This window comes from Patella vulgata, chromosome 8 (genome assembly GCF_932274485.2).
Source record: "Patella vulgata chromosome 8, xgPatVulg1.2, whole genome shotgun sequence".
NCBI classification, from domain to species: domain Eukaryota; kingdom Metazoa; phylum Mollusca; class Gastropoda; family Patellidae; genus Patella; species Patella vulgata.
In genome coordinates, this window is record NC_065886.2 from 32,578,384 (window position 1) to 32,641,635 (window position 63,252).

General features: G+C 36.6%; 1 protein-coding gene across 1 annotated transcript; it reads left to right on the forward strand.

Annotated features, from left to right (window-relative positions):
- The first annotated feature begins 13,043 nt into the window (after positions 1 to 13,043).
- On the forward strand, positions 13,044 to 52,676 carry LOC126831121 (uncharacterized). Its single transcript, XM_050561760.2, has 3 exons — positions 13,044 to 13,667; positions 43,359 to 43,414; positions 48,815 to 52,676. The coding sequence occupies exon 3, from the start codon at positions 48,827 to 48,829 to the stop codon at positions 50,174 to 50,176; it is 1,350 nt and encodes a 449-aa protein (XP_050417717.2). The 5' UTR covers positions 13,044 to 13,667; positions 43,359 to 43,414; positions 48,815 to 48,826; the 3' UTR covers positions 50,177 to 52,676.
- The last annotated feature ends 10,576 nt before the right edge of the window (positions 52,677 to 63,252 follow it).

Consider the following 63,252-nt stretch of genomic DNA (forward strand, 5'->3'; position numbering starts at 1 on the left):
AGGGGTCTTTAGCATTTGGAGGAAACCGGATACCCCGGATAAACCCCTGAGGTTGGACAGACAACCCTGCTCTTTGTTACATACAGACCTTATGATCCAATGCAATCATTAAACCATTCGGCCACCCACTCATCCTATACGTATCCAACAATTGATATGATATAAAACTGATTAATGACAACACATTATTTTCACTTGCACTGATTTGCATTAATCTGGTTTGCATGGAATTAGTGCCATTATAAAGTTCAATAGATTATATTTTCAGCAAGTGCAATAATTAACATTGATGAAGATCAATTCATATTTAAGTGCTTAATTCTTCTCGGTAGATCGAGCAGGTGCACATTCATCAGATCGTTTAATTACAAGATGTAGGTGCACCACAGATCGCCGCGTACATTTGGAATGTAATTTTGATGAAGTAGATAATGGTTCTGATTGTTTCATGGATACTGGATCAAGTGTGTCTAATTACTTGGAAAAACTCTACCAGTGTACATACTGACATGCACGTAAAAAAAGAACCCTTGGCAGTTGTATTTTGACAAAGATCAATCGGATTCTATTCTGCCTACTCTCCAACCCCACATTGTACATGTCGTCAAAGAAATTTAATATGTCAGTCTAAAAATGACCTGAGTATTTATGTAAACAATATTTTATTCATTTAAATTTTAAAAATTTATATAATAAACACAGGATACGATAACAAGCTTTATCATCTTATATAAAATGGCATCCTTAGTATTATGGTGAATCTCTATTAAACCTGATTCCATTGAACATTTAATTTGAAATTCACTCAAATAATGGTAAATAAATAATTTCCCACACAAATCTTAAAATTGTTTTCTATTTTCGACATCAAACATTAATTCTATTATGCCGTCCGGAAAATTCCAGTACCTAAACATATTTATTATTGAAGAGTGTATTCATAGCGTGTTTTAACGCTAAAGATATTATCTCATTCGCTAGTCTGTTTTTCAGCGACTGAATGGAAATGTGATTTTTTATACTCTGTTTATGGTGGTTGTCAATATCTTGTGTTTTCAGATATAACGGTTATAAAGTTAGACAGGAATGGAAGTAAAACATTTAAATGTGATAATCGCGTTTTATCCAATACTTGTCCATCTGAACTTTTATTTAATATTTGGAAAGAAAAGATAATTTGACATCTTATAACAATAGCGTACAGAGCATTAAAAAATTTATCTTTGTAGTCAATGTTGACATGTGGTTTAATTTGTCATTTGTCCTACATAAAATGCTTTTGTCATAAAGCAGTTACTGAAAATCAATGACTTTTTACATATTTTTTTTGATAGTTCTCCTTTTGAGTGATTTAAACATCTTTTATTTCATCCTGAGCCAAATCAAGTTAAAGTAACGATTCGTCATTTGGATTTTTCGTTAAAATATCATATTTCTCACATTTTAATCTATTCTAATATGTACTCAGATTGCTTATTTAATAACATCTAGAGTTGCATATCAATTCCGGAACCATGGTGGCTTAGTGAGTAAGATGTTGGCTCGCTAACTTTGAGGTCCAGTGTTCGATCCGTGCGTTCGTCAAGAAAGCTCATCAGGATTTTCTGATATGGTTCCCCCTTGTCATTGGTGCAGGACGAAGGGCCTGGCAAGAGACAACGTATAGTCATTCCGATAGGGAAAAAACCAAATTCTCATGTACACATTGACGTGCACGTAAAAGAACCCTGGGCAGCTGGAATTTCATTAAAAAAAGTAGGCAATATTTCCCTCATAGCACACTGTGTAGTGTATGCCCAGTCCAGCAGAACAGTAGGACATTAAACCCCATTTCATTTCATTTTTATATCAATTCCAATCTCTCCTTATCCAGTAATGTCATTTCTACTGCACGTCATACACAACCCTGGATCAATCCCTTAGCTTGCACCATGTATAGCACACACGTTGGATCATTTACCCAGCTTTCACCCATCCGGGCAGTAAGGTGTTGGCTCGTTAACCTAATGATCTCAGGTTTGATCCCATTGTTGGGTAAAATTTCTCTCATAACCCACTGCATGTTGCATGCATGTCTTTATTAGCTTGGTCCATCTTAAACCCCATTTCATTTCAATAGACCGCTAACTGTAGAAAAAAATGGATTCTAATCCCTATTTCATTTATTCATTCCCCACACATCAGGAAAAAAAAGGTACCCCAGCTCAAGGCAGAAGTAATTTTTCTATTACACTACAGCAAATTCTTCTTTTCCCCACCCCCCTTCCACCACCATCAGCAGAAAAGTATCTCAGCCTTGCTGCAGAGTTGTTATTCCCATGTGCAGATGAATTTTGCTGACAGACAAATATAGAAGATGAATAATTAAAAGAAACTACATTCATTTCAAATGTCATATTATCTTCTCTGATTAGCCACCATCTGCATTCAGAATCAAATTCCAATTAGCGCCCACCTTGCTCCATCGAAATTACAGACCCGCAAAAACATAGACTTCAAACCATTAGGTCGGATGCAGTTCAAAAATATACAATAGGCAATAATTGATTTTATGTATTTTTATTAATCACACTAGAAATGAAGCGAGGATATCCATTTCACATTACTTATTCTTTTTAATTATTATTCACATCCTGTTTAGTTATTAGGACAGGGAAATTCTATATCTTACTTCTGGGACCAGTGCAGAATCAATGCAAGAAGCGTGTAATTATCCATGTGTTCACATAAAAGTTATAAATAACAACCAACAGAATTATAACTAGAAGCCACAATCCATCTAATTGTATGATCAGCCAACAGAAAAAAAATGAAGAACTTTGCAACACAGGCCCATGGCCATCTCGTGTAGAAGTTTGTATAATGAACTATCCACATGCATATTGACTGAGACTCCATTAATTAAAGTAAATGATCGAATGATTCAATTTTTTTCTTCTGATCTTCTAGAAGTGCACTTACTTTGTCATATATTGTACTATAGCCAAGTATTTGAATGTAACATGTGCCACGGACATATTTTTGTTGATTTATTCAACAAGTTCCATTATGAGTAGAACAAGCTATACTATACTATAGTAGAATGACCTGGCGTGGACCAAGAAATCTTTAAAGCCTGGATTTCACATGTCTGGGGTAGCATCTGCGAGGCTGTCAAGACAAGAAAGGTGTGCTAAGTAGTTTGGATGGGATGAAAAGGGGCTATACTATATACCGGTAAACACCGAAAAACTACCGGAAACACCATGTTATACTGAATACCGAAAAATACCGGAAAACACACTAAATACCGGAAAACACATTAAATACCGGAAAACACACTAAATAGGTAACCCGGTATTTAGTGTGTTTTTCGGTATTTAGTGTTTTTCCGGTATTTTCTGGTATTCAGTATAACATGGTGTTTTCCGGTTGTTTTCCGGTGTTTTCCGGTATATAGTATTGCCAGATGAAAAGCCAAGGTCCACCTATATTCATATTGGCCTGAATGTAGTGGAACCCTTGACTGTTAGAAATCAAAGATGAGTAGGTGGAAATTGCCACTGCCCAGGCAAAATATTTCTACCTGGCTTAGCACATGTGACCATACAAATAAATCTCTCTCCCCGCTCAGTCTCTTGCACTCTCTCCTCTCCGTCTCTCTGTCTCTCTGATCAATCATCTTGTCTATTGTCTCCTGTATCTATATTACTCTCTTTAATGACGATTCTTCCATTTTGGAAATCATTATTAAACATAATGATTCTTACTACACACTGGAAATTAATATTAATTTACCATTATTCCATACCAATCAAGGAATCACTAGCTTCATTATGGCAGCCTAGATTTCCTTTAACTCTGGACTGAAAAGAAATCCATACCTTATTGCAGGCAATCGGAGATTGAAGGACTTGAGTGATTGAAGTATTTGTTTCCTTTAAATTTACTCACGAGATATCTTTGTAAAACATACCGAAGGCACTTAATTAGTCAAATACGTCATGTGTTTTTTTTCATTTTTTGAGGTGCAATCAATTAAATTTAATAGATTTTCTAGATCTAGGACACAATAAAAACTCTAGTCAATATCTAATTTTTCGATATTTTTTTAAAGAATTTTCGATTTTTTGTTTATTGATTTCAAAGAGATTTTTGTTCACTGGCTAGATCACTACGTGCTAATTCTTTATAATACAATTTGCAGAATTCTTGCAAATTTGAAATTTTTGAATTTAAGAAAGTTCTCTCTTTGGATTTCATTAACAGCATGGCTTCAACTGGTCAACTGTGCAGGATTTATAGTCACTTGGATTGGATAAAAAAAATGTTGTCCCGTGTCCATGTTCAAATTCGAAATCAGAGTAAGTCGTAGTCTCCCTGTTTGGGCAAATTATCCCTCATAGCACAGTGCATGGCACATGAACATCTGGAGCAGAAAAGTAGGATACTCAACCCAATTTCATTACATTGTTTTTCCATGAACAAGAAAGATGACGTCTCTTTAAAGAAAGATCAAAGACAAACTCTTCCAAATACCAAACTTTGATCTCACTCAAGACCTTCAGATAACGGAATAATATGTAGATTTCAAATGAGCCTTGTATTGTAGATCGAGAAACAAATTTCAGTTCTTGGAAGAAAACGCAAAGATCAGACGACACCAGTCAATACTCGATTTCCATGTTTTGATGAATAGCGTCTGATGTCGGCTACGTCTTGTCATCTGCTTGTGAGATGTTTCGCTTTTTGTCATTGCTGGTGTATTGTGTTCATGCAGATTGTTTTAACTGCCATTGTCTGGGGCAGACACATTAGCTAATTACATCAATTTCTTTCACGATGTGATCACACGCATCTTTTCTTTCGCCACGGGACGGCAAAGAGAAATCAGATATTCGTCTGTTTTGTCTGTCTATCTGTTAGAGGATTAAATAAAGGCTGATATTAAAGTAGATTACGTTAATCTGTGTTAAATACCCAATAGACTCCGCGAACACCACATGATCAATCTCAGCGCGTCTTCAAGTCAATCAGTCAGTCAGTGGGGTACAATGTCCGCTTCCACGAACAACAAATGATCAATCTCAATTTAATATGTATTTCTATTTTTATGTGAGCTGATGAGCAAGGTAGAAATATTTTGGGACTAACAAGGGACAATTCTCTTTCTATGGTTAAGTGTGCTGAGTGAGATAGAAATATTTTGGGACTAACAAGGGACAATTCTCTTTCTATGGTTACGTGTGCTGAGTGAGGTAGAAATATTTTGGGATTAACAAGTGACAATTTATATTTCTACGGTTACCCATGTGCTGAGCAAGGTAGAAATATTTTGGGGCTAACAAGTGACAATTTGTATTTCTATGGTTACATGTGCTAAGCTAGGTAGAAATATTTTGGGACTAACAAGTGACAATTTCTCTATCTATGGTTATGTGTGCTAAGCTAGGTAGAAATATTTTGGGACTAACAAGTGACAATTTGTATTTCTATGGTTACATGTGCTAAGCATCTAAGCATAGTAATATTTTGGGACTAACAAGTGGCAATTTGTATTTCTAAGGTTATGTGTGCTGAGCGAGGTAGAAATGTTTTGGGACTAACAAGTGACAATTTCTCTTTCTATGGTAATGGGTTCTAAGCTAGGCCGTCATTAGTGTGTAACTGTGAAATATTCAAATGTTTTTTTTTCAAACAGATAAAAACTGTGACCTCAGAGGGACCACAAGCTAAAAATGCAATTTTTTGTACAATCAAGCGCCATAATTCAGAAAGTTACGATCTGATATGCGATAATATCAAAAGGAACCAAGATCTTTGGGTTATTAACATGTATTTCAAGTTTCATCAAAATCGGATCAAAATTGTGGCCTCTAGAGGTTCCACAACCTTGATATACCATATATACACTATTTGCGTACAAGGGGTGGCCATTTTGTCAGGCAGTTTTGGTTCGATTTTCACTAAATCATTACAGTGATATATTCAAACGTTTTTTTTAAATCCGATAATCATTGTGACCTCTAGAGGGACCACAAGCTAAAAACGCGATTTTTTGTACAATCAAGGGCCATAATTCATCAAGTTATGATCCGATATGCACGAATATCAAAAAGAACCAAGATCTTTGGGTTATAAATATATATTTCAAGTTAATCATCAAAATCGGATAAAAATTGTGGCCTCTAGAGGATCCACAACCTTGATATACCATATATTTTGGTCCGGTTTTCAAAAATTTGAACCCGGCCATTATTAGGGTGTCACGGTGATATATTCAAATGTTTTTTTTAAATCAGATAAAAATTGTTACCTCTAGAGTGACCACAAGCCAAAAACATGATTTTTTCATTAAATCAAGGGCCATAATTCAGGAAATTATGATCCGATATGCGTGAATTTTGACAGGAACCAAGATCTGTGGGTTATAAACATGTACTTCAAGTCTCATCAAAATTGGATCAAAATTATGACCTCTAGAGGGTCCACAACCTTGAAATACCGTAATTTTACACTATTTGCATACAAGGGACATCCATTTTGTAAAAGTTTTGCTCCGATTTTCATGAAATTCGAACTCAAGTGTCATTACGGTGTAACAGTGATATATTCAAACATTTTTTTAAATCGAATAATAATTGTGACGTCTAGAGGGACCACAAGCGAAAAATGCAACTGTTCATACAATCAGGAGCTATAATTCAGGAAGCTACAATCCGATATGCACAAATATCGACAGGAACCAGGATCATTGGGTTATGAACATGCATTTCAAGTTTCATCAATATCAGATGAAAATTTGTGACCTCTAGGGTGTCCACACGCTAAAAACATGATTTTTCATACAATCAGGGTCCATAATCCATGAAGTTATGGTCCAATATATGTCAATATCACAATGAACCGAGATCTTTGGGAGATAGACCTATATTTTAAATTTCGTCAAAATCGAATATAAATTGTGACCTGTAGAGTGTCCACAAACAAATTGTGGACGGACAGGGGTGACAACTACAAACGTCCATATCAAAATGTGGGCGTATAATGTGGGTGTATAAAAATGCAAATGACGCATCGTTACTTTAATTTCATTAAACGAAGGATAAAATAAAAAGTTGTCTCAATCACTTAAAAAGAAAATAAAAAAAAAAGATATAAAAAATTCAAGTACCTACTAATTTTTTTCATTGATTTTCAGAAATCGCTTGTTTGAGAACCTATTTCATAACAAAAGCATTTTATGTACAACAGACGACAAATTAAACCACATGGCAACATTGACTACAAAGATAAATTATTTAAAGTTCTGTACGCTATTGTTCTAAGATGTTAAATTATCTTTTCTTTCCAAATTAATGTTCAGATCGACAAGTATTGAATAAAATGAGATAATCACATTTAAATGTTTTACTTCCATTCCTATCTAACTTTATAACTGTTGTATCTGAAAACACAAGATATTGACAACAACTATAAACATGGTATAAAAAATAACATTTCCATTCAGTCGCTGAATAACAGATCAGAGAATAAGATAATATCTTTTACGTTAAAACACGCTATGAATACACTCTTCAATAATAAATATGTTTAGGTACTGGAATTTTCCGGACAGCATAATAGAATTAATGTTTGATCTCAAAAATAGAAAACAATTTTAAGATTTGTGTGGGAAAGTGTTTATTTACCATTATTTGAGTGAATTCAAATTAAAATTCTGAATGGAATGAGGTTTAATACAGAATCACCACAATACTCAGGTCACTTTTAGACTAACATATTTAATTTCTTTGACGACATGTACAATGTGGGGTTGGAGAGTAAACAGCATGGAATCCGATTGATCTTTGTCAAATTCCAACTGCCAAGGGTTCTTTTACGTGCGTGCCAATGTATACACTGTTATATTTTCTTTTAAAACGACTAGACACATGTATACGCTAGTCCTGACCAGTGAAGGTCTGGATTAAATAAAATCCCAAAAAGTCTTCTCGGATGATGCTGGGATTTAAACCAGTGAACCAGCAACATCATATGGCAGATTGAAGGATATGCTGATTTGAATGATCATGCGATTGTCTAGATATAAACATGCACACCGTTTGATTGCCACATTCAGTTATTGATTCAATGTGAGCCACTTGGCATGACGACATGCCATCTCTAAATAAAACTATTAAAGGGAACCCCCACAATGATCCGGCATCCATCTACAAGTCATGAAACAATCAGAACTAATATCTACTTCATCAAAGTTATGTTGTAAATGTACACAGCGATCACTCGACTTCTTGTAATTAAACAATCTGATAAATATGCATTTGTTCAATCTACCGAGGAAAAATAAGTACTTAAATACGAACTGATATTCATCAATATGAAAATATCATCTATTGAACTTTTATGGGGCAATGAGTCTATGTAAACCAGAATAATTTGTTGCCATATGAGTTTTTCATTTTCCCTCTTTTTGCATTGATTTTGATAAAGACACAAAATTTGAATTGAGAAGGCCGTTTATTTTTATAAATGACATTTTACATAATATACAAAATTACATAATATGAATATACCAACAAAATGAACAATTTAAAAATCATTTTTATCATACTAATTTAGAAATTGATGAGTTAAACATCTTCGTTCAACAATAGTACCATGTTAGTATGGAGGGCCTGGCAAGGGACAATGTATAGTCGTTCAGATGGGACGAAAAACTGAGGTCTTGCGTACACATGGGCCTGCCCGTGAAATAACCCTTGACAATCGGAATTCGAATGAAAAATAGGCCAAAGCACCTATGTCCGGGCACAATTTCCCTCATAAAACACTGTATGGCGTTAAACCATAATTTCATTTCATTTCTACCAGTAGTACTGTCTTCAATAGCCCAGCCAGTGCAGGCAAAAAAGTATGTTAAACCACATTTATAAAATAATTATAAATACTGCTACATCAACAGAGTCTCGAAGTGTTTGGTTTTCATAAATTAATAACAAATATTGCTACTTTAACAAAGATTGGAAGTGGTTGTTTTTATAAATTAATAATGATGTTGCTGCTATAAAGGAGCTAAACCTCTAACTCAATATTTTCCATTCAAAATTAAAAACACTAATTAAAATGTAATATTGGTCCATTTCAATTAATATTGATGTTGTTATCCAATGCATATATAAGAATTGAATATAAATCATTTTATATAGCTTTCATAAATCACTTTTATATCACATTATAATATGTGCTTTTATACCCATTTTCATCTAATTTAAGGTTCCGAAAAATAGAGCCATACCCCCTTTAATATTTAGTCCTGAATGAACTTGGTTAAAACAGAGAAGCACGCACAGCTTTTATATCACTCACGACCATCTTTAATCTATGATCGAAATTTTTTTTTTTTTCTGCAGCGTCAGAAGACGAAAACCAGAAATAATTCACGAAAGTTCTTATAAAATTCTCATACATATTAAAAGTGATGGATTAGCAATAAAAGTGAATTATCAATCATCTTCAAATCAGTTTTCTATTTTTTTGGTTGTAGGTTGTATCACTGCTGAGAATTAGTACTGATAACAAATGTGTTTTAAGATTCTTAAATAATTATTCCAGTTATAATCTGTCATTTTAAAATCAGGTTTCCGTTCTTCTGATTGTGGGTTGTATAACTCCTGAGAAATGCAGTCATTAGTTATTAGCACTGATAGATGTTCTAGGAGTCTTAAATAATTATTCCAGTTATAATCTGTCATCTTTAAATCAGTTTTCCGTTTTTCTAGTGAGGGTTGTATCATTCCCGAGAACTGTAGTCATCAATACTGCTAACAGATTGTTAAATAATTATTCCAGTTATAACCTGTCATCTTAAAATCAGTTTTCTGTTTTTCTGGTTGTGGGTTGTATCACTCCTGAGAATTGCAGTCATTAGCTATTAGTGCCAGTGTCTGAAACATACACTTTTCAAGCACAGGACTGACTGCAGGACCTGTGTGACACGCAGGCCCAACCAAGGTGGTATTTTATTCATATGCAAAGTGTACAATTAAAGATAGTATCTGCAGGGCATTTCTATTCATTCAAAAAGAAAAGGACATATTTCTATTGTTTATTTTTTTTTTATTATGGCCTCATTCATGATCTCACCCAAGACAACATCATAGCTACAGGTGGTGGAGTTGTATTTTGCTCTCACAAACTCAGGTCGTCTACTTTGATTTGGTTTAGAAATGAAATGAAATGGAGTTTAACGTCCTACTGTTCTGCTCCTAACCTGGGCTAATGAAGACGGGCATACGCCATACAGTGTGCTATGAGGGAAATTTTGCCCGGACAGCGGCACTACGGCCTACTCTTATATCGAATTCCAACTGCCAAGGGATCTTTTACGTGCACGCCAATGTGTACACGGGACCTTGGTTTTTCGTCCGAACGACTAGACAGCTTTCCTTGTCAGCCCCTCCGTCATGCATCACTGACAAGGGAGAACCACGCCGGAAAATCTGGATGAACTTTCTCGGCCAATGCAGGGATCGAACACCCGACCTCCAGGCTAGCGAGCTAGCGTCTTACCCACTTAGCCACGTGATCCCCGATTTGGTTTAGAGGGGGGTTGGATGGCCGAATGGTTAGCACATGTGCGCTGTATCATACGGTCTGTCATTGAGTCAACTGGCGTGGTTTCGATTCCCGGGTTGTACGTGACAAGGAGTATGGTCGCCTGTCCAACCTCGTGGGTTTTCTCTGGGACCTTCGGTTTCCTCCCACTGCTAAAGGCCCCTATGCGCAAGCGAATTATTGAAATGAAATTGAACCATGTGTTAGTCCCGAAATGACCTAGTTTGTATCGAGTGAACGTTAAACCCCATCTCTCTCTCTCTCTTTGATTTGGTTTAGTATTACCAGATATGTGGAATGTAATATTGTATAAGCGCTAGATCACTCAAACAATCACTATAATCCTAAGTACCGGTAGTGCCAACTTGGAAAATAGGTTATAGTACTGGTGTTTAAAAATAATTAAAAAATCGAATAAAAATTGTGACCTGTAGACTGTCCACAAACAGTTGTGGACGAAGGGATGGACAGACAGAGGCGACGACAATATACATCCACATGAAAATGTGGCTGTATAAAAAACGTAATAATAATAATTAGTATACATGTAAAGCGGCTGCGTATTCATAAGTATTAAATTGTCATCATTGATTGACATGCCAGTACATCACAGAAGGACTACAGGTTTAGTAACCTGCGAAAGAAAAAATAAAAAAACGTGAGTCAATGTTCGGCAAAAAACACTCTTGTATAACTATCGGAGACTCGAATTGTCGCATGTTGACACCAACTATGCGAGATAACAAGGCGAAGGCCCGGCGGACCCGAGTGAAATAGGCAAGCAGGAGTCCTCTGATAAATCAGTCAGCCTCGGGCCTACGGACCGACGTTTGTGTCAAACACTGATTAGTACTGATAACAGATTCTTAAATAATTATTCCAGTTATTGCAGTTATTCCAATCTGTCATGTTAGCACGTGCGCGCCGTATCATAAGGCCTGTCATTGAGTTAACTGGCATGGTTTCGAATCCCCAGTTGTACGTGACAAGGAGTAGGGTCGCCTGTCCAACCTTGTGGGGTTTTTCCGGGTCCTCTGGTTTCCTCCCACTGCTAAAGACCCCTACGCGCAAGCAAATTATTGAAATAAAATTAAACCATATGTTAGAGTCCAGAAATGACATAGTTTGTGTTGAGTGGACATTAAACCCCATTTCTCTCTCTCTCTCCAATCTGTCATTTGTTTCTTTCCTCCACTATGAAACCCAGTCGGCTGAATGGTCTAACCATTTGGAGGAATATTACTGGCGTGAATTTGAAACATGTACGGGTTGCCAGTAGTCGGTATGCTTTCATTGTATCGTATTATGACAACACATATATTTGAATACCGTATGGGAATCAATTATGCAAAAAAATAAGGTGCGCCCATTTTTATTACATACCAATTTGAATACTTTGTTGACACATGATTTTTCAATTGTGGTCTGAATCTGCCTGCTTAAATAACGATAAGAGTTATGCCCTTTTATTTTTGTAAAAATGTCTGACAAAAATTTTTTTTGAAATATCAACACTGGTCTAAAGTATCATAAGATACGTATGTCATTGAGTCGAGTGGTGTGATTTTGATTCCCCTGCTTGTACATCACAAGGCATAGGGTTGCCAGTCTAACTTCATGGGTTTTCTTCCACTGCTAAAGACCCTTACAAGCAAGCAAATTATGGAATTAAAATTGAACCATATGTTTGTCCCAAAATGATCAATTTCTCTCTTTCTCCAGACCTAGTAAGAAATGGGGTTTATGATGATAAATATGTGAATTGTTTATATTTAAGTCTTTCAATAATTCATTCATTCATTATTTATTCATTCATTCATTCAATTAACTATTTCTATTATGCTTATGTTTATAATATTGTTTTATATTATTGCAATGTCTTTTGTATTTTAAGTTCCACTTTTCTTTACTAGCCAGGATATTATATTGATCCCACTTCACACCAATTAACAACATTTTGACATCTTTAATTAAACTAGCAACATACTGTTAATTTAAAAAAATTATTGAACTCTCCTTTAATTACATATAAAACAATATTTCATACGGCCGTGTTAATTATTCATACACGACAAGATCAATAAAATATCGAAAAACAATTTATCAATTTTATCTCATTTCAATATTCTTGAATTGTTTTATATACCCATTGTATGGAAGTAAAGATTTTTGTGTTTTGTGAAGAAACAACGTCCAGAATGCTAAGGATAGGTAATAAACAATGGCTGGAAGTATGTATCTAATTGATTTTAGAAGCATGTGGTTTTTAGTCTATAATTGTTTATCATACTGGCAGATTTCTACAGGAGTATAAAATATGCTATGATGAATCAATACACATCGGATACTATACTCCACACTACTGCTAGTATAGGAATTATACACGTTGTCTCTCTATGCTACTACTACTACTAGTATAGGAACTACAGTAGGAACAGTCAGTTAGTCTTGAGTAGTCCACGTTGGAGGTAATACTATAACTCTTTATCTTGGATGTATATTTGTTTGTGATTCAAATACGGAAAACAAAAAATTAAAAACGACAGAGTGATATTTCTCACTATTACTGAAGTTGTGATTTTTATTAATTTCAGTGTCAAGAAAATTATAAAAAAACAACACAGAGAACTGATTTTGAAGTGTGACACAAGAAAGTGGTGATATTTATAAATTCAGTATTCTGTAATTGAATGAAGTATGACTTAAGAAAGTTGACAAAAAGTGGTGATTTTTATTCATTTCTGTGTCGGGAAAGTTGACAAAATTTTTTAGTGGTGATATTTTATTAATCTCTGTATCGAGAAAGTTCACAAAGTCTTTAATGATGATATTTATTTAACCTCAATGTCGATTTTTGCTCATCTTAGCGAAAGTTGACAAAAAACTTGTGATTTTCTAGAAGTGTGCCGAACTTGACAAAAATTTACTAAAGTGGACATTTTTATTAATTTAAGTGTCACAAACTCATGTTATGATTTTATTTTCGGTAATTTAAATGTGGAATTATCAACTTACTACTTGAGTTGATTTTTTGAGATATAAAATTTGATGAAGCAGTTATTCACTTATAGGTAAGTTTTGTTTTTGTTATATAATTTCACACTATAGGTAATGGTTATATATTTCTTGAGGTTTTAAAATTTGCGTAAATGTGCCATAACAAAAACAAAACATTTCTAATTTTTTGTTTGTATTAAACGTGACTAACATATGTGTGTGTTAGATCATTTATAAGGTCTGTCATTGACAAGGAGTAGGGTCGTCTGTCCAACAATGTGGGTTTTTTTTTTTCGGGTCTTCCACTTTCCTCCCACTGCTAAAGACCCCTACAGCTACGTGCAAGTGAATTATTGAAGTAGAATGGAACCATATGTTAGTCCTAACATGACCTAGTTTGTGTCAAGTGGAGGTTTAACCCCATCTCTCTCTCTCTCTCTCTCTCTCTCTCTCTTATAAACACATTGTCACATTTTATGAAAATTATCTCTCTGTGTGGAAAAGATGCCTTACTTTCAACATAGTTTATCATCACTATATACATAAACCTAACACATGAAATTGTTTAAATATCTGGGCATGATAAAAATGTAAACAAAAAACATTTGGTAAAGGAGCCATTTGTTTTTTCAATGTTTCAGTGGACGCTTACAGCCAGCTCCCCAGATCCATTCACTTGATCTGATATGCGCGTTTGTCACTTGAAGTGTCTCTTATTGTGTGTCCTGTGTGGTGTGGTCCCCCTATAATATATGGATTAAGTTTTTAATCTCCCCACTGATTTATCACTTGATGTTGTTTTTGTTTTTTTTTTGGGGGGGGGGGGGTCTTTGAAGACAGAAAATAGTAGCCCACAACTTTGCCCTGAATCTAAGATTTGTAAAAAGTACACAGACCACATGACATCAGTACAAAAATGAGTCAGTTCTGTGCTGTATTTACAAAGATATCTGCATTTGTTTTATTGTGCTTGTGTGTAGTGTTGTTCTCCTGCACTATTACTATATAGACAAGCCAACAATCAGGCTGATGTCCCCCAACGAAATTCCAAAATAAATAGATGACACATATAGATTAATTGCACATTTATCTTTTTCAAAAGTATTGAGCATAAAATGTTTACAATCAAACTCAGTCAAGGTTTTGAAGTACCTGGTAGTGAAACTATACACTAAGTTTCACCACTCTCCATCAGTTAGAATCAAAGTTATCTTGTCCCAAAGCATCGACCAATGAAATTGCTTAGCTCTGCTTAACTTTAGTGGGAAATGTTAATCACTGAACTCAGTCAAGACTTTCACCTAATGAACATCTACATCAAGTTTAAACATTCTATCTCAATTAAAAGCAGAGTTGTTTTATTCTAAAGTCTCGACCAATCAAATTGCTTATCAAGCAGAATATGATCATTATCAAACATAGTCAAGGTATTAATGTAATGAAACTATACTCTAATTTTTATCACTCTCACTTTATTAGAACCATAGCTATCGTGCCCCAAAGGATCAACCAATCAAATTGCTTATCCTGCTTACCCTAAACAGAAAATGCTCATATTCGAACTCCATGAAGTCATTTACCTAATGGACTACACCTTGTTTGAACATTCTACCTCAATTAGAAAGAGAGTTATTGTGTTCCAAAGTCTTGACCAATCAAATTGCTTTTTGCTCTGCTAACCCTGAGCGGAAAATGCTCATTATCGAACTTAGTCAAGGTATTGATGTAATGAAACTATACACCAAGTTTTTCATCACTCTCATTAACTAGAACAAAAGTTATCGTGCCCCAAAGCATCAACCAATCAAATTGCTTATCTCTGCTTACCCTAAGCAGAACATGCTCATCTTCAAACTCCATGAAGGGTATTGACCTAATAAACACCTACACCAAGTTTGAATATTCTAGTTCAATTAGATGCAGAGTTATTGTCTCCCAAAAACTGTGACGGACAGACAGATGGACGGACAGAGAGACAGACAGATTTTAATAGTCCCCTGCTTTCTTCGAAAGGCGGGGGACAAAGATAGTCAACACAGGTCCCAGCAGCACCTACATGTTTTTTATTGGTTTTATTGTGCTTGTGTGTAGTGCTGTTCTCCTACACAATTACTAGAAAATAGTCAACACAGGCCCCGGCAGCACCTACAATCTTTTGAAGTTCCTCTTTTGAATCAAAGCCAGAAGATTATTTATTATTTACCATTAATTTTCTTAATCAAATGTGAAAATAATCTGAGTACATTTTAGTGTTGATTAAGCCAGGGTAAATAAAATAAGACTTTAAAACTTTAATACATTTATCAGATGCTTTCCCAGCAACTGCATTAGTATATTCAACCATAGAAAAATTATCTGGTCCTATAGTCAATTGGGGTTAGGTGGCCTAATGGTCTAATGAGTTAGATCATACCGTCTGTCATTGAGTCAAGTGGCATGGTTTCGAGTCCACACATGTACATGACAAGGAGTAGGGTCTCCTGTCCTTGTGGGTTTTCTTCAGGTCCTCTGGTTTCCTCCCATGCAAATTATTGAAATAAATGACCTAGTTTGTGTTGAGTAGATGTTAAACCTAATTCTCTCTCTGGCACTCTTTCTCCCTCACTCTCTTAATTAACTCAAAAAGCTATAAACTAAGAAAATATACAGAATTCACTCCATTATTAGAAAGAAAAAGAACATCAATAAATCTGACTGATTTTTTTTTTTTTACGTCTCGTAATATATATCTAGCACAGGTGTACGAGCAATATTAAGCTAATACATCGAAACGTGGACAAATATTAAAACCACACCAATCACAGCATGTGTGCAGTGATATATAGTAGTAGAACGTAGATAAAGACCTATTCATAAATATCTTAAGTAAAAGTAGACAATTGTTATAAGTCAGTCATGTCAGAAACAAATCAATATTTTAATATATTTAAGAGAAAAGTAGTAATAACATGGTTTAATATTGTACAAGCTGTTACATCATACATGTATATGTAGGAATTATTATATTACAAAATAGAAAAAAAGGAGAAATTTAAAGAGAGAGAGAGAGAAATGGGGTTTATCGTCCACTCGACACAAATTAGGTCATTTCGGGACTAACATATGGTTTAATTTTATTTCAATAATTTGCTTGCACGTAGGGGTCTGTAGCAGTGGTAGGAAACTGGAGGACCCGGAGAAAACCCACGCGGTTGGACAGGAGGAATTTAAATCAAATGAACGTAGGTTTAATGTTCTTTAATAAATAAATAATTTAAACATATATTATGCAAGAGCTAAATCTGCCTATTTCTTTAGGCCTGAAATGTTTTCTAAATTATTAATTAGGCATTAATTAACTTATCCAGGCCATAATCAACTCTCGATGGCAACAGATTTCTCCGATATTAAATAGATTAGAACAGTTCAGCCATATTTTGATTTAAGCTATTATAGCAAGAATGGCTAGCTCTTTATCTAAATCTTACATAACATATCTTTAATTTGTGAAACATTTATTTTTTATATAATATGTGGAAATGATTGAACTCCCAATTGAACTTGTCAGTGGTAGGCTGTAACCTGTTTGAACTCGTCAGCGGTAGTCTGTAACCTGATTGAATTTGTCAGTGGTAGGCCGTAACCTGATTGAACCGGTCAGTGGTAGGTCGTAACCTGATTGAACTTGTCAGTGATAGGCCGTAACCCAATTGAATGTGTCAGTGGAGGGCTGCAACCCAATTAAACTCATCAGTGGTAGGCTGTAACCTGATTCAACTTGTCAGTGGTAGTCTGTAACCTTATCGAACTCATCAGTGGTCTACAGTAACCTGACTAAACTTGTCAGTGGTAGGATGTAACCCAATTGATTATGTTAGTGGTAGGCTGTAACCTGATTCAACTTGTCAGTGGCAGAACCGGACATCTGGGTGCTACTTGTGAGGGGTTGGCTGTAACCTAATTGAACTTCTCAGTGGTAGGCTGTAAACTGATTTAGGGGGAGAGAGAGAGAGAGAGAGAGAGAGCAAGCACAGTAGCTAAACAGGTAGCTACAGGTACTAAACAGGTAAAAATCCCTGAGATTAGGTAGATTACACTTCAGGCATAATTAATATGGAATGAAATGTGTCTAGTTGCTCGAATGAGATGAAAAATCTATTTCCATTAGCCTTGTTGATACAGAAAATTCCATAATTAATATGGAATGAAATGTGTCTAGTTGCTCGAATGAAATGAAAAATCCATTTCCATTAGCCTTGTTGATACAGAAAAGTTAGACGTGATTTTATTTCCTCATCGCTCCCTACTGGTAGAAATGTATTTATGTAATGCATGGTCTCTTTAACTTGTATTTAATATGTCAATTATAAACAGCATATCATGGGACATCTTGCATATATTATACGCTATGACAAACAATATGACACCTGGGAACCATCAGAGAATGGTAGTTTTAATAAACAGAGATAGCGAGATATCCAATACATACAATTAACAATCCATGCCTGATTAGTTTTTAATTGTAATTACGAATCAATATGATGCGTGAAAATGGAAAACCTACATACAAGTGAAGAATGGAAACCTCATGATCAGGATTTTTCGGTGTGCTTGCCCTTTGTCAGTGGTGAAGGTCTGGCAAGGGACTACGTCGTTCCAATGGGAAGAAAAAATGTGGTCCCATGTACATATTGGAGTGCACGTAAAAGATCCCTTGGCAGTTAGAATTTGACATAAGAATTGGCCGAAGTGTCACTATCCGGGTAAATTTCCTGTCTCCATTAGCCCAGTTGGAGCAGAACAGTAGGACGATAAACCCCATATCTTTTCATAAACGATTTAAAATATCTTTATGAACCTGTGTATAAACCCATCATAGTAGTTGTGTCTTTCACTAATTAGAAATTTAATCAGTCAGGTGTTTCCATGGAAACAAATTTGACTTAGTTATTGGTTTATATAGTTTTTATTTTGGAGCATATATCTAAAACCGTTTAAGACATGTTTATAAAACTTTGTACACACATCAACTTATTATATAAGTTGAAACTTTTGAGAATTAAAAGTTTCTAGGAATTGATAATTTCTGTTTCCATGAAAACAAATTTGACTTAGTTTTGAATATACAATATTTTTGAAATTCAGATATTTTGTTAACTCTTACTTGTACGTAAAGCATATCGAAACACATGGTTAAGACCCGGTCTTCATTCGACCAGTCGGTGCAGAAAAATAGGACCTTAAACCCAATTCCATTTGGTGAAGACAGCAATATATAAATGTTTTGTAATAATAATATTAAATCAGACAAATTATTTTAATGATTAAATTACAAAAATGTCTCAATTTTAAGCTGCGCCAGTATTATCATAAAAATAACAAATTTTGTATAATATTTGAATATCTGTATATGGACCAGCTTTAAGTAACAAATTCCTCAAGACCATTCATTAAACTCCAAGAAAACATCTAAAAATCATACATAACATATTTCCAAGTCTGGACAGTTATCACACAAGACATATATACAAGACAGGGCCTTAAATTGTTTCACAAAATTTTAACTAATATAAAATCCAAATTTTAGTAATTTGATTGGATAATATTAGGTTCATTTTAGTGCTTAGCCAATCAAAATTGAATTATCTACTTAAATTTGGATTTTATCTTTAGTTAAGATTTTGATAAACAGGGCCCTGGACATAATTATCACACAACGTTTTTATTATAACATTATGTAATAATTTGTGTGACAGGTGCCTTTTGTCCACCCTTGTATATTTCATACATACAGATTACATAATTTAATTTTCATAATTTAATATAAAATATTGATTTTAGACGTTTCTTGAAAATTGATATATTAAAACTGAACAGCTGTTGGTAATACAGAAAGGTGTTCTGTTTCAAATTACAAGTATGTGCATGAACGATCAATAATGTCTTTTCGTGAAATCTAATTTGTAAGATGTCTGATGTAACAGTATGACCAGATACAGTGTCAGATTTAGATGAAGAGAGTGGTCTCTAGTCAATTACACTTATGAGGCCCCTTCTGAGCCCCCATCTTCATGACTAGAGAAGGGTGAGAGTGTGTTTTTAACACAATTGAGCACATTTTAAGACGAGGGTGATGACAGATCATGTTTAAGATCTTTTAAGAAAGGCATATGATGTCAAACATATCATTCACCTTGGAATGAGGCCCTAGGTTTCAGCCTGACAAGTCTATTGGTAAATCAAGCACTGCCTCTAGATCTTAAGGCAATAGGCTTCAGCGTGTCGCATCTAGGCTTATAGGTAAATCCAGCACTGCCACTAGATCTTGGACAATAGGGAATGAGAAGATAATGTATTTTTGAACAATCTGCTCACAAAATAAAGTGACAGATATCTTAATCTCACATCCCCCCAGCACCCCATGCCACTGTCCCCCATGGTCACCCAACTACTATAAAGCTAATACACTCATCAGACTAATTTAGCAGATGATAATAAAATATTATTTAAGATAATAATATTAAATGTTATCTTTGTTTATTATCTATTATATAATAATATGTGTCAATCATAACATAGATATGATCTAGCATATTGGGCAACCAAACTAATAAACATAACAAAGCTGAAATGAACTGGAGTTTAACATCTTAGTGTTCTGCATTGACGGAACTAATGAAGACGAACATATGCCATACAGTACCCTATGAAGGAAATTTTTCTTGGACTGCGGCACTACGGCCTACTCCAATATCAAATTCCAACTGCCAAGGGATCTTTTACACAACGCCAAAGTGTACACGGGACCTCATTAATTTTTCCATCCAAACAGGGAAAACCATGCTGGAAAATCCTTATGATCTTCCTCTGCCAATGCAGGACTCAAACTGGGACCTCCAGGTTTGAGGGCCAACATCTTACTTACTAAGCCACTGTGGCTCCCAATCAGACCATAACCCAATCCAGCATAGGGAAAACTATGTCACACAATTATTTAAAAATGTGTCTTAAATATTGGATAACAGGAGTTCATATTTTCAAGTTAACAACATCTATATTGATTGAAATTGACCAATATTAAATTCTAATTGTTGGGGGGTTGGTATTGGCCAAATGGTTTAACATGTGTGCATTAAATCATAAGGTCTGTTATTAAGTCAAGTGGTGTGGTTTCGATTCCCCACTTGTACTTGATAAGGAGTGAGTCCGCCTGTCCAACCTCGCAAGGTTTCTCTGAGTCCTCCAGTTTCCTCCCACGGTTGAAGACCCCTGCAGACAAGCAAACTATTGAAATAACATTGAACCATGTTAGTCCCAAAATGATCTAGTTTGTGTCGAGTGGACGATAAACTCCATTTACTCTCTCTCTCTCTTTCTCTCTCTCTCTCCATCTCTCTCATGTTTTCCATGTGGAAGATTATGGATAATAATGAGTAAGAGGTTTCGCTACTTTAAGTTCATTAAAAGAGAAACATGGTGGGATTATTTTGAATAAGGATGTCATCAATCCAAACATCAAAACATCAATATAAATCTGTAAACAGGATGGGCAAGTCGTGGGAGTTATTTATGAGAAGTGTTGTTAATAATTACTTGTTATTTCACAGCAAAATAAGGTGATGGTCATTGGGTGTATGACCACTGATAGATCTATCGTGTAAACGTGAGATTCAGCTAGATAGAAGAACAAGTGGTGCTGATTGGAGTAATTTAATCACCTTGACAACAGTAAACACATCTGATTAGATGACATTTGCCACTTGATATTTTAAAACATAAAACTGGGAAATGTGATCCTGAAATGAAATGAAACCGGGTAACAAAATGTTTTTAAAGCAATTTTTTTTATCCTAGTCGAATACTGTACCAAATCAATATACATAAATTCTTAATGAATAAGGGGCTCACTAACCACAGCGTTCCGTATTAGGAATGGGATGGGACAAAATAAACAAGGAGCTCCCAGAAAGGCTGCTGTTCAGGTAAAATTAGCTGTGATAATTTCCCTCTTAGCATACACTAATCAATTGGTATCTGTATGTCTTTCACATCTCACTCCATGGGCGTGGATTTAGGGGGGACGGGGGGGATGCGTCCACCCCTTAGTATCGGAAGGGGGGGGGGGGGCGAATAGGTCTCTGTCCCCCCCATGATTTTGATCGCCAGGACAGATTTTCAGGTTTATATCCACATCATGATGGTGAGCTTGTTTCTTTGTATCTGGAATTGAATCAGGACTTGGAACAAGAATTGCCATTTTTCAAGCGCCAGTTTTCAGCCAAATCTATGTCACTTGTGAACGAAGCGTTCCTCATTATGTCACCTGAAGTGAGGCAGATGTTCCCTTCTGTCAAAGCTCTTCTCATTTCACACTGCTGCACTCTGCGCCCGTATCAAAACTTGGCTGCACAACTTCATGACGCAAAACCGACTGAACGACTTGATGGCGTGTGCAGTGCACAATGGCCAAGATATTCAAAGAGAACAGTCCTGATCGTAGAACGAACGTCTTTGGACGATTCACTTAACTTCATGAACAATTAATATTTATGCAGCTTTGATGTAGGTTGTCAATTTTTCCATATTGTCATATTACCCCTAGTTACAGCCTTCATTGAAATAACACTGGTACAGTAAACTGTTCGTAATTATTTATTTCGTTTGGTAATGAAATGTTCCAGGTTTCAGGGTTCATCTGTCCCCCCCCAAAAGTTATGACAAATCCACGCCCTTGTCTTACTCAACTGATGATGGCGGTGGCAGTTCCTCTGGATTTCTTGGCCTAGATTCCCTCTTGTCAATGGTGGAGCGAGGATAAAAAAAAAGTTCCTAGTATTTGGGATGGGACAATCAGCAGCATGCTAAAGATCCCCTGGAAGATGGAAATCAAAGCAGAGTGTGTTGTAGTGGCACTGTCAGAGCAAAATTTCAATTATAAATGGCGGAGCAGAACATAGTGTGCTGTAGTGATGAGGTCAGAGCATAATTCCTCTCATAGCATATACGGCATGGCATACACCTGTCTGCATTAGCTGAGTTGGTTCAGAAACATCTGACATTAAACTCCATTTCATTTCATCCGTATTTCTTTCCGTTCTACTGACGTCATGGTTACATAAAAGCCAATTATCAGTGGAACTGAAGAGATGACCAAAGCTCTTCATTAGCATGGTTCACTAAGTTTTTAAAGCTCTCAGCTGGCAATTACCAGTGACATAAGACAGCAACCATATCTGAGCCATATTGACAAGGGGATTCTGTATCATTACTGTATATATAGGAAATGGATCCGCGGTGGCTCAGTGAGTATGACATTAGCTCACTGGCCTGTCTCGAATTCGCTTATGGTGTTGGCTGAGAAAGTTCCTCAGGATTTTCCACTGCGGTTTCGCCTTGTCGGTGGTGCAGGGGAAAATTTTCCCGCATAACACACTGCATGACGTATGCCCGCTTTCATTAGTCTGGTCGAAGCAGAAAAGCTGGACGTTAAATCCCATTTCATTTCATAACTATATATATATATATATAGTAGGTGCAGGGGGAACACACCACACACAAACAATCACAGAAAACAAACCCACAGGCAGGACACAATATACACAGACACCTTTTAAAAACAATGAACGGACATATCAGATGACAGGGTGTGGATCTGGGGGCTGTACATACAGTCATGTCGAGCCTGTGGTGGTACAGGCTTCACTCAAATATCTCTTATCATTTACTTTTTTAAAATGAATGAATAAATGAAATGTGTCAGATTGTTCTACTCTGGCTGGTCTAATGAAGATGGGCATATGCCATACAGTGTGCTATTAGGAATATTTTACCAGAACAACTATTGAATTCCAACTGTCAAGGGTTTTTTTATGTGTAGACCAACCTTAGGTTTTTTGTACCATCTGAACTAATAGATGTTAATCCTTGCCAGACACTATATCCTGCACCACTGACAAGGGGAAACCACATTTGAACTCTGTCGACCAAGACCGGGAGCGATTAAAATGACAGGCCTACTTTAAATCGGAGTGAATCCAAGTCAGGAGAAATTAACTAAATATTTGATAATCAATCTGAGTACATATTACATAAGCTGTGACAAATTCTATATTTCCAAAAAATGAAAATCATGCATCCAGTGGCGGCGCCAGCCGTCGGTGGTTGGAGGGGCAAAGCTGGGGCAGAGTCGAAGGTTAAGGGGGCAAAGGCAAGAGATTTGAAAAATAGACTGTCGGAAATGCTGTCAGACAGTATTCAGTCAGGCACCGATCGTCGAGACAAATAGATCTGACCAGATACCTTCCGTCAACTAATCACTAGTTTATTCGACCTGAGAACAAAATGTCAAACGAACAGACTTGCGAATCTCAACGAAGTCCCCTTGTGAGTGCCAAAGTATCAAGTCCTTGTGGAGGGTATTGGGCACCTCCCCAAGAAAATTTTGAAAAATAGAGTGTCGGAAATGCTGTCTGACAGTATTCAGGCACCGATTGTAGAGATAAATAGAGCTGATCAGATGCCATCTCTCGCCTGATCACTAGTCTATCCGACCAAATATGTTTTTTATTTTCTAAAATTATTGGGGGGGGCAAACAGAGGGCAGGCCCCCTTGCCCCCCCTTGGCGCCGCCACTGCATACATCGTTACCCTCGCAAGAAGAAAATTAGACTTGACATGATACGAACCATCCAGATCCCCCGTTGTCTGTCCAATTAATAATTTATCTTGTCCATTCACAGTCCGTTTAACCTTCGTTATCAAAAACAATCGATTTGCAGCCATTTCCTGGTCAAACAAAACGGCAAGATTGTGATTCCATTAACGTCTTTTATTAATTGTCTGTTTTATATATTAATAACGATTCACAGTAATTATTAGTTGATTGGTCGAGTGTGTTTGATCAAACTATGGTTATATTATGGGAACTTGGTAGAGTGTTTCTGATCTCGGTGAGTAAGATGCTGGCTCACTGACCAAGAGGTTACGGGTTCGATCCTGGTGTCTAGTCATTCAGATTGTGCAAAAGACTATTATTATTGTGCTTTCGATTATTATTACTACCATAGTAATATTATAGGACTTTGGTTTTTTGTCCCATCTGAATGACTTGACACTTTTCCTTTCCAGGCTCTCCTTAATTCACCATTGACACGGAGGTAACCGTGGTATAAAATTCAGATGAACTTTCTTGACCAACACCTACATGCCAACTGTTTTTGTCCCATCCGACAGATTGAATTTTTTCAGGGCAATGATATGAGGGGTTTAACAATCTACTGTTCTGATCCGACTGGGTTAATGACGACGGGTTTACACCATATTGTGTGTTATGAAGACATTTCTCCCCAGTCAATGGTGCTCCAGCCTACTCTTACATTGAATTCCAACTGTCAAGGGTTCTTTTACTTGCACCCAATGTGTACACAGGACCTGAGTTTCTTGTCCCATTTGAATGCTTATACCCTTTTCCTTGCCAGATCCTCCGTCAGAAAATCCCTATAAACTTACTTGGCCTCCAGGTTGATCAGCGAGCCAACATTTTACTCATTGAGTACCTGCGTTGTCTTGACTAAAAACAGGGAAATTGAGTAGAGAAAACAACATTATAAAAATAGAGTCTTTCAGATTAGCAGTTAAATTTGTTTAGCGTTGGTCTGCTACATATAATGGAAGTAGAAAGGTGAGAATGATTGAGATAGCCTTGCGCTAAGAAACGCAATTTACAACATGCCTTTTAACAATTTGTAGATAATCAAATTCATTATACCTGTTAGCAGTATCTATTTATGTACTCCGATATCTAAGTGAAAAACGTTGGGGGCTTTCATGTGGAATTGTATACAAGCGTTTACAATATATGGGATTTAAAAGAAAATGTCTTGGGCATGACATCACAAGATGTGTTAAGTGATGTGTTCTGCCATTTATTCTTGATTTATTAAGCCCAACCAAAGTTTAAAGGTGGAATTATGAGTTTAGTTTTTATTAATAAATGTATATATCTATATCATGTTAAATATTTTTATACATAATATTAAAGTCATATTTTGTCTTCCTATAGTCATATTCTGTCTTCTCTTTGGTGCTGGAGAAATATTATCAGTTTAGAATGGAGAACAGAAATTCGACATTGGTCACATCCTAGAGAGAGAGAGAGAGAGAGAGAGAGAGAGAGGGTTTAACGTCATTTAGGGGCTAACACATGGTTCAATTTTATTTCAATAATTCACTGGTGCGTAGGAATCTTTAGCAGTGGAAGGAAACCGGAGGACCCTGAGAAAACCCACGAGGTTGGAAAGACGACCCTACTCCTTGTGACATACAACCGGGGAATCGAAACCCGCCGCCAGTTGACTCAATGACAGACCATATGATACAGTGCACACATGCTAACCATTCGGCCATCCCCCCACCCCCCACACATCTTACAAGATGATAGGATAGATTATTTTTTAATGTTCCAGTAAAATCCATAGAAAATCATCCATTTCATACAGTCTTCTTAGTCTAACTTGTTAAAACAAACCTAAATCTTGACATATGGAAGGTTTGGAGGCAGTTTGAAACATTTTCTATTTATTTTCCAAGATTACTAAACGGTTTATTCTGTCATCTTGTAAAATGTGACCAAAGTCAAACTTCTGTGGAACTTTTTATGGTGTAAAATTCCACACAAAAGCCCCGAAAACTATACTGCAAATGAGACATTTTTATTTGTGATTTCTTGACAGACCTCTCTCTGTAACCTTGACAATCTGTTTATTTATAGAGAATCATTGTTTTGACAGATATCAAGCTGTCCATCCATGAGAAATTACCCACGATAAACATCATGCCAAAATAAATTCTACTGAAGACATTTTGGGATAGATCTGGTGTCTGCTCAATCAAAGTCTTTCATAAATCATATGATTAGGTTGATTGAAGATATGAAGCAATAATACGGAGCAATTCAATCGACATAGAGACCAAAGGCGTTTTTATTATTTTCTTCATTATGGATAGTGCAGATGAATATAGGAATTAGGTAATTAATTTCAAGAACTGTTTTCCATAAAGAAATAAACATCATTCATATCTTTCAATTTATTTTTCCAATTTAGGTATCACAGATCAATGGAAATTTTGGGGAGGGGGTATTGGTCTAATGCATGTGCTTTAGATCATAAGATCTGTCATTGAGTTAAGTGGCATGGTTTCGATCCCACACTTGAACATGACAACGAGTAGACTCGCCTTTGCAATCTCGTGGGTATTGTGGTTTCCTCACACTGCTAAAGATCCCGGTTGAAATCAAACTGAACCATATATTAGTCCTGAAATGACCTAGTTTGTGTTGTCGACGTTAACTCCTTGCCCTTCCCTGAATAAAATTGTAATATCATTTGATAAAAGTATAAATGACGTAATTTTTTTAAATCCTTGATCCAAATCTTCGAAAAAATTGCCGTTGATTTTTGAAATTCATATAATATAGTCTTTTGGAAAAAGTCTCTTCGATGTAGGCTACTTTGTGGACAGCCATGAAGACTATCTTTTGTTAAGGCATGGCAATGACAGCATCTAGTCTAGTCATTTGGATGGGATGAAAAACTATGGTCCTATTTACACTTGGGAGTGGATGTAAAACAATCTTTGGCTGTTTGATATTCAGCGCATAGTAGTCGGAAATGCCGCCGTCTGGCAAAACTTGGAATGGTGTAAGCCATTAGCCCGAGTGGACCAAAAAAAAAATAGAACATTAAAACTGTGGTTTTATTTAATATATCATTTCCTCAGACAATGGTGTTAGTCAAGTTTGACATCCAACAAACATAATAAATGGTATACTGTTTCCTTTGTTATTACTTTAAATGTCTGGTCGCGTCAAGAAATCATTCAGGCCATTTATTAAGTAGTCTGATCACATCTACGACTTGGATGACCAGTATTTAACTCTTGACAAGAAATATCAGGACATTTATTACAGGATGGTTCCATTTACGGTACAGATGACCTGTATTTAACTCTTGTCAAGAAATATCGTTCATGTGGGGCCAAATGACATTCATTTAAGTAAACAGCAATTTAAAGTCTGACAATTGTTGACATACGATATTACATGACCGAAGCAATTTCTGGTAGAATACCACCGGTAGTCATACAATTACATGCTACTGACCATTGAGGATATAACTGATGACCAATTAATGGATTCACGACCAAATATATCACAAATCTTATCGCAGACGATGTCCCTAGGTAATTGCAAATCACAATTTAGCCTTCTGAGATCTTCTCAGTCGTAACTGCCTTATTTCTTAATATGGTGAGTCATTATGTAAACCTACATATTTCAAGACATAATAACATATATAATAGGCAGTTATACTGTGTTACCACTAGAGGTGTAAGTATTTACATATATTTATATTTCTGTTAATGGTTGCATGGCCATTATCTAAAAGTATATTTAAAGACTTAATGCTCTGTGTCTAGTGGTAAAGTACAATTCTTAGTCACTAGATACTCTGTGATTTTAGAGTTGTAAGTATTTATATAAATATCTGTTAATATTTACTCCCTCTGCCGGTATCATCGGCATCAGCAGCTACACCGATCTACTTACCTGTCCAGTCTCTGCCATGCCTTTAAAGGACCGATCCAGATAATTTTTTTGAGAATAAAACTGCTCAATTTTGTGTTAACATCCCTTAAAATCCTCTACCTAAGCGCCGAGCACCCAACTCAATATTTGTTATTACTTTTATAAACAACTAAAACCCGTCGGTCTTCATCTGGAAATGGAGACCGGTGTCCCAAGCTGTATTCTGTGGTGTCTGGATAAAACCAGACTTTTTTTTATAAAAATAATGTGCAGGTGAAATTTACCTTCCGTTATCAAGTACAGCACATGGGTCATGCACTGTATAGACCTCTCAAGGAACGGCAATTGATTATCAGGTCACCCAACGAAAAATTGACCCGAAATCTTAAAAGGGTTACGTGTCCGGATAAGCAATTTTGACGTTCACGTCAAAACCACTCAATATTTTGAGCTGAAATTTTGAGACAAGGTAAATACACTATTTAGGCGTTTAAATTTCATAGGTACACTGACTTTTATTTTTGAGATCCTGTTCAAATCGGCATAGTCCCTTTAAGGGAGAGTTGCCATTTCCCATCATTTCCTATTTATGTTTTTTATTATGGTTGGTTGGTCATTATGTAAAAGTGTAGGTATAAAAGACCAATTGTTGTCTTTATCTGTGCCTACTTCTAAGCTGGTAGTTGCGGAGGAGAATCAAATGGGTTGGGATGGAGTTAAAGCTCGTTGGGGAGGAGATCAGACAGGTTTGGGAGGAGATTAAGTTGGTTGGGGAGCAGATTAGACAAGTTGGATAGGAGATTAAGATGGTTGGGGAGGAGATCAAGTTGGATGGGAGGAGGAGATTAAGTTGGATGGGGAGAAGGTTGGGTTGGTTTGGGAGAAGATCAAGATGGTTGGGAGGAGATCAGGTCGGTTGAGGAGATTAAGTTGGTTGGGGAGGAGTTTGATATGGTTGGGAGGAGATCAAGTTGATTGGGGAGATCAAGCTGGTTGGGGACTAGATCAGACAGGTTGGGGAGGAGATCAGGTAGGTTTGGGAGGAGATCAAGCTGGTTGGGGAGGAGACCAGGCAGGTTGGTGAGGAGATCTGGGGTAATTTGTCCAGCACACCATGGGTTATTGCTAAGTCTGAAATGAAGACACTCCCCAAACTATTATACAGCCAGATTGTTTGAAATATAAACAGAAGAAGTAGAACACGATGTTTAATGAACATATGCTAAGATTCCTACCAGATAACAAAACCTTATAACACAGGAAGTTTACATTATTAATAGCCAATATTATGATTAATATTAGTAATATTGATGTACAACATGCAGATAACATCTTGCAGTGGGTCTTTCTTTATTTAACTTGCTTATCAGACCACAAGAATTTAAAGGAGGGTCTAGTGATTTAATATGTTCACATGAAATCACAAAGCCTGTCATTCACTCAAGTGGTGTGGTTTCGATACCCTGCTTTGTACGTGACAAGGAGTGGGGTAGCCTGTCCAACTTTTTTTTTTACAGGTCCTCCGGTTTCCTCCCACTGCTAAAGACCCATGTGCGCAAGCAGATTATTGAAAAAAAATTGAACCATGTTAGTCCGAAATGACTTAATTTGTGTTGAGTGGATGTTAAATCCCATTTCTCTCTCTTTCTTTCTCTCGATTCGGTGGTTCAACTATTGAATTTTGGCTTCTTATTTCTTGGGAATTTCTTTTTTTAAATCAACCAAACAAGACTTGTTTGTTCTTCTCAAAGCCTTTAATTTCAAATTATGAAATTTTTAATGACACATTGTTTACGAGACACAAATGTTTATTTATTTATTATAATTCTGAAGAACTAAAATTAAATTCCTTTGCTCTTTTGTTCTTCGAGAACGCCTTTTAAATTTCCCTGTGAAAAAAAAATAAAATCAAAAACAAAATTCTTGGTGGCTTTTAGTTCCAAATTTTAATATTTTTATTTCAATAATGTTTGTATATAGGGGTCTATATTTTGAAAGAGAGAGGAGACTAAATTTTAGAAGCCAACTGAGATAACATCAACTTTATCTCCTAACTATCTAAATATATTGTAATCATTGATAAACTAACCCTACGGCCCATTGAAACTACCTAGCACTCCTGGTGCTTGTTTATTATATAAAGAGTGTCTAAATAAAAAGAGTTGCGCAATAGCTTAGTGGTAGAGAGTAGGACTGGAACTGTGAGGCAATCGGTTGCTGTCATGAGTTTGAATCATGTTGGGTGCAAGGAAATGTTAGACCTCTAGAGGATATTCTATATAATCCAATCCTAACTACTGTGGAGGATATTCTACATGAACCATCCACTAACCCTAACCCTATAGTTACAAATCACCACTTAATAATTAATCATATACAGATATAATTACAAATAAAATATGATACTTTAATTCCGGAAATAATGAGGATTTTGTGGAAGATATCCTATACAAACCATCTTCTAAGCCTAATCACTGTAGTTACAAAAAACCTCATCTTAATTAATCATCATATACCGACATAATTACAGATATTATTTTAATTCCTCATATATTGAGAATGTCGTGACCTTCAGCTTTAGACAAACATAATCATAGTGTTAATGGACTTCAACTAAGAAGATCTGCTTTTACTGATCAGACTGTCTGCTGCCATTAACTTCTTATTTCAAGATTACCTTACAATTTCTATATAACTGATGTCTAGGTTAGATGGTTTTCTTTTATTATTTTAAAATTAATTTTACTTAAAAGTAGAAATAAGTCTAGGCAAGCCAGAATAATTTGTCTTATTTCAAGATAAATAACTTACAACTTCTTATTATCACCAATCTGGTTAAAACACAGATCCTATTTCGTTTCGTTTTTATAGTTCAAAATTTTGTTTTACTTGTCTTTACTACACTTGGATCTGGAAGAGTTGTTATTTAACTCGTGTTCTGAATGGTGCCAGGGATAAGCCAATGAAACGGTCTGTTACGGTGAGCTTTAGGCGTGTTTTTCACGGAACTGTGGGTAATCCACTAGTAACATCAATGCTGATTGGTTAATCAAATGTCTGTCATCATAGGGTCATAAGTCGGTCTTCTGACCCCTGACGTGACCTATCGCTATAACTTGTCAGATCTTCATGTAGTGTAGGTCATCGAAAGTATAAAAAAAAAACGAAACTAAACGAAATATAGATCTGTATTTTAATCAGATTGTATTATCACTGAAGTTTATGTCAGTTGTTTTCTTTTATTTTCAAACCTGATTTAGTTTCAAAATTATATTTACGTAAACTCTCAATGCATTAGATGATGCCAAATTGTTTTCCTGATTTCAAATTTATAAAATGAAATGAAATGGGGTTTAATGTCCTACTTTTCTGCACTGACTGGACTAATAAAGACGGGACCATTCTATCATTTCAAATTCTGCTTTATGTTCAAAATAATATTTGCTTAGTGCTAGATGGCCGCAAATCACTTTTTTAATTTATGTTTTAAAAAAATCAAAGACTTAAAAATGTTCTTTTAGATAGTAATCTCCATATGTATACATAGGCGTGCACGTAAAAGAACCCTCGACGGTTGGAATTCAAATTAAGAGCAAAGTCTCTCTCTTATATGCCCAGTTGGTGCAGAAGTATTTTAAACCAGGGATCTTAATCAGTTGTTTATTTGTCAGTTTTAAACTTTCATATAATTTCATTTATATAGTAATCTAAACCTTTGCGGATATCAATGAATCAAAGAGAAAAACAAGATGGCAGCATAGAAAGCTTTGGATAGTCATATAAGTTCTAATAGGTTTACTGAATCAGGAGGTGGGGAGGGGGTGGGGTGGCCTAGTGGTCACCTCTCGCCTGCCGTCGTGGTTTTGATCCTACTCAACTGTGTGGGTTTACTCTGGGTACTCCCAGGTTTCCTCCCACAGAAAAGACCCCTGCGTTAAGATAATAAAAATGAGACAACTTGTCTGTGATATCACCCTTGGTGAAAATTGACATTGAAACACTAATAGTTAGAAGAACTGAATCAGGACATTTTAGTTGGGAGTCCAAAGCGCTCGATTACCATGTCCCTAGTCCTCTAGCTGGTGGAAAGTGGACAAAAAAGTGTTTTTAAATTGTGCTCTAAATTTTCATAGATTGAAATGTAATATCCTTCTGGTGTTAACTAACAATCAAAGAGAAAAATAAGATGGCAGCATGAAATCAATAGAAACTGTGACGGATGCAGGATATTTGGGCTGAAAGGTGGCGGGGGGAGGGGGGGGGGTCTGTTGGAAATTGGGATCCTGGCAAGAAAGAGATTATTCATTGAGCGAGACTAAAAGTGTAAATAAGGTGACATTTCTCTCCAAAAGTCAACAACAAGAACCACTTGAGACAAACATGTTACAAGACTAAATCCAAGTCTAAACAACTTTCCGTGAATACCCATAAATGAGTTGAGACATGGTTCACATTCCTCTCACGAACCTTAACAAAACTATTACATTTATTTCTCGTTTCTGCCGTACTTAATTCGCTGTTTAGGAAGCCACCTATTTGCGACTAATCCTCTCTTCAGTTTGGCCAATCTAAATGTTCAATCAATTACTAATCAACGTTAAGAGGGAATCACACCCATAATGATATTTATAAAAGGCAAATAGGATCAATACCGTAATTGTCCGTTAGATAGTTTCACTAACGTATTGTTATGGTTTGGATTCTGGGGTTTTTTTTATCCAAGATCATATGATGAATTGGATTTTGATATTTGCTTCTGATAAAAGAATTGTGTATTCTATATTGAAGTCATGGCTTGGTAGCAAATGTTTTATATGTTAGGTTAACACAATTGTACGCATATCCAACTTTTTCCCTGAGATTAGATATGATAGACAGGAATTTGATTTTGTCTTTGATAATAGAATTCTGGATTCTATATTGAAATCATGGATTTCTGGCAAATCTTTGATATGTTAGGTTAATATTATTGTGCATTATATGTGCGGTCTGATTTCGTTATTACAAATACTTTTTTTTTAGATCACATTACAGATAGGAATATTAATAAAATTATTTATTCTATATTGAAATCATGGCTTTGTGGCAAATCTTTTATATTAGGTTAAAATAATTGTGCATTATATATTATTGGTGTTCTGAAATGCTATAATAAATATTTCACAGTAGTTCAAAGAATTCATTCTATAATTCACAGGTTTCAAAACCCCAGGATTACATTGTCACAAAAACTAAATCAAGATCACACATGGCCCCAGTTTTAAACAAATTACTTTGGCTCGGTGTTCGAGAAAAGATTAAGATCTTATCGTTAACCTATCGATCGATTACCAAATCTGTTCCAGGTTATGGTCATTGTATCATCAGAAACGATCATTATGATCAGAAGGCAAATTATTATTGGATGTACCTGCCTATAATTTGAAATCATTTGGAACCAAACTATTCAATACAGTGCATCAATTGTGTGGAATACACTTCCAGATAATACCAGACAAGCGAATTATTGAAATAAAACCGAACCATGTTAGTCCCGAAATTACTTAGTTTATGTTGAGTGGACATTTAACTCCATTTATGAACTTGAGTCTGTATCATTTTTAAGCGTTCAGCATTTGTGGAAGTGTTTAATTCAGTTGGATCCTAGAGTGGTATCCCATTATTTGTCTCATAGAGTGGTATATACCATCATTTGAAAGCAAGTAATAAACCCTGATGATTTCCACCCGAGATGTTAAAAGCAGGTGAAGGTTCAAATTTGAATGTTGTCAAGGATGTTAACTCTCAGTGACAAACTTTCAGCCAATTTTTAAAAGAAATCAATTAAGGGTAGTCATACTTCGATTGTTGAGAAATAGTGTCTTATCGAGTAGGTCATTTCGTATGTTAAAACAAGCGCCAAATATCGCTTATTTATTGTATTTTTTTCTAATCATGGACCAGGCATCCATTCTACCATTGGTAAAAAATGCACTGAGGGTTTTAATATTTTATCTTAAATGAATGAAAAAGAATCAGGAAACAGGCATAGTCTATATCACGCCTCTCTAGGACTCAATAGAATCTGTTTTCCATAATTTTTGCCTCTGGACACCTAACAACACCCACGCACATGTTCTGAGTCCATTCGCCCCTCGACTCTCCTCATTTAGTATAAAGAAAATACTTGAGAATGTGGTGGTTGAAGAATGGAAATGAAATGAATTGATGAGGGATTTACTGTCTAACATTTTTGCACCAACTGGGTAAATGCACTGCAATAACTCATGGGTTGGTTTTCTGTCCCATCCGAACAATGCTGAACAATGGATTCTTAAAACATAGAAATGAAATGAAAAAAGAAGGATTTACTGTCCTACTTTTCTGCACCATGAAAATTCTCATATGCCATACATGCATGGCAACGTGAACATGGGAACTTGGTTTTTTTTCGTCCCATCCAAACAACTAGCTGCTGTGAATGTTGATAAATGGCTTTTTAAAATATAGAAATGAAATGATAGGGTATTTATTGTTCTACTATTCTGAAGCGACTGGGCAAGTGAAGACTCTCCTATATGCCATACATGCATGGCAACGTGAACATGGGAACTTGTTTTTTTCGTCCCATCCAAACAACTAGACGCTGTGAATGATGATAAATGGTTTATCAATGAAGAACACATGCACTAATTAAAACTAATACGACCACAAAACTATGCATGTCCTAATAAAAACCATGAGGCAAATTTTGCCTGGACAGCGGCAGTTGCTATTCGGTATAAGAGTAGGCTGTATAGTGCCGATGTCCGGGGCTTAATTTCATTCAGAGCACACTGTATGTCACATGTCCATCTTCATTAGCCCAGTCAGTTTAATTTCATCTGTGACCTCTTGGGATTCTGCTTGTTTTTGTGTGGTGTGGTTATCCTGCACTTACTATTACCAATATCAGCAGTTGGAAAACCATCTAGGGGCCATGGTCGCGGAGTGAGTAAGATGCTAGCTCGCTAGCCTGGAGGTCGCGGTTTCATTCCCAGTGTTGGCCGAGAAAGTTCATCAGGATGTTCCAGTGTGATTTCCCCTTGTCAGTGGTGCAGGATGGAGGGGATGTCAAGGACAGCTGTGGAGTCCTTTGGATGGTACGAAAAACCGAGATCCTGTGTACTCACTGGCATGCACTTAAAAGATCTCTTGGCAGTTGGAATATGATATAAGAATAGGCCAGAGTGATGCTGTCCGGGCAAAATTTCCCTCATAGCATACTGTATGGTGTATGCCCAATTGCCCATCTTCATTAGCCCAGTCGGAGCAGAACAGTATGACATTAAACCCCATTTCATTTCATTGTGTGTGTGGTGTGGTCATCCAGCACTTCTTATTATCGATATTAGTGATATTAGCGGTTGGAAAAACATCTAATAGCTTTACAGCCTCACCCAACATTCTCTGCACATTCCACAAGTTTGTTCTTAACAAATTACTTGAATAATTGATTAATAGATTCAAATAATTGTTATAAGATATGTAGAACGCTATATCTGTATATATACTGGTATATGTAGTAGATTGTTATCATGGCATTCTCAGATAGGTTGTTAGAACCTCTATGCCAACATGTAAACATAGAACTTCTAGCAGACATCTTGTGGAATTGGTTTTCCTCCATGTATAAACACAAACTCGTACTTATCATTATTGTTTGTGCTATTACATATACAGTTAAAATTGATCAAAAGATGGATGAGTGGTTGGGTGTGATCTATTTGACCAGGTCTACGGATAGAACTGTTTGACCTGGTCTACAACAGACAGATAGAACTGTTTGACCTGGTCTACAACAGACAGATATAACTATTTGACCTAGTCTATAACATGGCCTTGAATTATTCTTTCTGAATGTAATAGTGTGAAATAGATAATGGATCATTCACTGGTCAGGTGCTGGGGTCTTTACAGTTGCAAAGAAACCAGAGCAACTAAATAAAACCCACAAGTTTGGGCAGGCGAATCTACTCCATGTCACACACAAGCTTGGGGTCAAAACCAGTTTGCAGAAAAGACCAATGGACAAATGAACAGCAATCTGATTAATATACATATCTATATTTCCTTGTGTTTTTTTTTATACTTCCAATGGCCTTCACTACATGAAGACCTGACATCAGACATTTGATTAAGAATTCGGCGTTGATGTTTCTAGTGGGATACCCACAGTTCTGTGCCCCTGATGTTAAGAACTGGCCATAACAGACTGTTTCATTGACTAATCCCTCACATCAACCAGAATGCGAGTTATATATAACAACTCTTCCAGATCCTAGTGTTGTGAAGACAAGTAAAACAAATTCTGAACTATAAAAAACAAAATGAAATAGGATCTGAGTTTTAATCAGATTGATTCAACAACATCTCGACATTTTGGTGGGATGAAAAAACTGAGGTCCCATGAACACGTAGGCTGCATGCACATGGAAGAACTCCTGATAGTTGGAATGTGATGAAGAGATGGCGTAAAACACTGCTTTCAGGGCAAAATGTCACTCAGGAGGACAATATATAGCGTATACCTGCAGCAGTTTTCCTACGTATACAACTGGCAGTACGTTAGAAACTAAGATCTACCGAAAGTTAGAAATTAAAATGAGAATAGACTAGTAAACCACAGTACTGTTGCTGCTGGGGCAAAATCATACTACATTCCGAATGCCTATCTTCATTAGTTCACTTGGTACAGAAACGCAAGACATTAAAACCCTTTTAAAAATTGATGTAACACAGTGCACCACTTGGTTTCCAAATGTCAGTGGGTCAGGATGAAAGGCCTGGCAAGAAAATCTTTAGGTGCTCAATAGGTACCAAAAAGTCAGATGTATGTCCATTTTCATTACCCAGTTGTAGTAGAAAAGTAAGACGTTAATCTCCATTTCATTTCTTTTCCAAACACTGCAATAACGATTTTCATACACAAAGATAATTATCGGATATACCTCAACATGCAATAAAATGCCATGTTTTCTTTTCTGTTTCTTATCACCCATCAGACTAATTACATGAAAAAAAGAAAATGTCATTTTGTAAAATGTAACAAGGGTGGCACAATAATCTCCCGAGACTCAATTAGAGAAAATTACATTTTAGCACTTCCGTTACTTTCTTTCTCAAAGTATTTTTTCGTGATCGGTACTGACATAAAGTGCATGGTATGTACTTGTGGCGTTTATTCGTTATACAACCGTACGGACATAAAGTTCATGGCATGCGTACTTGTGACGTTAATTGGTATTGATAGAAGAGAATTGAATTGTGAACAGCAAAGAGATGAGGAACCACATCAATACCATTTTACTGTATGTTAGTCCCGAAATGACCACAATTGCTTAGTGAGTATGGCACTGACACTGGTCATGCAAAATAACATATAGTTGTTCAGCTATAACAAGATAAAAAAAAGAGAGAGAGAGAGAGAGAGAGAGAGAGAGAGAGAGAGAGAGATCCACTCAACACAAATTAGGTCATTTCGGGACTTAACATATGGTTTGATTTTAATTCAATAATATGCTTGCATGTAGAGGTCAGTGGGAGGAAAACCCACATGGTTGGACAGGTGACCCTACTCCTAGTCACATACAAAGCCTTGTACTCCATGATGTGCAAAGTAAAAGAACTCTTGGAGTTTGGAATTCTATGAAGAAAAGGCAGAAATGTCAATGTCTGAGCACAATTTTTTTAAAAGCACACTGAATGGCATATGCCTGTCTTCAATAGCCCAGTTTGTACAGAAATATTTCATTTCAATTCACTTGAACTGAGAGACACTAAAAGTAGCTCTTCAGTTAACAAATCAAAATCACATTGCTTAGGTTGTGGTAAGACTAAAGTAATTTAATTCCTAATTCTTTGGGTGGGGGCGAGAGCTTCATTAGCTTGACTGGCGGAGAAAAGTATGACGTTTCATTTCCTTTGTTAACTTTGTTCAGCATGAGAAATTATTTTAAAAGATAAACATGGTTATAACCTATCTTGATTTTCCGTTTCCACGCATCATATTCATTGTTAATTAGAATTAAAACTAAGTTGGTTATATTGATTATAACAAGCATGGATTGTAAGTCGTACGTATTGGATATCTCGTTATCTCTGTTTATTGACTAGCAATCTCTGATGGTTCCCAGGGGTCATAATGTATCATTTACCCAAGATGGCCTACGATATCCTGTTTATAATTGACATATTTAATACCAGGTGAAATAGACCACATGATACATAAATAATCTTCTAGGGGGGAGACCAGCAAATAAAATCGGGTTTTAATGTCTTACTCCATTTCATTTCATCTAAATCAATGTTTTTATTGATCTGTTTTTAAATTACTACCCCCACCCCCTCTATCACATATAGCTTATCTGAATTAATGTGACCTTATATTGCTAGGCATTTGTAAAATCAAAAAGAATTGAATTTGATATCGACTAGTTATGCATCAAATTATAATACCGGTAGATGATCTTGAAGAACAAATCTTCAATCTGATGTGGCCTAATAGCTAGGCATTTACAAATCGAAAAGAATTAAATTGGATATGTCAACTTATTTTGCATGAACCAATTACGTATAATTATAGCATCTCACTTTACCGAATGCCTAAAGCTTAGCTGACTCACTAGACTGGAGGTCTCTGGTTCACTCCTGATGTTTGCAGAGAAATTTCCTGTGTGGTTTACTCATGTCAGTGGTGCAGAACGGAGGGACTGACAAGGAAAGCTGTCTAGATGATTGGTGCATACAAATAACGGAGGTCCTGTGTACACAATTGCATGCATGTAAACATAACCCTTGGCAGTTGGAATTCAATGTAAGTGTAGGCCGCAGCACCAATGTCCAAACCAAATTTCCTTTGTAGGACACTGCATGGCATATGCCCGTCTTCATTAGCCCAGTCGGTGCAGAAAAGTAGGATGTTAAACCCTAATCATTTCAGTTTTGTAAGGAGTGCAATAGTTAAAGACTATGAATGTCACATCATTTTCTAATTCCTGATTGTATATTTTGCATAAAGTACAACGGTTAAAGACCAAAATGTTCTGACTCTTTCTGTGATGGGAGCTGCAGTGGCTCAGTGAGTAAGACACAGCGCTCGATAACTAGGACGTCTCAGTTTCATTCTCGGTGTTGATCGAGACAGTTTTTCCAGAGGGGTTGGCAGAGGAACAGTGCACATAAAAGAACCCTTGATATCTGGAATTCGGAGTAGGCTGTAGCGTCAATGTCTGGGCAGGTAGCACACATGATAACTATATGATTTTATTATCATCATTATCAGATTTGAATATTTTTATCAATATGATGTCATCTTGTAATTGTTCTGGCCTATATATGTTAAACTTTTACTGTATTCAATGCAGAAATTTAAAGCAACAAATTAAATAACCATCTCGAGGAACAAATTGAAAATCCTTTAGTCATATTATTCTATACTCTTCAAAAAAAGTAGGGGATATTCAGAAACAATACAAAACTGTGGAAATGTACTGCTGTTTTTATTAGAGGTAACCAGTGTATGTTAATAACAGGCCAACTGCCTACACATGAACATAAACAGTTCATATGGGCGGCTTATCTGACGGCCCCATTTCACTCGCAAAGAGATACACCATTAAAAGTGAAAATGGACTTGAAGTGTCAAATTTGACAATGAACCCCTCCCACGTGTATGGCGCTATTGCGTGTCGCATGTGCAGCTCAGTGGTTCTGTTGGGGCGGTAAGTTCAAAGCATGTCAAGTGTCCATGACAACCTGCATAGGTATTTGCATTTCAATATCCCCTACTTTTTTTTGAAGAGTATATTTCAAGCAAAAAATTAACAACTCTTTATAAAAATGCTACAATTTCGAGCAACATTTGACAATGAACCCCTCCCACGTGTATGGCGCTATTGCGTGTTGCATGGGCAGCTCAGTGGTTCTGCTGGGGCGGTAAGTTCAAAGCATGTCAAGTGTCCATGACAACCTGCATAGGTATTTGCATTTCAATATCCCCTACTTTTTTTTGAAGAGTATATTTCAAGCAAAAAATTAACAACTCTTTATAAAAATGCTACAATTTCGAGCAACAAATCAAAAATCCTTCAATAATATCATAATATTTCCAGAAAAGAAATTGAAAGCTTTTAATAAAATCTTACTGAAAATCTTAATAAAATCGTACTATTTCGACCAACAACTTCAAAATCCTTTTATAATATCATACTATTTTGGGAATTTTATTTCAGTCTTTATAGCTGTGGGAGGAAACTGAAGGACAGTAAATACTGAGTGGAATTGAACCATTTTTGAACTGATATGCCTATTAGAGATTTATATTTATAAAAATATCACAGGATTCCTATATCACTCTCAGAGACTTTATATCTTTCTATTAGAAATACTAGAACCGTAATAAACATACTGATGAACACCATAACTTGACACATTGTTTAATTTGAGCAGCCTAATACCAGGTAAATCATATTCAACTTTCAAAAGAGACATTAGGATATTATAGGTCTAATACCAGGCAGGGCTGGGGCCATTACACTGCCAATGTAATTAATTACATTACCATTACTTTTTAAATGTAATCATTACAATTACTTTCTCATTTTTAGCAATGTAATTAATTACCATTACCCATTACATTGAAAGTAATCAATTACCATTACCAAAACTTTATGACTATATAAATAAAAAAACATTTTTCACAGAAATTAATCAAAAGACAACCTTATTTTTCTGCCATGAAGCGCCTACAAAATCAAACTCAAAATATTCCTTGATTCATTTATATTTGTTTATGAATTGTCATTTCTAGTAATTATACATCAAGTCAAATTTTATAGTGACGGGTAGTGGTGTCAAAAACTAATATTTTCAAAGTATGACTTGAAAAATGAATCAAAAGTATAGTTAATTAACTGTATTTTCTTATAAGTAACTTTTTAAAAATTTTAATCAATCAAAATATACCAAGCAGGAAAATAAACGTCAGGTTGGTATGTTACTCTGAATGGACGTAATGCATAAAACTTGCCAAATGTTTTTATTGTATATTTGCGACCACATCTCCAACTTGAGCAATAAGGCTCCTTCCCAAACACATAATTAAACCCAGGAAATGTTCTCAAAAACGCAACCTGACTTCTGAGATGGTAATGTGTTCTCCATGATTTTCATGTAACTCACACTACAATGTCAGAGGCATGTCACAACACATGACGGCTCAGAGGAACCAGGCGCTTGTAAGACTCGACACTGGCCACACTACCCAAGCCGTTGCCAATCACTTCCAGGACAATGTTCAGACCGCCATGTTGTGTGACAGCTTGTTCAGAATCCCTTCACATTGGCATCTGAGACAGCACATCATGCAGACAGTCGGAACACATGAAAGACCCATCAGTACCGATACAGTGCGGCGACGTCTCACCAGAGAGAACATCCATTGCCATAGACCGATCCTCACCCCTTGCCATCAGCGTGAACGTCTACAGTTTGCCCAACATCGCCAGAACTGGCGACACATGCAATGGAGAACTGTTCTGTTCACAGATGAGAGTCGGTATTGCGTATCAACTGCAGATAGCAGGGCCAGAATATGCCGTTGACGTGGCCAGCGTTATTCTGACCAATAGCCTACACCACAAACGGTTGGGCTATTATATGTTATTATCTTACACATGGAACAAGTGTGCTGGAACAAGTGTGCAACAAAGTCTTAATAAGATTGGTGTTGAAAAGTTAGTGCATATCTTAGAATACTCCATGTCCTTAACTTTCATCAGCTTGTAATTTTAGATTTAACACAATTTGATCTTCATCAGCTTGCAGTAATTATAGATTTAACACAATTTGACCTTCGCATGGTAATCTTAAATATAACACGATTTGACCATAACCGGATGGTAATTTTAATAACCTGATCTGCCTTTATACAATTACATTGGGAATGTTCTTGTAACAAGAATAACACTTAAAGGGCATATGGCACTATTTTTTGGAACCTTGAAATAGAGGAAAATGATTTTAAAAGCACATATATAATGTAATATGAATGTATGTAAAGTTTTTTATATTCAATTTTTGAAAAAAAATATTGTAATTTCTAATCAATTATGTTCGATGAAATACGTTCTATACTTTTTTTTTTAATCATTATTTTATGGTTTGTGAATCAACCATTACTAATTACTTCTAATTGTCTTCTAGGATATGTCTTTATTTGTTCATTACAAAATGGCACTCGAAACAGTAGAATATAATCATGTACTGATTATAATATTATGTTAATTGTGTCATAAATAATGGATATCAGGATCCTATATTTTCACGGTAAGATAACATCATCAAAATTGACCAAAATTGAATTAGACATTTTGTTCTTTTAGCCAGAGCCAGAATAGAACAGCTTAGGTTTTACAGTCTGACTGATGAATCTAGAATATACAGAATTCACCTAGAATCAGTATCTTGTTATAATAAAAAGTTGGCCATACAAATAATCTTATCATTAATAAACTCAAGATTTGAACAGTCTACCTTAATTAGAACCATTAAAGTTATTGTGTTCCAAAGGTGTGACATATGGACGGACAGATTTTAATAATTCCCTACTTCAGCAATCTCCAAAAATTATTTTCATACTCTTTATATTATACTTTAGTTCAATTTTTCCTTTATTCTGAGTCCCTGACTAAATAATTTACTCGGCAATGCAATGATGTCATTAATTTACTGCTAAAAATATATATTGTGTATTATCAAGATAACTCTCGTCATCCTCCACGCCCAAATGGTTTTAAAAAGCCAGGAATATACCAAGCCATGATTGAGCACTATATGATCCTAAACATATATTGACAAAAGGCAGATATGTCTAAAAGCTTCAAAATAAGACAAACAAAGACCAAATCAGATTTTGGACAGGAATAAATTTGTTCAGGGAGCATTAATTACATTTAATACCTTGTTTAAGTAATCACGTTAAGGCTTCTCTTTCAATAACAAAATGTCGCCCGGAAACTTGATGTGTTGTCACGGATATAGATATGTTCAAAATAGACCAGATCAATATGGTGATTAAACATAAGAATACAGAAACAAATTTCATTTATAGAGATAAAGCCTCGACTCATTTGTTTTTATCTATTTTAGTCCAATTTTTTTTCTTTTTGGTACATTTCAGGAACCATCCATTAACTTGATGAACGATACAGACGCAATGCGTAAAATGAAAACAAGGTGGGTCGTAAATTTATTCGTATTATTATAGTGTTCTCGGTGGTCAAATCACCCTGACAAAATGACCACAAAAGGGTTTCAGTTCCAATGATTTATTCCACCATGCTATCAAATTTAGGAATGGGGTGTGGGGGTCTACTGGTTTAATGTGTGCACATGAAATCATAAGGTCTGTCATTGAGTCAATTGGCGTGCCCCGACTGGGCTATTAATGAAGACAGGCATACGCCATACATTGTGTCCTGACAGTGGCGCTATAGCCTACTCTTATTTCTAATTCCAACTGCAAATGGATCTTTTATGTGCACGCCAATGTGTACACAGGACCTTTGTTTTTCATCCCATCCAAACAACTAGACAGCTGTCCTTGTCAGGCTCTTCATCCTGCACTACTGACAAAGGGAAACCAGCATCTTACTCACTTAGTCATCGTGGCTCCCGCATGGCATATATGTCATTCTTCATCGGCCTGGTTGGTATGAAACAGGACATTCAACCCAGTAGCATACAGAGGTTTAGTGATGCTTGGGGTAGACTCTTTGATTGTGGGCCTTAAGACTTGTGTATAGGGCCTAGTACTGAGACATTTAACAAGGGAAGACATTTTAAATTTGTCAAAACAGATGATATGAACATTTTATTCAATAAAATTTGTATTCAGTTGAGTAGGGCAGCTTGTACTACAAAGTTAACAGTGATAAATTATTTAAAAAACTTTGATCGTGTAGTGCGCTTCTCCTGCACTTATTATTTAGGTGCTTTATCACTCACCATAATCATTTCCTTTATATAAAGTTTGAGTAATGGTTAAACACCCCATCATGGTCCCTTTTTATTAATTAGGTTGTCACTCAATTGTATATAACTCTCAGTGGTGCAGGACAGAGGGCGTGGCAATGGACAACATACATGTATAGTTGTTCAGATGGGACAGAAAACCGGAGGTTCTGTGAACACAATAGCGTACACGTAAAAGAACCCATGGCAGGCTGTAGCGCTGCTGTCTGGGTAAAATTTCCCGAACAGCACAGTGTACATAGCATATGCCCTTCTTCATTAACACAGAACAGTTGCATGGACATTAAACCGTATTTCATTTCATTTCAACTCTCTGTAATACGTATATAGATTGTATCATTGCTTGATAATGATGAGAACACCCACACTGAAACATTGCAATTAATAAACTTAGTGAATGATATGCATAACAGCGTCTATTATCATAAAACGATGCAGTTAATAAGCTTAGTGAATGATATCCATAAAGGTATCTTTTTATTTTAAAACAATGCAGTTAATAAACTTAGAGAACAATATCCATAAAGGTATCTTTTTATTATAAAACGTTACAGTTAATAAACATAGAGAACAATATCCATAAAGGTATCTTTTTATTATAAAACGTTACAGTTAATAAACTTAGAGAACGATATCCATAAAGGTATCTTTTATTATAAAATGTTGCAGTTAATAAACTTAAGGAAGATGTCCATAAAGGTATCTTTTATCATAAAACGTTACAGTTAATAAACTTAGAGAACGATATCCATAAAGGTATCTTTTATTATAAAATGTTGCAGTTAATAAACTTAAAGAAAACTGTCCATAAAGGTATCTTTTATTATAAAACGTTACAGTTAATAAACTTAGAGAATGATATCCATAAAAGGGTCCCTTTTCACTTTCAAAATCTTTCAAGCTTATTAATCGGCGTGAATGATATCCATAAAGGTGTCTGTATTATAAAACATTAAGTCCTTTATTTTGAAAAGCAGCCATGTACATGTACTTCAAGAAAAACAAAAATCTTTAAAACTGATTAATCTATGTGTTTCCGGCGTAAGAAAAAAAAATTGTCGATCATTTAACCTTTACAGTGGAGGATACTGGCTTTTGTAATATTGATATTATATTGATATTTTTATATAAGGAATTTACTGTTATACGAGATAGCGCTATTATTTATCTTGAGGCTATATTGATCATATAACACTATAATATAGGCCAATCCAATTTAATTACAGTTCTTCGTGTTCTTGGTAAATAAAAAGTCATGTGAATCGTGTGAAAGATGTACTGTTTAACTCTTTGAAGTTTGAACACATATGACGGAATAGGTTTTTTTTTGGAAAAATCTAGTTTTTCAATCATTCTTCAGGGAAGTCGTCATAAGCCATGAGATTCGAATATTAGGTGCTTGAAAACCTATAATGTGGATCAGTAAGTTTGTCTTTTATAAATTTCAAACATCAAAGTTAAACCTCATCTTCATTACCCCGGTCAGAGTTGAATAGTAGGACGTTAAACACCATTTCATTTTATTTATAACAGCTTGCTATCTGCCAGTGGGAGGTTGTGTTTCACAACATGTGACTAAGCTGATAGTACTGACTCCACGGCAGTACAATGGGAGGTTGTGTTTCACAAAATGTGACTAAGCCAAGAGTACTGAGTTGCCGGCAGTACAATGGGAGGCTGTGTTTCACAACATGTGACTAAGCTGATAGTACTGACTTGCCGGCCGTATGTACAATGGGAGGCTGTGTTTCACAACATGTGATTAAGCCAATAGCACTGACTTGCCGGCAGTACAATGGGAGGTTGTGTTTCACAACATGTGATTAAGCCGATAGTACTGACTTGAAAAGAGTAAAATGTCAAAACATAAAAAATGGGGATTAAAATGTTTTAAAGAGTGCAAGCAAGTAATTTTGAACAGTGCAACCAAGTACTTTTGGTTTATAAATTTTTCACCAAGAAATAAGAAGCTTAATTTAAACAGGTGTTCTATAAGAACCAAAAATCAAATTTGTCATGGCCTATACAATGGAGTAAAAACATTTTGTAATAGAATTTACGCGAGGCAGGAACAATGGTCTGAAGGAAACAGAGGGAAAGGTAGCTAATATTGACAGGAACCGGCAACTATCAACGTTTTTGTTTGAACAACACTTTGCTCATTTCTAATTGACAACAGTCAACCACAAAAAGAACAATTCGATCACAAATATTGGCTTTGTCGCTATGTGCTACATAAGTTTTTTTAATTTGTACAAAGATTACGAAATACATCAATATCACCAGCACGGACATGTTTGTACCTTGGAATCAATGTTCCTGGTAATTAATAAAAGAGATAATGATTCCATTCCAAATAGCTTACACAGACAGTTTTGCATCAATATACCATACATAGGTTTTTTTTATCAATCCTTTTCAAAATTTTAAAGGTGCGGCATTGTAGTCATGGACATAGTAAGTGAATCCACAAATGATTCTATTCCAAATACTTGTACCTTACACAGGATGTTAATATTCATATATAAATATGTGAATCATCACATCGTTATGGGTACCATAAGTAGCAATTTGGCCATGAAGTTTTTTTTGTGATGATCTGAGAGTCAACCAAAATTTACATACATTTTTTATGAGTGCTAGCACAATACAGGGCTAGCACATATACCACCTCAAATTTTGTACACAAGACAGTTCCATTTATATTCTTGCTTGGGATCATGGTGGCTAAGTGGGTAAGACGCTGGCTCGCTAGCCTGAAGGTCGGGTGTTTGATCCCATGCATTGGTTAAAAAAGTTCATCCCGATTTTCCGGCGTGGTTCTCCTTGTCAGTGATGCAGGACGGAGGGCCTGACAAGGAAAGCTGTCTAGTCATTCCGATGGGGACGAAAAACCGAGGTCCTGTGTACACATTGGAGTGCACATAAATGATCCCTTGACAATTGGAATTCGATATAAGAGTAGGCCATAGCACACTGTATGGCATACTATTAAATAGCAATAGTTCGTTCACACTTTAATCCTTTACACTTTTCAAAATCATTGGGGGATGAGTGGGGTCGGTTGCATTGTGTTGGATGTGGGGGGTGGGTGCTGGTGGATGGGGTGGGGGGCATGATGGTCGTGTGATTAGTAGATAGGAAAGTGGACTCAAAACTGGAAAAAAACATTTAGGATATTTCAAGCCAGGATCTCTGATTTAATGTTGATGATCGTCATTCGCATTGTCCAATAAGCTAAAATGTAATCATTATTTAACATTCAATCTCCTCGATTGGATTTTTAAAAAGAGGTCCATCAAAAGATAAAATTAATGGTGGCACTGGCTTGTATTGGTAAAAATGGCATAAATGTTCAGTTCATCATAACTTTGTAAATATTGAGTGGAATTTGACCATTTTCAGACTGACATTCCTTTTAGAGATTCAACTTTCACAATATTGTAGTTTACAAGATTCAAAATCCCTCGAACGACAATCAGAGACTTTAAAGGGAGAATGTGCAAGAGTACGAGAGGTGTTTCCATTTGTTCTGATTGGGCTAATATATGATTCAATTTTATTTCAATAATTCACTTGCTCTTAGGGGTCTTTAAATAGCTGTGGGAGAAAAATGGGACATTTTCCTGGGACCAAACATTTAGGGGTCCCCACAATTTAGACTAAGTTGAAAATATGAAAGTCATTCTTTGGGCCCTTATTGATACACAATCAGGGGTCCCCATTTTTACTCCTGACTGTTGCATTCACTAGGGATCTGTGGGTAATATGGTTTCATTTGGTAAACATCAGGACACATGATATCATTTATACATATTTTCTGGGGGTCTTCGCTTTTAATCTTATTTCCGCCAGTCAGACCCCCCACCCCCACCCCACATTGACTTTTCCTAAGCCCAGGAAATAGTGTCAATAAACTTACATTAGTTTTAAAATTTAATGGTTTCAACAGAACATATTACTAGATAATTTTTTATGTATAGCTATAATGTTCTGGATATCTCAGATTACCACAAAACTAACAATTAATGATCCCATAAAGTAGTTGACTCATCGCGTTATCAATCAGTGAGCTAATTTATTGAAATAAATTTAAGCATGTAGGCTACCATATATGTCAGTCCCAAAATGGATACTAAACTCTTTGCCTCTCTTCTCCTCTCTTGTTAATGCAAACAACGAATACAATGTCTAAAAGATTTTTTCTAGAGTATTTACAAAACGAATACAAATGTCTAAAAGATTTTCTCTAGAGTGTTCACAAGACAGACGGACGACATGATGCATCAAGTGGGTTCAGATAGTGCCATAGATAATATATACTTACCTCTTTTCTGTTTTGTTTCTGTTTCCCGATGTGATTAATTCTATATTTCTGTCTTTTGTTGATCCATGTGATTAATTCTATATTTCTCTATTTTGTTGATTTGTGTGATTAATTCTATATTTTTTTGATTCGTGTGATTAATTCTATATTTCTGTATTTTGTTGATTCATGTGATTAATTCTATATTTCTGTATTTTGTTGATTCATGTGATTAATTCTATATTTCTGTATTTTGTTGATTCATGTGATTAATTCTATATTTCTGTATTTTGTAGATTCATGACGGCATGAACGTAGGTGGACTTACCCATGTCCAGTCAGAAAATCAGGAGAATGCTTCTGTTAGTGGTGACATGTACAACAATCCACCAGGTCTAGAAACCACCACAAACAACAACCATCGCGTTAATGGCACTATCTTATCTCGGACGTCGTCCAACAACTCACAACCATCGCGTAAACCAATAGGACAAGCCTGGAGATTCCCGACATCCCCGGAAAACCATCAGCCTACAAAAGAAGAATTTTATCAATCGTACGATCCCAAAATTGGTCTGCACACGGCTGCCGTTTTGGGCGGTATACTGGTGTGGTTAATCGTGTATCTAGTGTATCGCACCAAATGTAAAAAAGCCATCATCCGATTTTTCAAAACTGTGTCTGAACAACGTAAACAGAAGCGGAGTCGAGCATCTTTCGTTAACCTGAGCAAACATTCGAGTATGGGTGCCGATATTGACACGCCACCAAGTATAATCGTAACGAATGATAAAAATGAAACTGTGAGTAATCATGTAATTGTTAAGATTCCCGTTGAGACACCAACATCTGTCCATAAACACGATGCCGCTCATGCTGACAATCAAATAAGGGAGGCAATTCAGAAACTCCCAAGTTTAGAAACAGATGTAACTATGGCAACAGCACAATGGGTGAAAGAGCAGCCTCTCTCAATCCAAAGTCTTCAGGAGTTACCTACGGATTTAATACGATCTAAAATCCCTACGTTCTGTCCACCTGTTCGCGATCCGCGATTAGTGAAATCTGCATGTGGTTTAGATCACACATGGAATAAAAGTTTGCCATCACTCTCACAGAATATCGAAGTGAATAGTTATTATTCCTCCTCAGAAGCCATACATTCGTCAACACGAGGAAAAAAGTCTCCCTGTGAAAATCCCAGTAGTGACAGCGGTATTAAAAATAAATCAACACCCAAATTTTCTGAGGATTTGCGGACGACAAAACGGATCCTTCCGAAACTTACGATAACCATTCCAGATTCTATATCTACAAAGCCGTCTGGGACAAACCTGGACACGAAGACTCGCCTTAACGACACAAGGCCTATTCCTGTGACCCCTACTGTCAAAATTCAAAATTATACCTCAAAAAGATGTGCCCGATCTTCATCTTCCCTCCACAGACAGATCAGTAATGATTCCCTTAGCTCAAATTCTTCAGTCGAACCCTTGTTAAGTGAATGGGGCTCGACTCCAAATGTCGAAAATTGGCATAACAGGGGTTCCAAACATCAAATATGGCCAGCTGCGGAGAAACTGAAAGACCCTAAGAAATGGGAACAGAGTAGTGTTAGTTTATTAAGTGACGAGAATATGACCGAAACCGTTTTATAGCATTAGAAGGAAGTGTCTTAACCTCTTTGATTAAAATAAATATAAAAATCAAAGTGTTAATTTGATTGTGTTTGGGTCCAGGGCTCTTATTGCAGGCATATTTACCTGTTTTGACTGACTGGCAGTGAAATCGACTGGGTGGAGATCTTACCTGTCAGTCAATTTACATGCTACAAAGTTATAATTTCAAAGAATTGAACCTTAAAACACAATCAATACAGGTAAATTCATACTTCATATGTGTAAATATGCTTTAAAATATATTTAGAAAATGGGATAATGCTAAGAATCATCATATTTTTCATCAAAAAAGATCTTGCTAAAAAATGTGACTAAAATAGCTATAAATAGCTAACCTGAGTAATAGTCCTGCCCCATTAGCTAACCCCAGTAATAGTCAAGCTACCATTAGATACCCTCAGTAATAACTCTGCTGCCAATAGTTACCCTCAGTAATAGTCAAGCTATTATCAGCTACCCTCACTAATAGTCAAGCTATAATTAGCTACCCTCAGTAATAGCCCTGCTTCATTAGCTACCCTCAGTAATAGTCAAGCTATTATCAGCTACCCTCACTAATAGTCAAGCTATAATTAGCTACCCTCAGTAATAGCCCTGCTTCATTAGCTACCCTCAGTAATAGTCAAGCTATTATTAGCTACCCTCACTAATAGTCAAGCTATAATAAGCTACCCTCAGTAATAGCCCTGCTTCATTAGCTACCCTCAGTAATAGTCAAGCTACCATTAGCTAGACTCAGTATAGTCAAGCTATTATTAGCTACCCTCAGTAATAGTCCTGCTCCATTAGCTACCCCAGTAATAGTCAAGGTATCATTAGCTATCACCAGTAATAGCCCTGCTTCCATTAGCTACCCTCAGTAATAGTCAAGCTATTATTAGCTACTTTCACTAATAGTCACAAGCTACCATTAACTAACCTCAGTAATAGTCAAGATACCATAACTACCCTCAGTAATATCCTTTCTACCATTAGATAGCATCAGAATTACATCATAAGGTCTATTATTCCCTGCTTGTACATGACAAGGAGTAGAGAGAGAGAAATAGGGTTTAACATTCACTTGATACAAACTAGGTAATTTTGGGACTAGCATGGTTCAATTTCATTTCCATAATTCGCTTGCGCGAAGGGGTCTACAGACGTGGGAGGAAACCCACGTACAAGTGGGGAATCAAAACCATACAACTTGACTCAATGACAGACATTATGATCCAACACACACATGTTAAACATTCGGTCAATCCCCGCCACCCAACCCCCAATCAACAAGGAATAGGATCACCTGTCCAACCTCATTGGTTTTCTCTGGGTCCTTTGGTTGTTTCGCAGGTTGTTTTTGGACGTTAAATCCCATTTCTCTCTCTCCAAGATATCGTAGGCTGTACAAGATCAAAACAACACTTTATTTTCTATAAATCAAAGAGGTTTAACTTGTTAAGTTTTTAATGTTCTTTCCACCTATATTTCTCTATTTACTATAGTTATAATGTTTACGTTATTTATCATAGATATTATTGATATTCAATATAATCACATCCTATATTTCTTCACCCTCATGACAACAAGGTCCAGGTGATATCTTCTGTACACATATCTTTACATCGACTTTATGTTTAAAATAATTAAACTAGAATCTTCGAGACGGTGTGATCATTATTGTGTGAAAGATGTCTTAAAGGACATGTGGCTCTAACTCAATATTATCTATAAGGCAACTGTCACAGACTTTGTCAGACATAAATTATCACACAATGTCTTTTTTATAATATATTCTGTGATAATTTGTACTTGACAAAGTCTGTGACAGGTGCCATATGTCCAGGCATGGTTCTAACTCGATATTATCCATAATATTCAACAGTAGAACTAGACAGGTCTTAATAGGTGTGTATGGCTCTAACACAATATTATCCATAATATTCAACAGTAGAACTAGACAGGTCTTAATAGGCGTGTATGGCTCTGACTCGATATTATCCATAATATTCCATAGTAAAAACTCAAATTAGAATTCAACATACCTAATTAAAAATTACATGTACAATAAAAGTTTTAAAGATGCATTATGTAAGATTTTGATAAAGAGCTGACAGTCCTCGTAAAATAGTTCAAAAACAGATAATTAGAAATTAATATATTGAAAATTTCATTCAAATTACTTTATTCTGAGCCAAGTTAAGACTGTTTGACGATGTAGCGATGTCTTGATTATCCATTTTATCATTAACTTTTCAAATCTAGCTGGTGTTTTTATCCATTTAAATCTCAGCCATCCGGTGATCTAGAGAATTGATTAAAGGCGCTGTCACAAGAATAAATGTCTAAATAATAATTTATAGAATTTATTTAGACAAAGAAAGGCCTGCAGTAGGCAGATTTAGCTGTGACATAATGCATCTTTAAAAATTGAATATAAATCAAGTTTATATACATTCATATTACATTAATATGTATCATATAGTTGTTTGATATTTTGTACAGAATATAATAAAATATATTTTAAAAAGCCCTAAAAATTTTCTTTCAATTTTCAAGATCTTGCTTTCATCTGGTTTGTGACACGTTAAAAGGAAGTTTATATATATGGGCGTGATTCAGATGTGAGATCTCGAGTGCCACAACTCAAACTTCAATCCAACTTAAGTCACATCAATGTCCCGACTTTGACTCTACGTAAAATATTTATTGTAACTTAAAGATCTCACGACTCGATTTACGGTGAGGGGCATAACTCTAACTTACCTTATTTGGCATGAACTGGTGGCTCATTTAACGAACTGGCGACTTACTCCCTGTATATATAGTAATGTAAGGTAGTGAGCCTACTCATAGTTTTACATTTCGTGTTCACCTTTTTTAGCGAATGTTACCTACTTTATCAGATATTTAAGAATGCAAAAATGTTAATTATATCTATAAACATATTTCCACAAGAAGTGAACAAATTGGTGAATGGTATGTATAACAGCTCAAACAGCCTGTGTCATGTGAACATCCTAACAGCTCAAACAGCCAGAGCCATGTGAACAGCTAAGAACTATTCTATTTAAGGGCGATATTACAGGGCCTATGAAAACTTTGGACACTGCTACTCATAAAGCATAGTTTGTGCCTTTATCTAAAGGGAACAGAATTGATTAGGTCTCCTAATCCCTCAGCCGTCTCCAACCTACGCAAGCCGAGACTATCATTTGGCTCCTATTGCAAATTTCTCAGGAAACACTTGTCTGCATTATCACCCCAGGTGGAAGTGGGAAGAAGAAGAACAGTGATGGGGAGGGGGGAGCAAACCCCAGGGACCACATTCTGACTCGCTGTGCTGACAGCCCCCCCCCCCCCTTGCCAAAATGGATTTTTTTCCGACACGACCTGGAAGCAAACAATTAAAGGCCTTAGCCCAATGCAGAATATACTATACTCCCCCCCCCCTCCACACATCATACACCCACTGAGACAGAGTACAAGTGACATCAACATTCAAAAAGAAAGAGGTTTGTGAGATTATGTTAGGACGTCAATGGTAGTTTTCTCTGCAAATTGCTCCTATATTTCCGAGTCCCCTAACCCGAGGCAACTGTGAAAAAAGCACTGCAGGGACGTTTCCTGGGGGCCAGATCCCATCCAATCTGGTTAAAACACAGATCCTATTTCGTTTCGTTTTTATAGTTCAAAATTTCGTTTTACTTGTCTTTTACTACACTTGGATCTGGAAGAGTTAATTGTTATTTAACTCGTGTTCTGAATGGTGTCAGGGATAAGCCAATGAAACGGTCTGTCACGCCGAGCTTTAGGTGTGTTTTGCACGGAACTGTGGGTAATTCACTAGTAACATCAATGCTGATTGGTTAATCAAATGTCTGACATGATAGGGTCATAAGTCGGTCTTTTGACCCCTGACGTGACCTATCGCTATAACTTGTAAGATCTTCATGTAGTGTAGGCCATCGAAAGTATAAAAAGATAGGTTGCCAGGCAACGAAACATACGCCCACAGCAGCTAAATCGTCCGGCAGTCAACAAGAGTTGTCGCATATTTTTACTTTTTTCGGTAATGGAACATTTATAATACACTAAAATCTGATTAAGAGCAACAACTCAGAAAACCATTAGAATTTGTTTGGTTTTTATAAAGTTCTGCCCCATGCTAACGTTTTGTATACAAAACTTTTAATACTGTATCATGGATTTAGCTGTTCCAAGTCATAAAAATAAAATTCATTGAAAATCAATATACTTGTTCGCCTCAAGATCTTAAACTCTGTGTATCAATCTGAAGTCAATCGGATATTAACTTTGGCCTCTAGAGCGTCCACAAGATTTTTCAAAGTGATCAAGGGCCAAAACTTTGGCAGTAATTATCAGAAGTCTTTGCAAATCAATAGACTTCTCCGTCGCATGACCTTAAACACTGTGTATAAATTTAAAGTCGATCGGATATTAACTTTAGCCTTTAGAGCTTCCACAAGATTTTTCAAAGTGATCAAGGGCCATAACTCTTTCAGTAATTATCGTAAATTGCTGAAAATCAATAGGCTTCTTCGTCTCATGACCGGAAGTGATCAAGGGCCATAACTCTGGCAGTAATTACCGGAAATTGCTGAAAATCAATAGGATTCTTCGTCTCATGACCTTAAACACTGTATATAAATTTAAAGTCAATCGGATATTAACTTTAGCCTCTAGAGCGTCCACAAGCAATTGTGGACGCCGGACCGACGGACGGACGGGGGCGACGACAATATACGACCACATTTCAATGTGGGCGTATAAAAACGAAACGAAATATAGATCGGTACTTTAATCAGATTGGATCCCATCCTGCTGGTGCAGAGAATATTTTTTCTCTCCTACATTCATGGAAATAATGCAGCTTTCGCTCACTCCACTGTAATCCTACACCTAAATGAGCAGAAATATTGTCTCAAAGCTTCTGATTTTATCGAATTCGCTGGTAATTCACCCGACCTAACACCAAACTTGGCGTTGTCTCCACCTTGTCGCCCACTGTTCAAATTCCTAGACTCGACCCTGCACTGGACATGTATATTCAACCGATGTAGACAACATCTTTAGGAAAAGAGATCCAGTTTTTAGGTATGGGTATGGAAATTATACTATTGCTGTGTATAAAGGTGTATCCATTCATAAAATCTTACCTTACAAAGAAAAAAAATAGGATCAAAATATAATGAACACTATTCTCGTAGGTAAGTGATCACATGCGACATCCGTAATGTTGCTCTGAAAAATGTTACCTTGAATTCATATTACGAACTAAACATAGAAAACCTTATACATACAATATAATAATATATAGCTCTGTATACAATTTTTTATCAAGGTCAAGGAACCACACGTGGTACATACGGCGGGAAAGGGAAACTGAGCTAATGTACGGTTATAGAATTTTTCAGATATAAAATAAAGCCACTGGTCGTGATTTTTTTAAATTCCCTGCAAAATACAATATTATGAAAGTTGACTAGCGGTTGAAAATGGTTCAACTCCGTTTCAGTATTTACACACTAGGAGAGAGTGGGGGGGGGGGCTCTCCGGTTTATTTTACTGCTAATGACCCTGACGAATTACTGAAATATAAACTGTGCCATGTTAGTCCCAAAATGACAGGGTTTATGTTGAGTGGCTCACTAACCAGGATGTCCCAACAATTCCCGGGAATGTTTAGCGTGTCATCCCATTGTCAGTGGAACAGTGTCTAGTTGTTAGGATGGTACCGAAAATGCAAGGATGGATGTATATACTCAAATTCATTAAAAACGCAATGCCTAATTTGTGAAATATTCCTGGTAAACGTTTTCTTGGGCTTTCCTATCTTATGGCACATAGGTGAAACTTGTGATGGTTCTCTTTTTGTGGAGTTCTGGATTTGAACCCAATATCAGTTCTGGGTAATGAACTTTGTTCGTGCAAACGCAACACTTGTCTTTTTTCACGATTTTAAGCAATCCTATGTCACACGTTTCTCACGTGCATTCCCTGCACTCTGGCCCTTTAAATACAGATCAAAATTTCAACATTCATCACTTCGGAAAAATGCCACTCCTTTCACAAGAAAACAGGAACAGCGCTATTGGCATGCTGGATCAGGGGGCTTCACATTTAGCCGTCGCCAGGCACTTTAATGTCCACCCATCGACCATTGCTCGCCTCAGACACCGCTTTCCGCTACTCAAGATCGCCACATCCGATTACAGCATCTGCATATGAACGCTTTGCTCGTAACTGCGTGATGGAAAGGGGTCGTTTCGGGGAAGGTGGCGTCATGGTTTGGGCCGCTATCAACGTCAACTTCCGGTCCCAGTCCAAGGCAATCTCAACGCCCAACATTATGTTGATGCCATCCTTCGTCAGGTGTTGCTTCCATTGATGGCTTAACATGGCGTCCGTCGACAGATGGTTTTCCAGCATTACAACGCCCGACCCCATATGTTCGTGTTATGGATTGGCCCGCTATGTCTCCCGACATGAACCCGATCGAACACCTTTGGGATGAACTTGGACGACGGGTTCGAACTCAAGCCGTGCCACCACGAACTGTTGCAGAGTTGGCACAGGCACTCCAAAATCATTGGCAAACAATCCCACAGCGTGTAGTGAGACATCTGTGCCAGTCAATGCCAATGCGACTTCAGGCATGTGTAAGAGTTCAGGGTGGACATACCCGATATTGACTTCAGCTGACCCCTGCTTTGTTTCATGGTTCTCTGACTTTTTGGTTTTGTGCATTTGAAGTGAATTCTTTTATGAAATTATCCACAGATGCTTGTTATCTCGATTTTGTCAATTGTTATGTACATTTGTTAAAAGTTGTTGCAGTATACATATAGAGAGAAATGGGGTCTAACGTCCACTCGACACAAACAGGGTCATTTCGGGACTAACATATGGTTCAATTTTATTTCAATAATTCGCTTGTGCGTAGGGGTCTTTAGCAGTGGGAGGAAACCGGGGGACCCGGATCGAGAAAACTCGCGAGGTTGGACAGGCGACCCTACTCCTTGTCACGTACAAGCGGGGAATCGACCATGACGTGCACGTAAAAGAACCCTTGGCTGCTGGAAATTGGAGAAGAGGGGGCGGAAGCGCCACTATGTGGACATACCCCCCCCCCCCTCCCATAGCATACTGCATGCCGTATGTCCCTCTCCATTTGGCCGTTTGGTGCAGACCAGTAGGACGTTATAGCCCATTTTATTTCATTTCATAAATAAATGGCGTGTTCATAAGTAGTTTTATATTTGCAGGTTTGTTTTGTTTCTATAGTTTATAGTTTTTATATTTGTTGGAGAGGGATGGGGTGTCAGGGATGCATTTTGGCTATAGATAACCGTATGTGCCCGAACAATATGATAACTTGGATGTGTTTTCCTATCGGTTGCACTTTAAATGTGTGTAGCCCCACTTCGGGATTCTAATATACGCCATTGTGATATTTTGCAGTTACGACAACCCCGCGAGATGTAAATATGGTTAGGACACGTGATTGCTGACAAGGTTGTGGGCTAGGTTTAGGGTAAGGGTTAGGGCTTGTTTGTTTTTTTTTTTGGGGGGGGGGGCGGAATGCCGGCTAACTTTGATATCATATTTTGGCTCTAATCCAGGGTTAATCCGAGAACGACGGTGTTAAAAGGTATAGCCCATTTCTCACTTAAAGTAGAAAACTGCATTTATTATATATAAGCTTCTATTAAATAACAGTAAATAATTTACACACCAAAAATGCGTTACATATACTAAAATACAATAATTTACACATTATAACATTCTACAGTCCAACTATAGGATATATTTGTTCCAGACTGATTAACACTTAAAGTCCCATTTAATAACTGAATCAAGCTGTCGATATTTCTCTACTCGATGCCTTTTGGTACCAGCGAATAATATCTGGGAGGGTATCCTCCCATTTCGACTACGTCCCATTTCGACTACAGCTTATAACAACAGATTATACGGTCTGGTGATTTTATTATCCCTACTTATACCCTCTCTATAGCGAAAATAGATTCTTCCATATCCCATTCAGGCTACAGCGTATAACAGATTATATCGAAACAAACAGAAAAAAGAATGAAAAATTAATTTATATAGAAATTGTATAAAATATGTAACAAAACAAGATATAATATTTCCAAAGCACTGGTTCCATTGTCTATTTACGTAGCACTGGCAGTCAAAACAGTAGTCCAAATATAATATTTACAAAACACTGGTTCTATTGTCTATTGTATCAATTTGTATGATATTAATATACATGTAGCACTATAGTACCCCATAAATAATATTGCATCCATGGGAGTGAACCTCTGGGAGATTGTGATAACTATTTTCTTGTTTGATCAAGTTGATGAATATGTAAATATTAGAATACCAACCTTAATATGGTGAATTGAATTCATGTTTGAGGGCTTAAAGACGGCATAAACTGTGTTCGGACTGTCATTAATCATTAAGCTTTATTAATAAGGATCAAGTCCATTAATGCTGAACAGTATTCGCTATACCTGAGTGGAAATTTTTAAACAGAGTAGGCCTATAGATTTTTTTATTAATTAACAGATTAACAGCCTGTCGGAAATCTGGGAACAAACCGTCTAGGGTTAAGGGTTATAGCTTTGTTTACATCCCAACCAAATCTGTAACTTCATTATCCCGGTTGGTGCAGAAAGGCAGGACGTTAAATTGTGAAAGGTTTTTATAGACTATTTTTCAGGAACCAGTTCTTTACGTACACTATCAATTTAACTTGGTTGTAGATTCCCTTTTATGATGTTTCCGGTGTTGGGTGAGTTGGTGTCTACACCGTCTATTATCACAATTAGACGATTCTTTCTCAGATCAGATAGCCGCGGTGGCTCAGTGAGTAAGACGTCGGCTCACTAACCTGGAGATCAGATGTTCGATCCTGGTGTTCATCGGAATTATCCGGTGTGGTACCCAGACGTTCGTAGTAGTGCTCGACAGGTGGAATTCGAAATAAGAGTAGGTCGTAGCGACGCTGTCCAGGCAAAATTTCCCTCATGGCACACTGCATGGGGTGTGCCCGTCTTCCTTAGCCAAACCGGTACTGAAAAGTAGGACGTTTAACCCCATTTCATATCATTACATTTCTCTCTACAAAAAAAATCATTATATGGTTGACCAGATATTCCCAGCAATCCATTCAGTTCAATAGATCTGTTATTAAATCTAGAAACACATTAAAAATAAACGGAATGTTACTTCTTAAGATCTGCCCACGTTCGACCGTTTAATAACATTTAGTACGTTTAGTATGATTGGAGAGTCCCACGAGATCGGGTTATCTAATTTACAAATTGATTATTGTCACCAGCGCTGATTTTAACTCCTCCGATGCTGGACTTCGCTAAAGTTGACAGCTTTTAACAAATATATTTCGATTTGGGAATTCTGAATTCTGTTATAATTTCTAACACATGAATGAATGGCGACACCAATCGCTTCGCCGAGCAGGTCCCGCCATGTTATTTCTGTGGAATTGTTTCTGACGTAATTGTCCCTAGCTGATTAAATAGAGATGGTAATACCGCACCAGAAATAAAACTACAAAGCATTTATTTGGATCGGCTTTAATTCTTACAAGTACTTATTATCACAGGCTTGCTGAGTACTTAATTCAAGATTAAGCTATCTTTAGGACTCAAGCCAACTAAACTGGTCTAGAGCCCAAACTGTGACGTCCGTATAGTAAATCGGCATCCAGTTTCTCCTACATTCATCAAAATAACGTCGTAAAAACAAACGTGCACAGCATTGCCGCCATGTAAGCCCTACTCCACTGTAATCTTATACATTTATGCATCTAAATGAGCAGAAATATAGTCTCAGAGCTTCTCTCAGGTAATCCCCCAATTCTCATGCCAAATTTGACGTTGTCTCAACCCCGCCCCTCTCCCCCGCCTTTTCCTGGATAGCCTGCGCCACTGGTGATACTATATTCTATTAATGTAGGAAACGTACTAGGGTTCATCCAAACGGTCATCCAAAATCTGTCCGGTCACGTCTCCTCTCTGTAGCCCCGCCTTTATACGTGGCAGTGAAATGTTCATAACGTCCCACTTTTCTGCGCCAACCGGGATAAAGACGACGCCGTTTACAAAGCGTATGAGGTACTGATAAGAGTTCATATATGTTAGCAGAGGCAAAACGTCTGTTCTGATAGCACGACAGGGGTACCAAGTCTGTTATGAATGGACGAAAAGGGTGCAACAACATATCGGATTGGACGGGAGGGGGTTCGGGTTAAACAACTGATCTGAATGGACGGAGAGGGTTCGACAACAGTTCTGGTTTACTGGGGAGAATTCTACAACAGATCTGGTTGAACGTGGGGGGGGGGGGGGTCTACAACTAATCTGGGTGGTTGGATGGCTGAATGGTTAGCGTGCGCGCGCTGTATCATAAAGTCTGTCATTGAGTCGACTGGCGTGGTTTCGAATCCCCGGTTGTACGTGACAAGGAGTAGGGTCGCCTGTCCAACCTCGTGGGTTTTCTCCGGGTCCTCTGGTTTCCTCCCACTGCTAAAGACCCCTACGCGAAAGCAAATTATTGAAATAAAATTAAACCATATGTTAGTTCCGAAATGACCTAGTTTGTGTCGAGTGGACGTTAAACCCCATTTCTCTCTCTCTCTCTCTCTCTACAACTGATCTGAATGGACGGGAGGCGGTGCGGGGGGGGGGGGGTTGTACAACAGATCTGGTTGAAGGGGGAGAGTTCTACAACAAATCTACTTTACCGGTGAGGGTTCTCTACAGCAGATCTCTGAACGGTCCTGTCCAAAGTCAATAACTAAACCATCAACCATTAGTAATTTTTAATCAGTTTTATCACCACATCACTAAATTACATCGTGTGGGCTTACTCTACAATTGTATAGCATTACGTCTTGTTGTAACTAAAGACCAAACAATGGTCCGTAAATTGATAGTTTACAGTAAAATCAATAGTTTTACTCATACTTCTGTTACAGAGTTTATTGTATCCTACATACATTCATAAATAACTAACAAACCAATTTTCCGACAAAACCAGATAATGATCATAAATGAGGAAAAGCGTGAAGGACAGACACCTTTCTAAAAAGTCTCGTTAATTATTTATTGTAAAATTTTCAAAACGTTAATTTGTTGTCTGTGATGATGGTTTTCGAAAATTAAATTCGTTGTCCTTTCACAGAATTACTCAGTAATTTTGATGGCACAGACTGATTAATGATGGGGTAAGATATACGATTGGAATTTTGTTTTGAAATATTAAAGTCTATGTGCGTCATTTGCATGTTTCGGAAAATATAAATTTTGATTACTATTAATCTATGCTGACATTTAGGTATCTACTGTGGGTATCGGAAGCTTAGTGCATGGGTAGAACGTTGGCTCACTGACATGGAGGTTCCGTGTTCGATCCCTGCGTAATTGACCTTGAGAAAGTTCATCGGGATTTTCCGGCGTGGTTCCTCCTTGTCAGTGGTGCACGACTGGTAACTGGTAATCTGTTTGTCAGATGTTGGGTATTAATATAAGCTTATTTGGCTAAAACCCTACACTACTAAAATTGATTCACATTTTATTAAGACGACACAGTCTAAATTTCGCACCGTGGATTCCGACTGTCAGTGCAAATTACCGAGACCTCGTTGATATCCGTTGAGAAGAAGGCGACAACATCCCCATAGTACACAGTTGAATACACTTTTTATTCATTCAAATCAAATAGGGCAGAATATCCAACAAATTTAACAGTGATAATTTTAAAAAAAAATCTATTTGGTCGTCTTAAGCTCTGCCCTCTCCACCTTCTGCACGTCAATGCTAACCGGGATAGCTCCCTTCTTGGCCGAAATAGTTCCTCTTATTTTACGGCGTGATTTCCCCTTTGTCAGTAGCAGAGAACTAAGGGCTTGGTTAGGAACAGCGCGAGTCCATCGAATTTCATTAACAGAGACTTTAAATAAGTATATAGAACGATTGTCTAATGAAGAAAACTAAACAACAAAACCTGACTTATATTTTTATCTTAGCCATATCCGTGATTGTGGATCACTTGTGCTAACTTCTCCTTTTCTTATGTAGAAATCACAGTCCATGAATGCGCGTTTTAGTTCGATTTTTTTTTTATATATTAATGAAAATAATTAATGTCCATTTGGTTATCTATTTGTGTTGATTACGACATGTGAAATCTTGTTGAAACGTCGCAGTGAAATAAACCATCAGTAATTGTTATTTCATAAAGACTGTGTTATTTGATTCTTTACCACACATTGAATATATATATATGGGTCGTTTTGGCAAAATTTTCTTTTAGTTGCCATCTTGTACTAAGTCACTGCCCGAATGTGTTCGGCGTTGGGGTTTTTTTTGTTTAAAAATATAAAAAATTATTTCATGCTCAATTAAATTGTTTCGATGTAATGTCCAATTAAATTATTTCGATGAAATGTCCAATTATTTTACAAATTAATAATTAAAGCGTGGGTCTCAATTTGCACGTTCTTTTGATCTCCCCGGAATCACTCCACATGCACTTCTTCACGTCTGAAAATAGTTCCATTTTACTCCAAGAATGTCTTCCTCGTTCCATATAGCTGTTCAAGGTCACTGGTAACGATCGCTTACATAGGGACGATTCGGTCGGTCGACTGACTCGACTACAAATGGCATCCACTTCGTTTTCTGACTTGGCCAATTTATCCTGGATGTTTTCGACACTGACTTCCAGTGGTCTTGGATTTCGTCGTTGGCTCTGGTGAAACCAAGGAGCGTTAGATCGTGACATTCCGGGTGATTGTCAAGGTAATAACTTTGCTCTCGAATTAATCTTAGATTGCCGTTTGGGTCTCTTAAAAATTTCCTTTCGAATAAATCGTTTTGATGATAGTCTTTTACACAACACAGATTGTCGTTTGGCTCTCTTTAAACTGGTATATCTGTCACTTCGCGATATAAATTATACTTTTGTTATCTGAAGCAATTCTTTAGTCAGTTTTTCATTACGCGAGAGAGGTT

What these genes read in the sequence shown, in the direction of transcription:
- LOC126831121 (XM_050561760.2), top strand. Translation starts at nt 48,827, where the DNA reads ATGAACGTAGGTGGACTTACCCATGTCCAGTCAGAAAATCAGGAGAAT.